At 36.5% G+C, this 71,577-nt stretch overlaps 6 protein-coding genes across 12 annotated transcripts; 3 read left to right on the top strand and 3 right to left on the bottom strand.

The window, feature by feature from the left end:
* The first annotated feature begins 33,677 nt into the window (after window positions 1-33,677).
* Window positions 33,678-35,247, top strand: LOC111877359 (60S ribosomal protein L17-2). Its single transcript, XM_023873889.2, has 7 exons — window positions 33,678-33,878; window positions 34,006-34,042; window positions 34,178-34,218; window positions 34,375-34,605; window positions 34,704-34,806; window positions 34,919-34,986; window positions 35,068-35,247. Exons 1-7 carry the CDS (start codon window positions 33,693-33,695, stop codon window positions 35,110-35,112), a joined length of 711 nt encoding a protein of 236 aa, XP_023729657.2. The 5' UTR covers window positions 33,678-33,692; the 3' UTR covers window positions 35,113-35,247.
* Window positions 35,248-36,474: 1,227 nt separating this feature from the next.
* LOC111877341 (uncharacterized) lies at window positions 36,475-36,891 on the top strand. Its single transcript, XM_023873862.1, has one exon. It carries the CDS (start codon window positions 36,475-36,477, stop codon window positions 36,889-36,891), a length of 417 nt encoding a protein of 138 aa, XP_023729630.1.
* Window positions 36,892-39,461: 2,570 nt separating this feature from the next.
* On the bottom strand, window positions 39,462-41,308 carry LOC111877357 (UPF0235 protein At5g63440). 2 transcript variants are annotated; one of them, XM_023873887.3, is made up of 7 exons: window positions 41,070-41,308; window positions 40,577-40,691; window positions 40,340-40,493; window positions 40,107-40,203; window positions 39,932-40,020; window positions 39,769-39,837; window positions 39,462-39,641 (listed from the first exon to the last, which is right to left on the bottom strand). In XM_023873887.3, the coding sequence occupies exons 1-7, from the start codon at window positions 41,182-41,184 to the stop codon at window positions 39,582-39,584; spliced, it is 699 nt and encodes a 232-aa protein (XP_023729655.2). In that variant the 5' UTR covers window positions 41,185-41,308; the 3' UTR covers window positions 39,462-39,581. The 2 variants fall into 2 exon arrangements, with proteins under 2 accessions (XP_023729655.2, XP_023729656.2); XM_023873888.3 differs by having other exon boundaries at window positions 40,577-40,677.
* Window positions 41,309-44,809: 3,501 nt separating this feature from the next.
* On the top strand, window positions 44,810-45,948 carry LOC111877340 (uncharacterized). Its single transcript, XM_023873861.2, has 3 exons — window positions 44,810-45,413; window positions 45,486-45,709; window positions 45,823-45,948. Exons 1-3 carry the CDS (start codon window positions 44,810-44,812, stop codon window positions 45,946-45,948), a joined length of 954 nt encoding a protein of 317 aa, XP_023729629.2.
* Window positions 45,949-48,925: 2,977 nt separating this feature from the next.
* Window positions 48,926-50,978, bottom strand: LOC111877356 (elongation factor 1-delta). Its single transcript, XM_023873886.2, has 8 exons — window positions 50,820-50,978; window positions 50,191-50,297; window positions 49,991-50,107; window positions 49,820-49,913; window positions 49,617-49,737; window positions 49,406-49,519; window positions 49,164-49,325; window positions 48,926-49,079 (listed from the first exon to the last, which is right to left on the bottom strand). Coding segments are annotated over exons 2-8 (693 nt in total). The 5' UTR covers window positions 50,274-50,297; window positions 50,820-50,978; the 3' UTR covers window positions 48,926-49,077.
* Window positions 50,979-53,722: 2,744 nt separating this feature from the next.
* LOC111877355 (probable ubiquitin-like-specific protease 2A) lies at window positions 53,723-56,824 on the bottom strand. Of its 6 annotated transcripts, none has more exons than XM_023873879.3 (8): window positions 56,729-56,824; window positions 56,493-56,527; window positions 56,079-56,258; window positions 55,688-55,855; window positions 55,466-55,600; window positions 55,227-55,308; window positions 55,011-55,124; window positions 53,723-53,955 (listed from the first exon to the last, which is right to left on the bottom strand). In XM_023873879.3, the coding sequence occupies exons 3-8, from the start codon at window positions 56,243-56,245 to the stop codon at window positions 53,884-53,886; spliced, it is 738 nt and encodes a 245-aa protein (XP_023729647.1). In that variant the 5' UTR covers window positions 56,246-56,258; window positions 56,493-56,527; window positions 56,729-56,824; the 3' UTR covers window positions 53,723-53,883. The 6 variants fall into 6 exon arrangements, with proteins under 6 accessions (XP_023729647.1, XP_023729645.1, XP_023729651.1 ...); XM_023873877.3 differs by having other exon boundaries at window positions 56,079-56,253; XM_023873883.3 differs by having other exon boundaries at window positions 55,227-55,287; window positions 56,079-56,253.
* Between the last annotated feature and the right edge of the window lie 14,753 nt (window positions 56,825-71,577).

Genomic DNA, 71,577 nt, shown 5'->3' with positions numbered 1-71,577 from the left:
AACACCTACAGGTGGCGAACCTGCTAATGTTTCCACAAGACTATCTAGAAAAGTCCGTGGTCGTCATCTAAACTCCGCTAGATGACTAAATCAAACAACAACAAGGCCTCTCATCTGTTTATTACACACCAACTATCTACCCATGTTCTACCCAACATATTAGTAGATAAAAATATACATTTTTATACATAGTTTAAAAACCTATATAGCATGCTTTAATCAATACATATTCCACATAACAGATGAGGCACACACACATAACACATATTTCATAGAGAATAAATCATATCTATGAGATAGAAGAAAGTGAATACAAATTCACACATATAAACAACAATATACTTAATACACTCAAACCATACTTGTATTATTATCGTGTTTATGAAAGGTAGTATACACTCACTTGATCAGAAGATGATCGGACAGCACTACGACTTGCAGAAGTAGTAAATCTCAGTAGATCTGGAAGATCTTCACAAAAATCGAACTTCTCGGGGGCAGAGCTTCGGCTCGGGAACCGCACTTCTCGGGATCTTCGGGATCTCGGGACTTGCTTCGGGGCTCGAGAATAATACCGGGGCTTCGGGGTATTTCTGGCACGCAAATCGATGCAAAACGGGAGAGAGGAGAGAGAAAATAGCAAAAGAACTCGGCTGCCCTCGCATCCTATTTATAGGAGGCCGGAGCCTCGGAGTACGCGGGGCGTACTGCTCTGAAACGTCATGGCTTTCGTCATCCGAAGAACTCGAGTGCGAAGGTCGTCATGCTTCGCTGTACGCGGGGCGTACTTCAGATCAGATCGGTGACTCCTTCGGATAATCATCCGAATTAAAGATTAAATATAAATACAAAATATTTAATAAACTTCGGAAATTCATATCTTCTTCATACCAACTCCGTTTTCGACGTTCTTTATATCCACGCGTAGGTGAGACTACGCTCTACAACTTTCGTTTAGACTCCGTCGGCTAATTTTAACTTTATTTTTATTATTTATTTTTAATAGGCCGGGACAGAAAAAATTCGTTATAAATTCATAACTTCTTCGTTTGACGTCCGTTCTCGCCTAACTTTTTATCGCTTCAATACCAACAACGAGACCTTCGATCCTCGTTTAGATTGTTTCAGCTAAAAACCGCTCGATCTCAAATCGAGTATTTCGGGCTGCACATCGCTAAGCCGAAACTTCGATAAATCATAACTTCCTCATACGAAGTCAGGTTTGGGCGTTCTATATATATATATATATATATATATATATATATATATATATATATATATATATATATATATATATATATATATATATATTCGGAAACCTCTTTTCAACTACTACAACATTATCCAAAGATATCAAGTTTATTTTACACTTTAATTTTGACGCTTATTTTTATTCTTAATTAATCAAACCACATAATTAAGCAATTAAGCACAAAACACATAATACTCAAATAATACAATCTTATTATTTCAAAACGGGTTACAAAGGTTAACCTAGACTATTACAATGCTAAAAATGGCATGCCCGGAAACACAGGCGTTACAACTAACCCTTCCTCCGCCCTGCTGCTGCTATAGAGGACAATTGGACAATCTTTGGATGTTCATTAGGTTATATAGTTCGTGTTAACCCTAGTACTTCGGGATAACAGTTACATATGTTGTGTTAGTCCTACTACCCAATGACAACACTTATAGTAGTACATTTTCCTGTTTACTTTATTTTGTGATACTTTCACATAAACGATGAGTTAGACTAAGTACTTTAGTACTAAACAATTAAAGGGAAACTATCATTTTACTTACAAAACATTCGGGTCTTGGTAGAAGACTACAATTCATACTTATAGGAAATAAGGGATTTTCTAAGGTTTCCATACTTACATCAACACTTTCATTTAAAGGTTTACATGGCCTTCATAACAGATTTTCATAAGCAAGACAACGACACTTAAATACTTATGAATTCACCAGCTTTAAAGTTGATACTCTCTTTCAAAATAACTTGTATTCTCAGGTCAACAGTAGACATGTACGATGGCCAGGTTTTGAGAAGACGGAGCAGACAAGTCTCGTCTTTTATTTTGATTGTATATTTTTGGTGTCTTATTACAATGAAAGAACACACATGTATTAAACTTTACTTATAATGCAATGGATGATGTTGTTGCTTGTTTATTATATTACACTGTTGTGATACTGTACATGACGTCCTCCACCCCTGAACGTTTCCGCCGTTCGTGGTTTTGGGGTGTGACAGATTGGTATCAGAGCATTGTTTATAGTGAATATAGTATATCAACCCATAAAAGATATAGTAACTATAAATACATCGGGATTAAAACACTCTGTCTCAGAGTTATACTTTTAAATAATAAAATATTTAAGTAAGTATACGTGCATGCATTCATACTAAAATCAGTGTCACAATGACAAGAACAAAAGTATTACAATTGTTGAATATCACAAGTAAGCCTGGGGATATATGGTCAGTCTTGGGAATGGCATAGCCTGATCAATTATGCTGGTCCGAGGAGTGATTAGCATATGCCCAAGAATGGTTGTGATATGGCAAAAAATCTAAAAACTTACCAACACAACCATAAAGAAATACCATATGGGTATTTGATCTTACTGTAATTATCTTAGTTAGTTCGTCTATTTTAATCTATTTCTTATATCCCTTTTCTCGCGTAGATTAAAATGGATGGATTTCACCATGGCGATCCGTACTTCCCAAACCAAGGCAATGCTGGTTGGCTAGAGGCAGAACCAGAAGATGATCACCCAATCCCTTTGGATGATCACCATGCTGAGGGTTTTTCTGATAGTTCTGACTCAGAGCCTGAAGTTAACAACCTACCCCCAGGTGCTCAAAACCCAAACCTGAACCCCCTGTCCCGCATTTCAAGGACCCACACCTCTATGGGCCACTGACTTGATTACTTGGAGTCATGAACAGGGTCAGCCCATTCCCTACAATGGAGACCGAAATTTCTACAACCTCACTGAAGGAGGTTCTGCTGATAGAGTCCTACCAATCATGGTGCGTAGGATTTCACAAAACTCGATAATGGCTCAGGCGACTATAAATCAAGTCTTGGAAGTTGACGCCAACTCTGGTGTTAACACTGTCCACATCCGCCAACTAGAGTCTGCTCATGAAAGGACTCTAGTCCGCAATGCAAATCTGTAGAGGGAACTTGCTGAAACCCAAGCTGAAGTTAGAGAACTTCGAGCTCAGCAAGCAAGGTCGAACAGGCGTATAAGGGACATTGAACGTCTACTGTCGGGCTCAAGGACTCATGCTAGTAGTTCTCGTCACCGATAGAATATCGTCAACTCATCTTTTGGATATAACCTAGTTTATGTAAAACTATGGTCTAATTTCCTGTCTTTATAAGTCTTAGACCTGTTAGGTCTTGATCTAGTCTTAATTCTGTCAAAATTTTCCATCTTGGTTGATGTAAGGCCTACTTGTAGGCCACTTTTCCCGAACTTGTTACATCTGTAATTCCAGTATTATTAACAGATATCTAATCTTATGGAAATCATTATCTAAATGTTGTCATCTTCATTTAATCATTCTATTCATTCTGTTGTTGGACTATGGGGAGTTAGTCCATGAGACACATTCATTAATCATTTATTCTTATCCATGTCGTCATCTTTTAAACGTACAGTTAAAGATGCCGCCACGCAAAAGTACAAGACGTAACCCAAACAACGAAGCACCGATACCACCACCTGAACCTCTTCAACCACCAAATCATTTCGATGCCAACATGTTCCAGGCAGCTTTCACAGCAACAGTTGCAGCTGTTGTGTCAGCAATCAACGCTCCTGCCCCTAGTGGATCAGGAACAGGTGCACCACCCTCGAACCACGGCGAAAGCCATGGACACCCTCGGGAATGCACCTACAAGGACTTCACAAACGCCAAACCCCGCAGCTTCAATGGGACTGGGGGTGTTATGGTGTTGAGACAATGGATTGAAAGGATGGAATCTGTCTTTGAAATTTGTGTTTGTCAAGAAGGAAACAAGGTCAAGTTCGCAGCTTGTACCTTCTCTAACCGACCACTAACATGGTGGACCAGCCATGTTAACTATCTAACTTTGGTGGTGGCGTATTCCATCGGCTGGGAAAAGTTGAAAGACATGCTGATGAAAGAATACTGTCCTCGAGGCGAAGTACAAAAACTCGAGCAGGAATTCTGGGGTCTTCAAATGGTTGGATCCGACATCACGACCTACACAAATAGGTTCTATGATCTGGCAAACTTATGCCCTGACATGGTTGCTCTCCAGAGCAAAAAGATAGAGAGATATATATGGGGACTGTCGCCCCAGATCCAGTCAAGTGTGATCGCTTCCAGGCCTATTACCTTTGATAGCGCCAAGGAACTGGCACAATCCCTCATCGATCACCGGAAACCTCAGAACCCAACAATCCCTACACCCGTACCATAGGAGTCCAACCCCGACTACAACAAGAAGGGGTGGAATAAGAGGAAAAGAGGGGCTTCGTAAGGATCCTCCAATAAACAACAACTTGTGGCGATCAATGCTGCCACAGTGACTCCTGTTGTCCCTGCGAACCCCTTACCAGCAAAAACTTATGCTGGAACTCTTCCGAAGTGCAACAAATGCAGCTTCCACCACCACGGACCTTGCAAGGAGATGTTTTGCTCTAACTGCAATAGGAAGGGGCACACCGCCCGTTTCTGCAAGGCTCCAACAGCTCAAGCTGCCCAGGTTCCTAACGCCGGTATGGGCCAAACTTGCTACGGTTGTGGCGAAGTGAGCCACTACAAGAGGAACTGCCCTAAAACAGGAATGGCTGGAGGGGTAGGAAGAGTTATGGACCTAGGCCACGAGGAAGCAGTAGCTGATCCTACGATAGTTACTGGTACGTTCCTCCTCGATAACTCATATGCTTGCATACTTTTCGATAGTGGAGCCGAGAAAAGTTGTGTAAGTCACAAATTTGCACACCTGCTTAAACAAAAACCATGTGCATTAGATAGTTCATTCACGGTAGAATTGGCTAACAGGAAAACAGAGAGTACAAACTGCATATACGTAGGTTGTACCTTAACTTTAGATGGCCAAACTTTCAAGATAGATCTCATGCCAGTCCCAATTAAATGTTTCGACGTTATCATCAGTATGGATTGGTTGAGTCTTCTTCGCGCCAACATTATGTGCTTTGAAAAAGCAGTTTGTCTTAACCTTCCTAACAACGAAACTTTAATTATCTACGGCGACAAACCTAGTACGAGCCTTCGCATCATTTCGTGCATTCAAGCCCAGAAGTGCTTGCGGAAGGAGTACCATGCATTCCTCGCACACGTCGTCGATACCAGTCAAGAACTGAAAGACATCCAGAGAATCCCAGAAGTGCGTGACTTTCCCGACATATTCCCAGAAGAACTTCCCGGTTTACCACCGCAGCGCCAAGTCGAGTTCAGAATCGACTTAGTGCCAGGGGCTACCCCCATAGCCAAATCTCCTTATCGTCTAGCACCGGCTGAAATGCAGGAACTTTCCAGTCAACTTAAGAAACTTCTCAAGAAGGGATTCATTCGACCAAGCTTCTCACCATGGGGAGCGTCGGTCTTGTTCGTCAAGAAGAAAGATGGATCGTTTCGCATGTGCATCAACTATAGAGAACTCAACAAACTTACCATTAAAAATCGTTATCCCTTGCCCCGCATTGACGATTTGCTTGATCAACTTCAAGGAGCCAATTACTTCTCGAAGATAGATCTACGATCCGGATATCACCAACTACGAGTGTTAGAGGAGGATGTTCCCAAGACAGCCTTCCGAACTCGTTATGGGCACTACGAGTTTGTAGTGATGCCATTCGGATTAACTAACGCGCCCGCAGTATTCATGGATCTGATGAATAGGGTGTGTCATCCTTACTTGGATCAGTTCGTCATCGTCTTCATTGATGACATACTCATCTACTCTTGAAGTAAGGAGGAACATAGCCAACATCTCCGTAAAATCTTAGAAACATTGCGAGCGGAGAAGCTCTACGCGAAGTTCTCCAAGTGCGAATTTTGGATTCGGCAAATCGAATTTTTGGGCCATGTGGTTAGCGAAGAAGGTATACACGTGGACCCTTCCAAAATTAGGGCCATCGAGAACTGGTCAACACCAAAGACACCTAATGAAATTCGTCAATTTCTAGGTCTAGCTGGCTACTATCGCAGGTTCATTCATAACTTCTCCAGCATAGCGAAACCTCTTACAACCCTGACCCAGAAAGGCGTGGCCTTTGACTGGGAAGAGAAACAAGAAAGAGCGTTCCAAATGCTCAAACGAGCCTTGTGCACCGCACCAATACTGTCCCTCCCCAAAGGGATAGCAGACTTCGTGGTCTATTGCGACGCATCAAACCAAGGGCTCGGATGTGTTCTGATGCAGCGAGGTAAAGTCATAGCCTATGCCTCGAGACAGCTGAAGACACATGAGGTTAACTACACAACCCACGATCTTGAACTAGGAGCAGTTGTGTTTGCTCTAAAGATCTGGCGACATTACCTGTACGGTACAAAAAGCACGATCTTTACAGACCATAAGAGTCTGCAACACATTTTCGACCAGAAGGAGCTCAACATGAGACAACGGCGGTGGGTCGAGCTACTCAGTGATTACGAGTGTGAAATTCGTTATCATCCGGGTAAAGCCAATGTTGTAACCGACGCTCTAAGTCGGAAAGAATATACTGGTCGTAGAGTCAGATCTTTGACTCTAACTATCCATTTACACTTGTCCACGCAAATAAAGGAGGCTCAGCTCGACGCTTTGAAACCTGAAAACGTGGCTGGTGAGTCCCTTAGAGGGATGGATAAGAACTTAGAAATCAAGGGTGGTGGAGCCTTATACCGCATGGATCGGATCTGGACATCGAAACACGGTGGATTCAGAGACTTGGTCATGACGGAAGCTCACAACACTCGTTATTTCGTCCACCCGAGTTCAGATAAGATGTATTTGGATCTTAAAAAGTTATACTGGTGGCCTAACATGAAAGCAGATATTGCTACCTTCGTGAGTAAATGCCTTACTTGCGCAAAGGTCAAGGTCGAATACCAGAAACCCTCAGGTCTTCTACAACAACCGGAGATACCAGAATGGAAGTGGGAGCGGATCACTATGGACTTCATAACCAAGTTGCCCAAGACGACGGGTGGACTTGATTCCATATGGGTCATCGTCGATAGATTGACCAAGTCTGCACACTTCTTACCGATCAAAGAAACAGAAAAGATGGATAAACTTACCAGAAATTACATTAGGGAGATTGTAAGGCTTCACGGTGTTCCTTTATCTATCATCTCGGACCGAGATAGTAGATTCACTTCGAGGTTCTGGCAGTCATTACAGAGTTCCCTAGGAACTAGGCTGGACATGAGTACAACCTACCACCCACAGACCGACGGGCAAAGTGAGAGAACTATCCAAACCTTAGAAGATATGTTGCGTGCCTGTGTGATTGACTTTGGAAAAGCTTGGGATACTCATTTACCCCTTATTGAATTTTCCTACAACAACAGTTATCATACGAGCATAAAGGCAGCTCCATTCGAGGCCCTCTATGGCCGAAAGTGCAGATCCTCTCTATGTTGGGCTGAAGTGGGTGATACCCAGTTAGCTAAGGGACGAGTTCCCGAAAGCACTCTCACAGGTCCGGAGATCATTCGGGAAACGACAGAGAAGATCGTTCAAATTCGTGAACGACTGAAAGCCTCTAGAGACCGACAGAAAAGCTACGCTGACAAGCGTAGAAAACCATTGGAGTTCCAGGTGGGCGACCGAGTCCTACTGAAGGTCTCACCCTGGAAGGGCTTGATACGCTTTGGGAAGCGTAGGAAGCTCAATCCAAGATACATAGGGCCTTTCGAGATTCTTGCGAGAATCGGCCCTGTGGCTTACAAACTCAACCTACCGCACGAACTCAGTAACGTACATCCTACCTTCCACGTGTCAAACTTGAAAAAGTGTCTATCCGACGAGACTATTGTTATTCCACTCGACGAGATCGAGATCAACGAGAGCCTCAACTTCGTGGAGGAACCAGTAGAGATCATGGACCGAGAGGTCAAGCAAACAAAGCAGAGTCGTATCCCGATAGTGAAGGTGCGCTGGAACGCAAAGTGTGGACTGAAATTCACTTGGGAACGTAAGGATCAGATGAAACTGAAATACCCTCACCTCTTCGCTTAGTTATTTGTAATTTCTTATTTTCTTAAATTCTAATTTCGGGACGAAATTCCTTCTAATGGGGGGATGATGTGACAACCCAAAATTTCCATTCTGTACAAACTATATCACTTCAATAGAAGTTATAGCAGTCACAGTTAATTTTCAGACTTTTTCGCGTAAGTTTGAGTAATTCAGGGTTTACACTTCAGGAAATATCAGGAGAGTGGGTGCAGTAGGGTTTTGTGCAACACTGTTATTCCAACACTCTATTATATTAGAGATCATTACAGGAATAAAAATATTTTCTGCCAAAAATATCTCAGGACTATAAATAGAATTCTGAACCAAATTCATTCATTATTCACATTTCCAACTAGAGAAAAGCCATTTTCTCTCTCACGGATCTTCGGGTTTTTATCCCAAATCATGAGTACCTCTTTCTAGTAATGTTAGAAATCTTTATATGTGTTTATAACATGATTTAGAAGGCTAAATCACTAGATCTAGGAGTTTACTCCCCAAGGTGTTCTTGGGCGGTAAACTCCCGAAACAAAACCGAGACCGACCCTTGTGTTATGCAAATGCCTTAGACTCATATGTATGTGTGTTAGGGACAAGAAAACAACCAAAAATCACCCAAGTTTGGGAGTTCATGACCCAAGAGTTTCTTAGGCCGTAAACTCCCTTTTCAAACTCAAAATGGTGCTTTTAAGGCACCTAAAGCTTAGGAATTTTATCTAGACTTTTTCCCATTTAATCTAAGGCCTTAAGCACATCAAAATCACTTATCAAAGTGAGTTTACGGCCAAGACTTTGTTCTTGGGCTGTAAACATGAAAGAAGGGCACCAAAGTGTGCCTAATGTCTTCATATGCTTGGAATAAAAGCCTAGAACTTATACCACCTATGATTAAGGCTTGAAATCAACAAGAACACCATTCCAAGGGAGTTTACGGCCGTAAACTCCAAAGGAAATGGCCTTAGGGCTGTAAACTCCTAAATGGAGTGTTTCTAGACCTTAAACCCTTCTAATAATTTAACCACCAAGTTGGAATAATTCTAGGAATCATTTGGAACTTCAAAACACACAAAACACCCATGGTTGGGAGTTTACAGCCGTAAACTCAAGAGTTTACAACCGTAAACTCCATGTGTGTTAGTATATGAGGAGTAAACTCATATATGGGGTCCTTTGGAACCCTAAACACAAGTGCCTTGTCCCACAATAGCTTAGATGCAATCCTTAGGGCTTAAAACACTTATATAAAGTGTTTATTATGTCTAGGATGTCTTAACATTATCAATTAGTGATTTGAGACTAATTGAGTGCATATATGTGTGATTATATGTTCATTAGGATCGTAGTGTGTGTATAAGTCCTCGCTTGACACCTAGCAATCCTATACCGTTCAGTTCATCCCAATCACCAACTACAAGTGAGTTCATACCCCTAATCAATGTTTTAAATGGTTTTAAATGCTTAAATGGGGGGAATACAAGTAGAAACAAACATGTTATTAAATCATTGATATGTATTTTAAAACTGTGTTTGTCATTTAACAGATTTCACATACTACAAAATGTGACGCATGAAATGGTTTTCTATCTTAAAATACCTTGATAACAAAAGTATTAGTTTTGAAATGTTTATTAAAATGACATCAATTCATTCTCAATTATTGTTCAAAACTCCTAGATATCTTGCAAAACCATTATTTTACATTCTTGAACTAAACTATGCATATACACTTATAATCTTATATATGTATTGATGTTTTAGTTTACACCTTTCATTCAGTTTCCCACACCCTTGAGTAGTAAGAGTGTATAAACCTACATGATCAACCAATTACCTCTCAGTAAATTATCATAAGGATAAGTTGGAGATATCAAACATAATTCCTATTACAAGGAATCACACAAGAGTCAGTTCATTCATGAGTCTATACCAGTACATTACCTGATACATGAGTACCTTTACCTTTGATTACATGATACATGAGTACGTTTACATATACTTACATGATACATGAACACGCTTACATGAACATGTTACATGAGTACCTTTACGTAGATACACTTACCTGTGTATATTAACATGAATACTTGTATCTCGAATTGCGAGTATGATTTATTAGTACCTTCTGTGTAAATCTTCCTGCATATCCCTAGTACCTCGGGATATCTAGACAGGACCCTATCCCTAGTACCTCGGGATACCTAGATGGGCCCCTATCCCTAGTACCTCGGGATATATGGACGGGACTAACCATTCCGGAACCCATCTGTTAGCAACAGTGGGTGATGAACATCTACGGATGCCTACGGTTATTACTTATACTAGGAGTACCTTTATAGGGACTAACCCTTTCTCCGCCCTGCTGCTGCTACAGAGGACAATTGGATAATCTTCGGATGTTCATTAGGTTATATAGGTCGTGTTAACCCTAGTACTTCGGGATAACAGTTACATATGCTGTGTTAGTCCTAGTACCCAGTGACAACACTTACAGTAGTACATTTTCCTGTTTACTTTATTTTGTGATACTTTCACATAAACGATGAGTTAGACTAAGTACTTTAGTACTAAACAATTAAAGGAAAACTATCATTTTACTTACAAAACATTCGGGTCTTGGTAGAAGACTACAATTCATACTTATAGGAAATAAGGGATTTTCTAGGGTTTCCATACTTACATCAACACTTTCATTTAAAGGTTTACATGGCCTTCATAACAGATTTTCATGAGCAAGACAACAACACTTAAATACTTATGAATTCACCAGCTTTAAAGCTGATACCCTCTTTCAAAATAACTTGTATTCTCAGGTCAACAGTAGACAGGTACGATCGCCAGGTTTTGAGAAGACGGAGCAGACAAGTCTCGTCTTTTATTTTGATTGTATATTTTTGGTGTCTTATTACAATGAAAGAACACACATGTATTAAACATTACTTATAATGCAATGGATGATGTTGTTGCTTGTTTATTATATTACACTGTTGTGATACTGTACATGACGTCCTCCACCCCTGAACGTTTCCGTCGTTCGTGGTTTTGGGGTGTGACATAAAGACCCTCCACCAATCAAAGAAGCGGTGGGTAAGAGTGGATACCCATTAAACGGCCATTTTATAGGCCATAACCTTATACCCCCCTTATAGATCGGCTTCGTGAATGAGGCCTACTAACGGTAAGACTAGCATTTAAGTTATACATATATAATATTAGACTTTTAATGTTATACATAGTATAAGGGTGTATTTTACACTTGTAAAATACTAGGTGGTTTAAATTATACTTTTAATTAACCAAAATCATTATGGATTTATTAACTCTCTTTTAATTATACACTTAATTAATTTAATAAAACCATAAGGGTTTAATTTGAACTTTTTCAAAATTAGGGTTTTGGAATTTAGACTTTCAAAATTAACTTTTAATCAACAATTTAAAATCCAAAACTTGAGGACAAGTTTTGAAACTTTTCAAAACAATTAGGTTTTAATCTCACTTAAAATTTTCGAATTTAAAACATTTAAATTAAAATTTTAAATATTAAAACTCTTGATTTAATAATTACCATAAATTAAACAATTAATTTAAATTATTAAATCACAAGGGATTATCTAGATCATGAGGATAATTACCATTTATATATTTAAGATATCCTAATCCCTTGAATCCCTCTCTAAATCTCGAAAATAAGGGATGAGATAATTCAAGATCTTTAATTACCATATTTAACAATTAAAAGATAATTACAAGATATGGGATTATCAAAATCCCTAAAATATAGGATCTTATCTTGGGGAAGGAGGCTAATCTCGAAATCTAAGGTTTTGCAAACCCTAGATTTCGAAATCTTGGACTAATGGAAAGATTCATAAAACCTTTTCATGATATTTTCGCAAATTAGGGTTAGGAAACCCTAATCTCGAAATCTATAGCCTCATAGGGTTTATTGGCTATAAACCCTAATTTGTCAAGTTCATACAATTGAATAAACTAATAGAAAACAAGTTAACCAATGGCTCTGATACCACTGATGGGTTTTTTACAAACAATCTTCTGTGTGCATGCAACCCTAGAATTGGATCTATGTTTTCACTATTAGATACACAACATTATGAACACATAATAAAACCCTAATGAGTCATACTATTTTCGAAATTCACCAAGAAGATTAGATTACATACCTCTTGTTGTTATATAGCAATAACAACTCAAATCCTCCTTGTAATGGCTTTAGAAAGCTTAGAGTCACAAGTGTCACTCCTCTAATGGCTCACAAACACCAAGAGCAAGAGGATGAAGAATGATAAGAGAGGAGGCACCCAAAAACGTGTGGAAACCCTAAGGAAACTCTTGTCCACATTTTTGGTGCTCTAGGGATCCTTAAATAGTGAGGCTATTAGGGTTATCTGACAAGGAAACCCTAATTTGACTGCTTAAGCCCTAAGCAACCCATGGACTCCCTCCTTAGAGGCCTAGGACGATTTCTAATGGGTTTCCCCATAGAATTCGTCCACCCCTCTAATATAGAGTCCATTACTCCAATATTCAACTATCATACAATTGACAGTTTTAGTCCCTTAAGTTTAATTAATGTCTTTTAGCCACAAAATTAATTCTTAATTAATTATTGACTAATATTAATTAAAAAATATGATTTCTCCTTTAATATATTATTCTTGTAATATATTAATAAATCATAATTAATCCTCTTTCTCCATAATTCATCCTAAAGAGATTAATAACCTTTAATCTATGAAGATCGATTAGATCTTGAACAAGTATGTAAATATAAAACTGTAAAAACACGAAAATAAGAACGAAACAAGATTGAATCAAACGAGTCAAATGATTAAACAAAATCCTCAGAAGAGCTCGATTAAGAACATCAACTGTAGAGGATTAGAAGGTTATAAGAACGATTAAAGAAACCTGTAATGCTATCGTTAAGCTCTAGAATTATCGCTAAAACCTTTTCAATCGTTAACCTAATATGCATGCAAGCATATACTTATATATTAAACATAATAGGCTCTCGGTTGGACAGGCCCAAACCGGAATACAAAATAACTAAACTATCGAGCCCAAGGACGCAACACTTCAAAATAATCTTCAACCCAACAATCTCCCCCTTTGCGTCAATTTGGAGCGAGACCTTCACTTGTTACTTGGGCCAGCAGCTGAAGCAGGTACCTTCTTCTTCATGGTGTTAAACAGACATTTGGTGATAGAGAGAATGGTCTGTCTTGATGTCATCAGCCGAATTCTCTTTACACCGTTTGATAATCGATAACACGTGCTCCAGACAAGCAGTGGTGTAAAGGTGTTTGTCAGCTAAAGCAAAGAGACATTTCTGTCCTTCTGCTCTAGTGAACATAACCGAGTTGCGTCTCGGATCTATCTTGCCCATTTGCATTTGGTTGAGATCACTGGCCGATCCCACAGGAGCTATCTTCGGTTTCTTCTTGAAGACTGTGGCAACCTCCTGATCCATTAGGGCAACCTCCATGATGTAGCAGGCTAACATCCTTTTGATATGGTCTATAATCGGACCATATTCAGCTTCATCAGTCAAAAGGATGTTATAGAGGACAATCCAATCGTGAGGATTTAAATTCGGTAGATCTGCCAGGGAGATAAGATGAGCAGTTCTTGCAGATCCCCGAATGAGCTTGAACCGAACGTTTGTAAACCTCCCTTCGGCGTAAGGCTTCAGTACCCGAACGTTCACAATCTTCTGGGCGCTCCAAGTAAGGTATTGAGGACGAGCAGCCGCCAGATAGAAGTCAATGAGCTCCCTGTCAAGCTCAGCGTTCGGATGAAGGACTTCAAAGATGTTAGAGAAAGCATGGAAGATAAACGCCTTTCGAGTCAGCGGCATGTCGAACTGCGAGTCGACAGTATTATTGCAGTCGAACGAGATAACCGGCTCGAGCCATAATATGCTGGGAGTTTCTATGGCCTCTTTGATCATTCTCTCCCGAGTCCATGCAGGAAAGAGAGTCTTCCTACTCTCAAGGAGATCGTGGGCTTCCTTTTGCTTGCGTTCGGCTTCTTCAGCCTCTCGCGCCACACGACTGGCATCATCATCAGCATTGCGACTATTCTTTCGCTTCAACATGTCAGCAATGGTCTCCTTGTCTTCATCTTCATCTTCTTCCTCAGCTATGGTTTTGCCTTTGTTCTTCACACCCGAACCCGAAGCTTGACCAGTCGGAGGTGGTTCGGTTGTGTGAGTAGCTTTGGAGGAAGGAGGTGGTTTCGATCCGTTCTTCTCATCTCCCCATTGTTTCGAAATGGACACGAAACTCGGTAGGCCTTCGATTTTGCTGAGAAGGTCCATGGCCGGAGAGAGCTTTTCAGCGAGGGTTCGCCTCACCGAATGGTTTAGAATCGGATCATGTGCTTCCAGGATGTTGGATAGGGCAGCGTGTACATCCGAAACACATGTCTTGATGACCTCCCTTTCGGATCGAAGAGCTTCCAGTTGTTGTTGTGAGTTGGAAAGTTGCGTGCTCTTGACCTTTAGGGCGGTTGTTTTGGTCGCCAGAACGTCCATCAAAGAATTCTCGGTTGCGAGATCCTCCTGTAACTTAGCGAGGCGCGCATCGATGGAGGCACGAAGGGCCGAGTTGTCGTCGCTTATGTTTTGGCGAAGTGTAGCGAACGAAGTCAACTCCGTGGAGACGAACTTGGCCAATTGCTGAACAATCGGTTCCAAAGTTGTCTTGGTGGCGTCGGCGCTTTCCTGCAAGGACTTCAACAGGACAGAAGCGTCGGAGAATAGTTTATCGACTTTTTCGGTCGCTGCCTCACAGGCTCTGGTTGAGGCGTCAATCGCAGCAGTTGCTGAGGCTACCGAATCATGTTGAGCCCTGGAGAAGGCATCAACAATTTTCTGAAGGGCAGCTTCAGAGAGAGAGGAATGCTGGTTGGAAGAGGAGGCGAGAAGTAGATCAACCTTCTCGTGGAGCTTTTTAAGATGCTTCTTTGTCACTATAGAATCATCCTCCTCATCAATCTGAACTTGAAACGGACTATAGTAGACCGAATCAAAGTTCATGTGTTCACCACCAAGGTAAGAGTTGTCTCCATCAGAGGCATTTTCTGGAGATGGAGGAGGTGGTGAAGCTGGGGGTGTGGTTGTTTTGGTAGGTTCAGGTTGAGTGGGTGTGGGGTTAGTTTCGGGTGGTGGTTGAGTGTGGATAGGTTCGGTTGTATGGGTTTCAGTTTGTGGTGGTTCGGTTACGGGTGGGGTTTCGGTTACTGGTGGTGTTTCGGTTGCAGTTGTGAAAATGGGTGGTGGTATAGGGAAAGAGGTTGGTGGAATAGTGGTGTTGGGGATTATGGTCGGAATGGAAGTAGGAATGGTTGGAGGAGGTGAAGGAACTGGTGAATTATGAAGTTCCATTTCTGGGGTGGGGGACCGAGGTGGTGTGTTGCCTCGTTGTGGGGTTTCGCCTCCTTGAGAGCCATCTGAACCAGAACTTGCGCCCTCAGAATCACTTGAAGAAGAGGGAATAACAAGCTTGCGCTTCGGTTGTGTCTTCCTCCTCTTCGGCTGTGGGGACTGTGCAGCCTTTGTCTGTTTCCTCTTCTTGGGAGAAGGACCCTTAGGAGCTTTGGTCGCTTGCTTCCCTTTTTCAGCCTTTTTGCCCCTGTTCAACGGTTTGTCTGCATCGTGGATAGACCTGAGCATATCCGGTGTCAGTTCCCTAGGACCAGTTGGCCTGAATTCCTTGATCGTTCGTATCAGCCTGCTGTCAGAGGGCACGTCGCCATACATTGTCTCCGGAATGGAGCCAATAAACGAAAATTTCGATGCATCTGAGACGATGATCTTCTTGGTATGAAACGTACCAACGGAAGACATCGATGCACCGGCAGCAGTGGGAATTTCGAACTTGTCCATCGCCCACTTTGTAATCAAAATCCAGAACCGGGCCAACGACACCTCAGAGTGTCGTGATGATGAAGAAAGGCTCTGGACGAGCTGTTGCCAGAGGACCATCCCAAAATCCAGATTAACCCCGTTGTAGATGGCATACATGATCGACAAGAAAAGTCTACTAGCCCTGTCAGATCCCGAGCTCCGTTCCGACAAGCCCTTGAAGAGGACTGTGAACATGCCGTTCCATTGTGGCGGCAAGCAAGACTTCTTGAATTTAGCGACGGAGGTGAGAACCTCCGTGTACCCCATGTTGTAAAACATGTTATACAGATACCCAACCGGAATCGTCTCCGGGTTTATTCTCGATGGGTCAACAGCCAACCCTAGCATTGTGCAGAAACGTTGTCGAGAAACTGATGTCTTGTGTTCAGCAATCTCGAAGAACACCCGGTCGACCGCTTTATCGTAATAAGCAGTCGCATAAACCTGCGATAGGGCCACCATGGGAACAGATTCTATCCTGGAGAGAGCGGTGGCTATTTGAGAGTACTTGAGGCAGTCGATAATCGGCGACATGTAGGAGTCGTAGGCCAGAGGGTTGAGATCAATCACCAGACATTGTTGTGGACGGATGGGTAGGATTTGTGAAGTAGCATGGACGGAAAAGGATTCTGCCATAGTTGAAGGTATAAAGAAGAAGATGATGAACAATGAAGCTTTTTGGGAGTATTTGCTCTTTAGAAAATCCAGAAGCAGTAAAAAGGTAAATGGTGGTGAAGACTGCCTTTTATAGTGAGGGATTGGAAAGAGAAAAATCGTTTCATATCTTCTATGCGATGATCACGTAGGAGAGAGATTGTCAGAATCCTAGGATCACGCTACCCAACAAGCGCCGTTTCAGAAGAAAATCGCTTCAAATCCGCACGCGCCATTAATTGCCAGAGAGATGACGCTTGGATTTCGCACACGCGTCCACGTTGTCAGTAAAAGTATGGCCGTTTCAAATTCACAGGCGCCCACTATTTACCGTCGTTTGAATTTCAATCCGTTTAACTCCCGCCGAGTCAGCAACCTTTCGTCTTATCTTTTTAAACCCCATCTTTGAATTAAATACCCACGTGGAATGTTTTTGACCACAGCTTCATAATTAACCACCAAGTAATAATACAGCCTATAATAATTAGTAACGGAATTTTGGAAAATCAAAGATTTTCGTGCAAAGAGTGTAAAAGAAAAAGAAATAAAGCAACTCTTTTAAGGATTTTCTGTGATGTCAATAATGACACGAAACTGATGATCCCGGGTACGAATCTCTTCCTTCAAGGTCAAGAGAGACCTTAAAGTGTTAATGTGGATTCCCGTTGAATTACGATCAAACACTTATTAATAAATGTTGAAAGGCTTCTTTTAATTAGGTTAAATAAGGGTGGCTTTCGCTTTGATTCAGCTAATCTAATCTTGAAATAAGAAAGAAAGTGAACAAAGTACTTGTGAGACCGGTGTAGTCTATTGAACAAGTAGGTAGGAATTTTTTATTTTAAAGTGGCTTGGATAAATATAAAATCTCAGATAAAAAAATAAAAACTGGATCCCAAGGGAAGAAATGTTATGGTGTTTAACAATTTCAGAGGAATCACGCAAAAGAGAATTTGAGATTTCATGAGGGTACATTCGTCAATTCTTTGGTGAAAGCTTGAGCAAATTAATTGTTCACCGTCAATTCTTTGGTGTTGAATTTTGGGTTTCACTCAGCTCGTAGTGACACGAAACTAAGATCATAAACACAGATATTGTGTAACCATAAACCTCAGTGGTAATTTCTGAGAGTCTCAAGGGTTACGATGATGAAACGAATGTAATGGAGAAATTTAATGGAGATGGTGTAAGAAAACATAGTACCTCTGCTGCGAAAATAAGGACCAAGCAGGAAACTCTTAACTCATGTGAGAAGAGAGTGAGGTAGCTCACGATTAGAATAAATGTGTTAGCCTTATTAGGAAGACAAGGTTTGTGTATACCAGGTCATGAAGGCTATTATTCAGAATCTTATGAGGCTTGGGACACATACAGCAGCATGCTTCTTGGGACACTTAAGTAAGTCATCAATTATATCCCCATAAACGAACGAACACACAAGAAAAAATAAAAGAGAAATTTTTTTTTGGTGTTTTTGAGATTTATTAAAAAAAATTGAAATTTAAAAGTTGAAAAAAGTTGAAAAACCGAACGTTCGGTTGGTTTCGGTTGAGAAAAAGTTGAAAAACCGAACCCGAGCGTTCGGTTGGTTTCGGTTCCATAAAATTTTGAAAAAACCGAACCCGAGCGTTCGGTTGGTTTCGGTTCCATAAAATTTTGAAAAACCGAACCCGAACCTTCGGTAGGTTTCGGTTTTGGAAAATTTTAAGAAACCAAGGAATTTAGACATGCAATTGGAAAATACTTTTAACACAAAGAAAAACAATTTTGTACAAGTAATATACAACAGAGAAGGACTACCTTTGAAGTGATGAGCGAGTCAGATGGTTTAACCGAACCCGAACGTTCGGTTGGTTTCGCTTCTTAAGTTTGTTGTTGAGAGGTAGTGTGAGGTACTGACTCTTATTCCATCATACCTAGCCCTTGCAATATTATGTTGAATGATGCTTCAGGAAGAGCTTTGGTAAAGACGTCAGCCAGTTGATCAGTGGTTCTTACGAAGTGAACTTCGACGTTTCCATCTTCCACGTGATCTTTGATGAAGTGATACCTCAGTGCTATGTGTTTGGTTTTAGAGTGTTGCACTGGGTTATGACAGATCCTAATTGCACTTTTAGAGTCACAATATAGTGGGATCTTCTTCATATTGAGTCCATAGTCTCGAAGTTGACTCTGGATCCAAATCACTTGTGATGTGCAGGATGCAGCAGCAATGTATTCCGCTTCAGCAGTAGACAACGCCACACACGTTTGTTTCTTGGATTGCCAGCTGACTAACTTCCTGTCAAGGAATTGACAGCCACCAGTTGTGCTTTTTTTGTCGAGTCCACATCCTCCAAGGTCAGCATCAGAATAGGCTTGAACGAAGAAGCCTGAATTGGAAGGATACCATAGACCTAAGGAGGTGGTTCGCTTTAGATAGCGTAGGATGTTCTTCACTGCAAGCATGTGAGGTTCGCGTGGGTTTGCCTGAAATCGAGCACAATAATACACAGAAAACATGATGTCAGGCCTGCTAGCAGTTAGATACATTAGTGAACCTATCATTTGACGATAGAGCGTGATATCAACAGCCGGTTTGTCAAGAGATGGAGTTAGCTTGGTGCCGAATGCCATTGGGACTTTGACTTTGGAGTCTCCCATCATGCCAAACTTTGCTAGGAGAGTCTTCGTGTAAGCTTCCTGATTGATAAAGATGCCTTCGGGTCCCTGTCTTATATTTAAACCAAGGAAAAAGTTAATAGGATCCATTGAGCTCATTTCAAACTTAGTCTCCATCAGCTTTCTGAATTCAGCTGTGAGGCTAGGATTCGTTGAGCCAAAGATGATGTCATCGACATAAATTTGAACTATCATGAGGTGGTTACCTTCCTTTTTGCGAAAAAAGGTTGGGTCAACCGAACCTTGTTTGAATTTAGACATCTTTAAAAATTTAGTTAGTGTTTCATACCAGGCTCTCGGAGCTTGTTTGAGGCCGTACACAGCTTTATCTAGAATATAGCAATGGTTTGGATACTTTTCGTTCACGAACCCAGGAGGTTGCTCCACATACACAGTTTCTTCGAGTTCTCCATTGAGAAATGCACACTTGACGTCCATTTGGAAAACTTCAAAGTTTTTGTGAGCAGCATAAGCCAGAAATATTCTAACAGATTCTAGCCTAGCTACTGGAGCGAAAGTCTCTTCATAATCTATCCCTTCCTCCTGACAGTATCCCTTTACAACCAGACGAGCCTTGTTCCTTATTACATTCCCTTCCTTGTCCATTTTGTTCCTGAAGACCCATTTGAGACCCACAACCGAAGCATCTGGTGGAGTTGGAATGAGGCGCTAGACTTTGTTCCTTTCAAATTCGTTCAGTTCGTCTTGCATTGCTTGAACCCAATCAGAGTGATCGAGGGCAGTGTTAACTGTCTTCGGTTCAACTTTTGATACGAATGAGTTAAACATACAAAACTCAACCTTTGAAAATAAGGATGTCTATTTTGCCTTCGGTTGTGAGCGGGTCAGAACCTTTTCGGATACATCACCAACTACTTGAGAGATAGGATGATCTCGGGTCCATTTGGTAAGAGGAGGGTAATTCGGATCAAAGGTTGGGTCTAGTTCAGCATTGATCATTTCTTCTAGCTCAGATTGGCTATCGTAATCAAGCGTCATATCATCATGCTCCCCCTCAATTGATGAGCTTTGAGTAACTTGAGGTTCAGGGGTTTCTTGTGGTGCTGGATTTTCAGGCGTTGAAGCGCCTTCGTTTTGAGAAGCACCTTCGGTTGGAGAAGCACCTTCGGTTGGAAAAGCACCTTCCGTTGCAGTTGTAGAATTTGGCTCCCCCTCGACATGTGAGCTTGGCTCCCCCTCGACTTGTGAGCTTGGCTCCCCCTCGACTGAAGCATTGTTAGATGGAGAGTCATCAGTAGTCGATCCTCCTTCATGCATTCTCCTTGCAGCATCTTCGACAATCTGCTTCATGTGATCAACCTTGTTGTCTGCTGCACCTGCTTCTGAGAGAGAAGCTTTCTCCGGTTCGTCAAAGAGTTCCAGAAATTTATCGTATAGGTTAGCGATCGAGACTGGGACTTGGCCAGTTTGAAGAAAGATTTCCCCAGCGGCATCTTCTTTGGCTTGTAGCTTTTTGACATAGCCATCGTCAAAGGTCACGTAGTATGTCTCTTCAATTTTTCTCGAACGCTTGTTTAGGACTCTGTATGCCTTGGATGTGAGCGAGTATCCCAGAAAAATCCCCTCGTCGGCTTTGACGTCGAACTTGTTGCGGTGTTCTTTAGAATTAAAGATGAAACACCGTGAGCCGAACACGTGGAAAAATTTCACATTAGGCTTTTTGTAATTGAGAATCTCGTATGGTGTGAGCGTGAATCGTTTGTTGAGATAAGACTTGTTCTGTGTAAAACAAGCAGCAGAAATAGCATCAGCCCAAAAATAAAGAGGTAATGAAGCGAAACTTAGCATGGTTCGGGTAGCTTCACACAAAGACCGGTTTCGTCTTTCGACAATTCCGTTCTGTTGCGGTGTGTAGGGAGCTGAGAAGTTGTGACTAATTCCCTTTTCTGCAAGAAAGTCTTCAAACTCCCTGTTCTTGAATTCAAGACCATTGTCGCTCCTGATGTTGCGAACAACCTTCTTGAGTTGTACTTCAATCTGCTTGATGAACAATTTCAGCTTTTGAGTCGCTTCAGATTTGAGCTTTAGAAAGAACACCCATGTAAATCTTGAAAAGTCATCAACAATAACAAGAATGTACTTGCTACCGCCGATGCTTTCAATAGATGAAGGACCACACAAATCGATATGAAGTAATTCGAGTGGTTCAACAACTTTTGTGTTAATTACAGATGGGTGACTTTGACGACTCTGCTTTCCCATTTCGCATGCAGCACACAAATGATCTCTGTCGAACTTGAGCATTGGAAGACCCCTAACATGACCTCCAGTGACAAGTCGGTTGATATCTTTAAAGTTGAGATGAGAGAGTCTTCGGTGCCACAACCAGCTTTCGTCAGATTGAGCTTTTGACAACAGGCATATAGTTGGGTTTCCTTTAATGGGTTTCAGATTTAGAGGAAACATTTCACCCTTTCACTCCGACTTGAGAATTACCTTCTTTGTCTTTTTCTCAACAATTTCTGAACCTTCATCATTGAATGAGACTTTAAGACCTGTACCTCCAACAAGCTGAGATACACTGATGAGGTTGTGCTGGAGTCCTTCCACATAAGCCACCTTCCTTATAGTAAAGTCACCATTTGTTATCATCTCGTATCCCTTTATGGTGCCGAAAGAATTATTTCCAAACTTGACATTGCCACCATTTGCAAGAGATCTATATTCCCTGAGCTCCTCTTTCCTTCCTGTCATGTGACGCGAGCAGCCACTATCAATGTACCATTCTTCGTCGAACTGCTCGTCACTTATAACCTGCAAAAATTAAGCAGATTTAGGAACCCAAAGTTTCTTGGGTCCACGTGAGCTTTTCATGGGAACAGGAACAGTAAGAGAGATGTCAACTAGATATGTTCATTTTATGAGTGTTGTTTCATCTTTCTTTTTAATGGTAAATACTTTTATCTTATTAGGATTGGGTGCGTTCGGTTTGGACTCTGGTTTAGATTCATTGACCTTCTGTTTGCCCTTTTGTTCAGCAGATGGATGAGATTTTTGAGAACGAACAGAATTAGCTTTAGAGCAAGATGGAGATGAAGAAGTAGAAGAAGTAGAAGAAGTGGGTTTAGATGGAGAGGACTTCTTGGCTGCAGACTCTAGGTGATCCTTTTGCTTTTGATCATTGGAAGGACTGACCTTAGAGTTTTGATCTCTTTTGACTTCAGAACCGAACCTTTGCTTTCGGTTGGAATCGTCTTGTGAACCGAACCTTGGCTTTCGGTTGAAGTCTTTCTCGGAACCGAACGTTTGCTTTCGGTTGGTGTTTTCTTGTGAACCGAACCTTGGCTTTCGGTTATTGTGACTCTCAGGCTTTCTAACAGGATTGTTTTCATACTTCAGATTCTTATCTTGATGTGAGAAGTATGCATTCTGGGATTGCCAGAATTGTCTCCTTTCAGAGAGATTCTTCCTGTATCTTTGGTTCCTCTCTCTTTTCTTATTCCGCATCTGCTTTGGTTGATGATGAACATTAGCCTTCGTTTTCGGTTTCTCCTTGGCTGGTTCCTTTTGAACTAAAGGAGTTTTACTTTGAGCCGAGGGAGTAGAGGGAATGTCTGAAGGAGTTTCACTTTGAGCTGAGGGAGTAGAGGGAACGTCTTCTTTTGCCGAACTTTCATCCTCCAGAGGAATGTCTTTCGTACCACTGGTGCTAGGCTCGTCGAAATTATCAGGTTTATTCAAGGGTTCAGGTATGTATCTACCTTTACTCATCCAGGAGGTTCTTTCAGATAAGCCAACCGTTTCGCTTGCATTATCTATTGGAGCTGACCAGAAGTACTCATCACAGCCATCAGCATTGTCTTCGTTAACAATAGCTGTGAGTTCAGCTGTCTGATGTTCGGTTACTCCAGTCACCTTGTATACTTGATTTGGAGTGGTCCGGACCTTCTGATACACAACTGCTTTTTCTGCTAAGATCGGGGACTTTTGTTGGGACAATCGAGCGAACTCCACTGAATTTTCAGAAATAAGATTCTTGTGGTTTTCAGGTTCGCTTTTAACAAATTCTGAGCAGTCAACCGTGTCCTCTGCAGAAATTTCACTCATGTTATCGCCATCGTTAAGCTCAGATGCATTTTCAACATCAATTTTGTTTTCTGAGCTTACGTTGGCGTTCAAAGAGTCAAATTTTTGTATGGTTTCGGTTCTCAGTTTAAGTCTATCATTTTCATCCAAAAGATTTTTAAGCATGTCCTTGTGGTCCTTGGATTTAATGAAGGACTCAATTTTGTCCAGTCCATACATGTAGGTCGGGTTGACATCATCTGACGATATCACACTCTCACAATTGTAGGCTTCGGCATCGATTTCATCCTCCTTAAACTCTAGGAAGGGCAAAATCATGCGATGGATCTTTTGGCCTATTTCATAGTCCAAGTGAAGCTGAGTAATATTAGAATATAGACGTTTTGCAATTAAACAAAAAACATTTCGTTGTTTTAACAATTTTAAATTATCTCTTTGCAAATAAATGTTTTCGTCTTTAACTTTAACTAATTCAGACTCCTTCAACTCGATCCACATTCGCCGCTCCTCACTCTTCGACGCCGCCCTGCTTAATTGATCAGTTAGGTTAGAATTGGTGACTCGAGTTTGAGTTAAGCTACTATCTAGATGAGAAATTCTTGTATTAACGTTTTTTAGTTCTTTCTCATATGAGGATGGTGGTACTTTAGATGAAATGAAAACCGATTGTACCTTCTTTATCAGTTCATCGAGCTCATTGAATTGCTGGCTGAGTGGTTTGGCCGTAAAGCACAAGTCCTCCTGCATCTTCGGTCCATCGCTTCCACCATCGGTGTTGTATCCCCTCATTTGAGATACGTCAGACACCATGAAGCATCTTCCTCCACTGCTCTCCTCCTTTGCCACATAAGCCTTTCCATGGGAAGGCTTCCTCACTTCATCGTCTTCTGAGTCGGTAGACCAAACTTCCGTGCTACCGAACTCGTCATCAGCAACCGAACCCTGCACAATAAGAGCATTAATAGAAGGGTTGGCGGTAGACTTCTTCTTTCTCAACTCATCCAACCGTTTCTGCAACACAGCTTCCTCATCCTTTCCATCATCCTTTTCAACCATCTTCTTAAGCACACAGTCTTTAGCATAGTGGTTTTTCCCACCACAGTAGTAACAGCTTACTCCGGAATCGCCATCCACCTTCGGTTCCTTCTTGGGCTCCTCAACCTTCGGTTCATTGTTCATCTTTTCTGAGCTGTAACTCCCCTGCCAGTTTCGGTTTTTATTGCTGGGGAATCTCTTCTTTATGAACCTCTTGGGATTGGATACCATCATGGCGTAATCCTCAGACGTGAGGTCATACTCCTCCAAGTTGAGGTCTTCATCCTCCATCACAGCTTTACTCTTTGATAGGAGGGCCAACGAACCAAGGCTTGAAACGACATTCTTCTCTTGCACCATAATCTTCTCTTGGGACTTGAGAATACCCACCAGTTTTGCCAAAGAGTATGATTTAAACTGCTCATGGGCTTTGACTGTAGAAACCACTGCTCTCCATTCAGACCTCAGACCATTTAAGAAAGTAACCTTCTGCTCGATAAGCTTCCTTTCAATATCGTGTTTGATCATCTTGCTGAGAAGATGATTGAAGCGATCGAACGTCTGGGTCACTGATTCTTCGGCGCCTTGCCTGAATTCTCCAAACTCATATAAGAGCAAGGTTTGGATAGAATGTTCAAGATCTTCGTCTGTAGAGTACAGTTCGCGAAGTCTATCCCAAACTTCCTTTGCCGTCGTGCATGAGCTGACCAACCTAAATGTGTCGGACTGAAGGGCGAATCTGATCAACCTTAACGCCTTGATATTACACTGGAATTTGTCCTTTTCATCTTGTGCAATATCCTTCACATCCTTTAGCAGATCATTGTACTCCTTTTGTGTCTTAATAGTCCTGGACGTTGCAGAATGAGAAAACGGTCCATTAATGATGGCTTCCCATATGAGGTACCCATTATCCTCAGATCCAATCACGTAGTCTTCGAAGTGATGCGCCCATACTTCATAGTCATGGGTGTATAAGAGTGGAATCTTTGTCGTCGAACCGATGCTGTTGGAGATATTAATAGGATTTGATTGCGTCTCGTCCATTATGATCGAAAAAACCTGTTCAAAGATCAGACTTGTAATAAAGCAGATTAGGGCAAAACAATAAATATCAAGATACGTCAATAATGAGATGACGGCTCAATAAATATCAATAATTGCAGAAAAACCCTAATGGAAATCTTTTTCACAGAAAAGATGTGTATCGATTACACAGCCTCCTGCTCTGATACCAATTAAAGAGATTAATAACCTTTAATCTATGAAGATCGATTAGATCTTGAACAAGTATGTAAATATAAAACTGTAAAAACACGAAAATAAGAACGAAACAAGATTGAATCAAACGAGTTGAACGATTAAACAAAATCCTCAGAAGAGCTCGATTAAGAACATCAACTGTAGAGGATTAGAAGGTTACAAGAACGATTAAAGAAACCTGTAATGCTATCGTTAAGCTCTAGAATTATCGCTAAAACCTTTTCAATCGTTAACCTAATATGCATGCAAGCATATACTTATATATTAAACATAATAGGCTCTCGGTTGGACAGGCCCAAACCGGAATACAAAATAACTAAACTATCGAGCCCAAGGACGCAACACTTCAAAATAATCTTCAGCCCAACACATCCTATCAAGTTGCTTTGGTGAAGGCAACCCAAAAGGACCATGCACCATCGGGTCAAGTACATACCAAAATAGTTATGGACTTAGACACTAATACACAAAGAACTACCCATGTGAGAAATAGGTAGTTTAGCACCATTTCCAAAGGTGACATGCATATTACCCGAGTAAGGAGTCGGTTGAGAAACATTGTTTTGTGATGAAGTCATGTGTGCAGTAGCACCTGAATCAACATACCAATCAGGATGGCCTTGAGTTACATGGCACCGAGATTGAAAAGCTTGTGCTAGATCGGAACTGGAAGTGACAGAATTTGATGTATAAGTGGACAAGTTCAGACATGATGAGGCATAATGCCCGTTCGTCCTACATAATTGACAGTGGGGAGGGCGACGACCACCACGACCTTGTCCACTGTTAGAGGCACCACGATAACCACCACGAGAATGAGTTTGACCACGACCCCGATTATTCTTGTTGCTATTGAAACGTGAGTTTTGAGAAACAAAAGCAACAGGTGGTGTGGAAGAACCATGTAATGACTGAAGAAAAATCTCATGGGCTTCAGCCTGAGCAACAAGATCACGAAAAACAGGAGGGGGTTTGGTGGTACGAATAGCAGTGGAAAACGTTTCAAAAGAGGGACCCAAACCACATAAATACCAATGGAGCTTATCAATATCTTCAACAGGTTGAGCAATAGCAGAAAGTTGATCACAAATAACCTTGAATTTCCGACTATATTCAGGGACAGAAGATGTACCTTTAGTGATGTTACGAAGGTTATCACGCAGAGAATGGATGCGTTCAACTGAGGAACTGCTATATGTAGCTTCAAGTGCTAGCCAAATAGAACAAGCAGTCGATAATCCAAGTACTTCAGAAGCTTCTTCTTCCGTCAGAGAAGAATTAAGAAGGATAACAGATCGCTAGTCAAGATTAAACCAAGTAGCATAAATAGGATTCAGAGTGAGTTTATCATCAACCTTAATCTCTGTGGGTGGGGCTTCAAAGGAGCCATCAATGTGGGCGCTGAGTTACTGATAGGAGAACAAGGGTAACATCTGATTTCACCACAGTAAATAATTAGAAGAAGAGAGTTTAATAGGTATCATATGCAACAACGTATTCATAGTGAAAGTGGTATCGGTAGACGTCGCCGTGAACAGATCCCAGGAATAAGAGAATAAGATCGGTAGAAGTTTAGGGTTTAGGAAAGAATGAGGGAGAAAAGATTAGGCTGATACCATATAACCTAAGATTGAATTAACAACACACCAATTATGTGCGTAAGAGTTGTATTTATATAAATAATACAAACTAATCTCTTGTGATAAAGGAGTGACAGATACAAGATAAATACAACATAAATTTTTGAATATAATGAAGACTAATTATCTAATAAATAGGAACCTTAATGCTAGTTGGGTTGAGTGACTTTTAAACCTTATCATGTATATTCATCTGTAATCCTTTTGTTGGCATTTTGTTAACATGTTAATATATAATTATTTAGTTGTTCAAAAAAAAGTATGGAGCTGGAACGTAACTTTGATCTTAGCTTCGGTATCACCTGACACAATCTCGGTTGGAGACCCGAGAAAACAGTAAAGTTAGTCTTTCATAGGAGAATGCGTCTAAGAATCAATGTAAGAGTGCTAGGGTTTGTGTATCCTCTCATGTGCATCGTACACCTAGGTGATTTATAAGGCATGGAACAATACATGCCTTGTGAATCAGGACCAAGACTTTTGACAACGTATGTTTTTTTTTTCAAATAAAGATAACGATCTTGATGACACGGTGCAAAATATATGGATAAATACTTACAACAGGGATACGTACTATATCCATATACAACGGATAGTATGTGTGCATTGTTTGTAAATATGTGATATATGTAATGGGTTTAGTGCGTAATGTGTGACAAGTGCCTTGGAGCGGAGGGAGTCGTTGACAATTTGGAGGAAGGTACCAATGGTACCTCCAAGATTACCATTATTTACCAAGTGGGTTGATGGTTGGAATGCATTTCAGCGGGTTTATGAATCCCTTTCCTTTCATTTAAAATAAGTTTGTTGTACATCATGGTTTAAAACTTATACTAAATTATGTTTATATGTTTTTAATGTTTTTGTTAATTAGTTGTACATAGAAATGAATACGGCAACGGGAAACAGACACGGAACGGAACCGGAAACGGCAAAATTCAAAAAATTCAAGATATGGATATGGCAGAGATACGACAATATAAAAATATGCAAACACACACACACACACACACATATATATATATATATATATATATATATATATATATATATATATATATATATATATAAGAAATTCCAAAATATGTAAATCGGTGTCTGATTAGTGATTTCTTAATTGGTGAATCCGTGAATGGTTTACAGGTTTGCTGATTTCTATTTGGTGATCACTATGATGAGTGATCGTCTGATCGACGAGGTAGTAAACAGACTTGAGGGACGATCGGATTTAACTTGTATGGTATTAAGTTAAGAGTCGATTAATATAGCCCATTAGACTTTGTTGGACTGAAAAGGCCCATGAAAACCCTAAAGAAAATGCTAACTTGGAGGATACTGCACAATAACGTATCGTGTTTACCAGATACGTCATGGAAACATTTCCTAGGTGTTTCCATGGAGTATCGGATACGGGAACGACGACCAATTTGAAGTTTCTGTGCATCATAGGTTTTGAATGATTTTAATCAACGTGTATTTATTTTAAAATTAAAAATTGAGTGGGTTTAGTGGGTTGGGAAAATAGGTTTCCATGTGCTTTGGGTTATGAAAGATGGAAAAGAGATAAGAGAAAAAAACTGATACGACATTGGGTTGGAAGGAACGAACTCCCTCCACCCTAAGGCTTGGTGGTGCACCTCCATAACACTAGACCTTCAAGTGGTCTCCTCTTACATGCTTTTCATCACCCCATCTACATATAAAATATGTATAATCTCTTGATACTTGGAACCTAATGTCATCTCAAGATACTCAGGTGTAATATACATGTATCCTGCTCATGATTTCAAGATATTTAGATGAGATAACTCTTTATTAATAAAGTATTAACTTTACATTAAAAATTAATAGTTTCATACATACTTATTAATCTAGGATTTTTTCTTGAATCTCATGCATTTGAAACCTCATTTTTTAACTTCCTTTCACCACATTCATTTGAAACTCCCATGAATTTTCAATTTCTTTACATTAATATTATAAATAAGTTAAATAATGTTCTATAAACAAGAAAGGGTGTTTTATTACAATGTATTCATCCCACATCGATGGTGAGAGTAAACAAGAGAATGTTTCATCTTCTATAAATAGGAAAGGTTGTGAAATGTTTCAAAGGGACCAAACCAAGAGAACTTCCTCATGCCTACCTTTGTAGGATTTTGAAGGTATTATTTGGTGAGATTGTCTATATTGGCAAGTGTCCAGTTAACTTTCAGAATTCCAAAAATGGTTTTGAACCGAATTTTTTCAGGTTTAAAACGTGTTTCAGTTAGAAAAAAAATTATGTAGTTAGGTATATTGAGTTGAACCGGAGCTGGATCAATTTGGATCGATAAATGAATCATTTTCCTTTCACAACAAACATTTGAAACTCCCATGATTTTTCAAATAATTTATAGTTATATTATAAATAAGTTACATAATTTTATATAAATATAAAAAACATCTACTTACACGTAAAATTATAACTATTTGAAAAATCTCTTTGATTCAAAAGCACGAAATATATACAAACCGGGTTTCACTAGAAAAAAAATATGCAGTTTGGTATATTTTGTTGAATCGGTCCGAGTTTGATCTATTTGGACCATAAAAGAAGCATTTTCCTTTCACTACATACATTTGAAACTCCCATGATTTTATAAATTGTTTCCAATGATATTTTAAAAAAGTTACATAATGTTATATAAATATAAAAAAAACATCTACCTAAAAATTAAATTATAATTGTTTGAAAATTCGATTTTGATCAAAAGCACAAAATATATGCGCAGGTTATATTTTATAAATGAATTTGTTTTATAATGAACTTTTGAATCTTGAAAATACATATAAACAAGCTTTCTATATTAAGTACCTAACTGAATTTATGATTTTAAAATTGAACAAAAAGTTATTCAATAAGAACATACTTTTTTGGATAGCAACTTACGAGATTATAGAAAAATGGAACTATTGAACATTAAAGAAAGGGTGTTTTACTAAATAAGTTGAATAATGTTTTATTAACAAGAAAGCGTGTTTTTTTTACAATGTCTTCATCCCACATCGATGATGAGAGTAAACAAGAGAACGTTTCCTCTTCGATAAATAGGAAAGGTTGTGAAATGTTTGAAAGTGACCAAACCATGATAACTTCCTTATTCCTACCTTTTTAGGATGTTGAGGGTATTATTTGGTGGGATTGTCTTTATTGGCAACTGTCCATTTAAGTTTTAGAATCCCGAAAACGGTTTTGAACAAGATTTTTTTTGGTTCAAACAGAGTTTCAGTTGAAAAACCGTAATGTATTTTGGTATATTGAGTTGAATCGGTCTGAGTTTGATCAATTTGGACCGATAAAGGAAGCATTTTCCTTTCAGCACATACATTTGAAACTCCCATGATTTTTCAAATTGTTTTTAATAATATTATAAATAAGTTACCTAAACATAAAATGATAATTGTTTCGAAAATAAATTTGATTCAAAAACACAAAATATATACAAACCGGGTTCCAATAGAAAAAACGTTATGTAGTTTGGTATATTAAGCTGAATCGGTCCGAGTTTGATCAATTTGGACCGATAAATGAAGCATTTTCCTTTCACCACATAGATTTGAAACTCCCATAATTATTCAAATTGTTTATAATAATATTATAAGTTACATAATGTTATATAAATATAAAAAAAATCTACCTAAACATAAAATTATAATTGTTTGAAAAATCACTTTGATTCAAAAGCACGAAATATATACTCGATTATATTTTATAAATGAATTCATTTTATAATGACATTTGGAATCATGAAAATACATATAAACAAACTTTCTATATTAAGTACCTAACTGAATTTATGATTTTAGGATTTAACAAAAAGTTATTCAATAAAAACTTGATTTTTTATAGCAACTTACGAGATTACTGAAAAATGGAACTATTCAACAATAAATTTTCTGGATAATGTTTTATTTTTATTATTTAATATTTTATTTAACAAAATGAAATTATTGTCAAATAAAGAAATGAGTTTAATTAAAATGTCTTCATCCCACATTGATCGTGAGAGTAAATAAGAGAATGTATTCTCCTCTATAAATAGGAAAGATTGTGAAATATTTTAAAGGGACTAAGTCATGAGATCTTCATTGCATCTAACTTTGTAGGACGTTGAGTGTATTCTTTGGTGAGATTGTCTTTGTCGACAAGTGACTAATTAAATTTCAGAATTTCGAAAATGATTTTGGACCGTATCTTTTAGATTTTGATCGAGTTGAATAAGGATCCGAGTTTTAGGAGTGAGCATAATAACCGAAAAACCGAATCAAAACCAAATTAATCAATATAACCGAACCATAATAACCGAACCATTTTAAAAACCATTGGTTCGGTTTCTAATTTTTCTTAATCAATAACTAACGGTTCGGTTATGGTTTTATAGGTTAACCGATCCATTATTAACTAAACCGTTAACTTTATATATTAATATATAAAAATTATATATTATATATAAAACAATAATCTAATTTATTTAAGACCTATTAAAATTTCAAAATATAATTCATTAATCATCACTTATCAGGAGACGAACGAACAATCAAACCATCAAAGGTTGATCACACATATAACAGAGACACACACAATCTTCCAATCATACATTGAGTTAGATTATTGATTAATATTGTAATTCCTAATTGGCTAATTTATAATTTTAAACATTATTCACCATTAGTTTAATCTTCACACTCATAATCCTAATTGGAAGGCTTCCCACACCGTTAATCCTAACCAAAGATTGTTTTGACTTTATAGTTCTTTTCGAAAGATTTTTTTACTTTATAATCACAACTTCTAGGTAGATTAAGTTTTTTGTTCTTGACTTTGTGATATATTAAGAATGTATTTTTTTTTTATTTTTTTTTTATTGTTTTTGACTTAATCACATTTTAGTGTATATGAGTGATTGACTTTTTTTTTATCCATATAACACATAATATGAATGTTTGACTATTTTATCTTATAGTTTTTGATTTAATCGCATTGAACGTGTATGAATGTTTGACTTTATTTTAATGTTAATATCAATTCTCAATATATGAAATTATTTATGTAAATTTTTTTAATGTTTTATATTTTTTTTATTGTTTTTTATTTTGAATATGACTATGTGTTGTCTCACTTCGAGTATCAAAGGTACACATTTTATTCTATTAATATAAGCTAGGTTACAAACATTGGTTCCAATGATTCTTTTGTATTCTCTTTTCATTTTTTATGCCACTATACTTTCGTCATTTATATTATTTTGAACATTATGGTTAACCAATATTAACCATTAACCAAAACCATTAACCGACAAAAACCATTAACCATAACCACTATTAACCATACCCAATGGCTACCAAAATGCATTAACCAATCATAATGGTTATGGTTCGGTTTTGACCAATAACTGAACCAAACCGCCCCATACACACCCCTACCGAGTTTCTTCTGGCTGAGTTAAGCAAACTCGCTTCCATTGGAGGCCGAGTTTAAGTAACATGTCGAGTATTTGGTTGTGTGTAGCCAAGTTTTACAACCCTGTATGTAATACAATTTAAAGTTTTAACCTTATAAAAGACGTCACTATTATCATATGTTTTACATAATTATGGTAATATTTATGATACAAAACATTTTTTTTTTATTATTTAAGATAAAAAGTTGTCTCTATTATCATATGTTGTATACAATGATAAAATTTAAGATAGATAAAAAAAAAATGTCTCTGTTATCGTATTTTCTACATAATGATAATATTTAATATAAACATTTTAATTTAATATGAAATTATTATTTAATAGATAACAATAACGATTTATTTATTTTAATTTTTTTTCTATTTTAATCATATAACTTTGTATATGCAAAACAACTTCAAGTTCCGACCTTATCTCTTATAATATAGTTCAACATAATAACAATAAAAAAAATCATTTTTTATTTTTTTTATGAAATTATTATTTAATTGTTAATAACAGTGATTTAGTTATTTTTAATATAAAATATTTTTTTATATCCCACGCAAGGGCATTCGCCCTAGTTAGTTATAATAATTTTAGCCATAAATTCTAAATTTAACAATTTTTAAAAGACCATGCCTGTTTTCATCCGATCTATATGGCATATGCACCTCTATTATATTGGTGTAAGTGTGTAACCGTATAAGAGAATGGTTAAAAATATATAGTCCTATGTGCTATGTGGAATGGTTAAAAAGTCAAATAGAAAAACTAATTGGGCCACGGCCCAACCAAAATCAGGAAGACGAACTCGTTATAGTTAGAAACCCTAGACCCTCCATTAGATTCTTTCTCGGGGTGGCCTTCGCAGAACACACTAAATTTTTATCGGCGACGCCAGCAGCAGCAGCAGCAATGGTAAGTTTTCGCCGCCTGTTTTACTGAAATCATGCGTTCACAGGCACCGGCGCACGTATACACATATCTTACGATCGAGTTTTTCTATATCGATGTGCTAATTTCTTATTGTCGGCGATGATCTCAGGTGAAGTACTCGAAGGAACCAGAAAACCCCACCAAATGTAAGTCTTTGAGTTATGTTTTGATTCTGGAAAATAAAACCTATCTACTACTTCAGATTCGTAGTTTCAATATTTGATTTTAGGTGTCTATACATACACTAATTAGATTGTGTTTTTGTTGATTATATTCATCAGCTTGCAAGGCCAGGGGATCTGATCTCAGGTGCCATTTCAAGGTAACATTTCCTTCAATTCCTCAACACAACGTTATTTTATCAATTTAACGAATGAAATTTTACTGTAATCGTAGTACTTGTTCGGATTGTTAACCTAATTAGCTTTTTTTTCATCATCTTATTCACTGATACACATGTTGTAATGTAATGTTTCAGAACACTCGTGAAACAGCACATGCTATCCGAAAGATGCCTTTATTGAAGGCGAAGAGATACTTGGAAGATGTTTTGGTCCATAAACAAGCCATTCCATTTACTCGTTTTTGCCGTGGAGTTGGAAGAACTGCACAAGCCAAGAATCGTCATTCCAATGGACAAGGACGTTGGCCTGCTAAATCTGCAAAGTTCATTCTCGATCTTCTAAAGAACGCTGAGAGTAATGCAGAGGTAAACAGTCATTAACAATTCATCAACATCCATCTTTACATAATCTTTTCTTAAATTCCAACCTATAAAGTTTTATTTTGTTTACGAACTGGTTTTAGGTGAAAGGATTGGATGTCGATGCTCTTCACATCTCCCATATCCAGGTCAACCAAGCCCAAAAACAGAGGCGTCGGACATACCGTGCTCATGGAAGAATCAATCGTGAGTCACCCACCTTCACCTTCACCTTTTTTTTTTGTGTGTTTATTAGAGTAGATTTGGGGTTGTATATTGATTGAATGAATGATAATGGAAACCTGTGTTTCTTGTTCAGCTTACATGTCTTCTCCTTGCCATATTGAATTGACCTTGTCTGAAAAAGAGGAGCCTGTTAAAAAGGAGGTGGGTTGTTTGGTTATTTTACTAATCTTTGATTGTGGACATTTTTTTTTGTTTTTTTTGCTAACTATGAATATGTTGCAGCCTGAGACTCAGTTGGCACCAAGAACCAAGAAGAACCAAGCTTAAGTGAAGTTGAGTGGTAGAAAGGATTCAGTTTTTGTTATCTGAAAACTCTGTTTCTGTTTTTAAAAGATTTGTTTTATGTTTCTATTATTATGAGGTGATGTTTTTTGCTTTATGAAATTAAAACATTTTGGTTGAGTGTTTATGATTCTTTTTGTGGCTGTTTGAGCTCAAAGCTGCAAAACCCCTCATCACTCTTTTGTGTAAACAACACATTATAACGACATATCTGTGTTTGTGACATTTCCCAGCACTCAATTGCAGCATCCTTGTGATGTTAGAGAACTCTTGTCATGTGCTTTTTTTGGTACTATGAAGAATTTTGAAGCGCTTGCAAACTTCATAGAGAATAATCATCTCATTTTTGAGTATTTGCAATTTTCTATCATTGAACCTGCAACTTAATATCTGACTATCACATGTGAGTCGCCTTTAGACCGATGGGAGTGGCATGCGGTTTGGAACCGCATTATAGCTATGTGGACTGCACTACGGCTCGAGAGGACCACGACTCGTGATTGGCGGTTGATTCCTTTGACCGTTGAACGGTCCTCTTTGCGCATTTTTTTTCTTTTTGCTTTTCTTTCCTATATATACAAGTACATTTCATTTTTTTTTTCAAACAATACAAACTCTTTTCTCTCAAAATTTTTAAATAATTTACCAATCTCTTTCAAAAGTGTCATCTTCCGAAGAATTTCAAGTTATATTTGATGCCGCTGTTGCATGTGCTCAAATGGCAGAACAAACATACGATGCTTTATGCAATAACGCAGTTGTAAGTTCTCAACGGATAGCACGGAGATATATTTTCAAAAATTATGAAGAAGCCAACCAATGTTTGGTACAAGACTATTTTCAAGAGAATACCACTTAGCAAGGGTACTTGTAGGCGTTTTAGAATGTTTAAAAAGGTTTATACGACGTATAGTTGAAGATGTAACGAGGGAGTGCAGTTTTTTCAACAAGGCTAAGATGCTAGAGATACATTCGGTTTCACTCCCTTACAAAAATGCACGGCCGTATTTCGTCAGTTAGCATATGACATTCCGCCTGATGCGTTACACGAAAGTTTTAGGATGTCTGCTAGGACCATACGAGACAGTCTCCACTATTTCTGCAAAACTGTGATTCAGTTTTATGGTCCTAAATATTTACGTAAGCCTACACGTAATGACATCTTGCAATTGCAAGCTCATCATGCTAGTGTGCATGGGTTTCCTTGAATGCTAGGAAGCTTAAATATTCTCCATTGGGCATGAGAAAATTGTCCTACATCATATCATGAGCAATTTACCCAAGGTGATCATGGTCACCCAACGGTCATACTTGAAGTAGTTGCATCACAAGATCTATGGATTTGACATGCTTTTTTTTGGTTCTCCTGGTTCGATTAACGACATCAATGTTCTTAATCGTTCACCTATATTTATTAACATATACGATGGATCTGCACCAGATTCTTCTTTTGAAGTGCGTGAAACGCCATATAAGTATGATTATTATCTGGTCGATGGATGCTATCCTGAGTATGCTGTGTTTGTTAAATCATTTACGTGTCCACATGGTTCTAGACGAAAAAAATTCAAGAGAGCTCAAGTAAGAGCTAGGAAGGATGTTGAGCGTGCTTTTGGAGCTCTGAAGAAACGGTGGTTCATATTGAAAAAACCAGCAGTTAATTTGGGCAAGGAAAAAGTTCAAGAAATCATGTATCCATGTCTCATATTGCATAACATGATTATTGAAGACGAAGGAATAGCGATATGTGCGTTTGACGAGTAAGAAACCATACCAGAGACATAACCAATAAAAATTGGTGGCGAAGAGTATATGAACATGAGAGTAGAGATACGTTGCACTGAAACATTTCACAATCTTCGCAATGACTTGGTGAAACACATTTACGGGGTTCAAAACATTAACCTTAATTTGGATCCAGTGGATGACTCCGAAGACGAGTTCTCGGAGAACGACTTTATGTAGTTTGCTTTAGTTATTTTATTTGTGTTTTTTTAAGTTTCTAGGATTATTTAAATGTCATGTGTGTGTTTTTCGGGTTTTTTTTTTTTTTTTTGTAATGCAATGTAATTTTTTTTGAATTTTCAAGTAATGAAAAATTATGTTTTTTTATTAAAAAAGAAATTTTAATTAAAATAACTATAAAAAAATAAAATAAAATTGTGGCACCACTCCCTTGGTGTGGCAAGAAACCACACTTGTGTGGTAAAAATGACGTGACGCTTATGTGGCGGTGGAGGGAGTGATGTTTCGGTGGCACCACTCCCTTCAGCCTTATGTGCCCTGATCTAATAAGGGTAGATAGCTACAATAGCTTCGAATCAATTGTGTCTAACCCATTATGGTCTGATTCATTGATAGACCCCCATTGAACGGTTGGACTCCGCTAAACTTCATTGATGACAAAAAACTTACAATCTTTAAAGGGCTCTTCTTAGATACCAATTAGCAAGCTTAATCGAATGATATGACCTTCATTCCTTGGACAAACGTCATCACAACAGATATCATGTAACATTCTCATCTTATAGTATTATATTATTTAGTGCAACACAAATGTATATTATATTTCTTGTTCTCTTCGATGACGTAGATCGTGCTGATTGTTTTAATGTCCCAACGTCTTTTAAGGACCCAAAAAGCATGTTCTGTGTCTTTTCTTACTGATTCATGTAACCTTTTTTTTCTTTAGTTATTGGATGTGGATATGACTTCATAAATACAATCCAAGTTGGATATATTTCTTCCATAAGATAAGCAACATGCTTGTAATGTTTGTCGTTTAGGTTAATGAACACTCGAGTGGTGTTCCATAATATTTATCGTTAAACAGTGGTGATTGGAAGAGGATGTTCAAATCATTGTTCAAACCGACTACAAATAGAATGCATGTTAAAACCATAAATCTTCTGATTCTATTATTTCTAGTATCATCGTTGGATAATCATAATCATGATCACCAAGCATTCCAGGGAATCCATGTCTAGTTTTCTGTGTTTTGCACAAAAGTTGAATGTTAATGGATGTTGGACGGTGCAAATACCCAACCTTATAAAGTTGGATCATAGCAAAAGTTTTGAAGACTTCACATGAAGTTCTTTCTGACATATTCAGATACTCATGTAACGAGTCTGGGTTAGTAGAAGTTTTCAAGACTTCCATGTGAAGTTCTTTTAGTGATTATCAAATACTCGTCTAACAACTGGGCTTGCTTCTATATGCTATTTGACGTATTGTTGAAGTGCATTTTTGTAGCGTACTGCTTCTCTCATGTGTATTCCATGTTGTTTGAAAAAAAGGACAATTCAACTTCAAGGCACGAACAAATAAGAAAAATACACCTAAACAAATATTTGATTATCCGGATTGTAGAGAGAAAATAAATATAACTTCAGAAAATTTGAATGAAATTGAAGGTGTGATTGTTTTTGAAGGTAAAGATGGTTATTTATATTGTTAACTTAAAAAAAAAAAAAAAAATTGTTGACCAATCATCCATCAACATAACAGAGAGAGAGAGAGAGAGAGAGAGAGAGAGAGAGAGAGAGAGAGAGAGAGAGAGAGAGAGAGAGAGAGAGAGAGAGAGAGAGAGAGAGAGAGAACGGGTTTAGAAACCACCCTAGCACCATTTGCACGGTATCGCCATCTTTGAGGCACCGGTAGCACCGCTGACCATCTGCCAGAACCCACATGCCGTACGGTATAACCCTTAATAAGAGAGCTTACCATTTTGTGACTAAATTATGGCATGTTTGGTATGATCAAGTTGAATCACATCCATAAAATAATAAAAAAATATTTAATGTTATGTTTGGTTTAGTTAAGAAAATAGTAGAATAAATCTACGATATTAGAAACCCATAAAGACAAATGATATTTTTTTAGTAAAATATCAATGAACTCCCAAAATTACAATACAAAAATATTGCTAGATATCCATGAAAAATGAAAGGAAATAATTTATTTGAAAATTGAAAATCTTAAAAACGGTATCATTATTGAAAAGTTAAAATTTTATGAATAAAAAGTAATTTACAGTTATAATATATTATTACATTAGATTCATCAAAGAACGAAAAAGAAAACCCCTCCCAATTTCAATATTACATGACAAATATGACCTTTTATCCATTTTCATTTTCCATCCTATTCCACTTCTCTTCGTTTGTTGCACATACCAAACACTATATTAGTCTTACAATTACACCTTTTTTTTTTTTTATGACAAAAATGCAACAAGTACAAATCGAACCCACCCCAAAATACAACAATCCTTATGTCCCATTCAATGAAGCCAAGCATACCCATCAAAAAGTAATCAAATACAAAGATGATTGTAAATCCAAATCCAACTCATTCAGATTCTTAGTATTCAAAATCAACAAAGTCCTTTGCCAAAAAATGTCACACACATTTGACATGAACCAATTACACATAAACATCACACACATAGTTCAAGGCTGCACAGCTTCAAGCAGTTTCTCATATACCTGTCTACCTGTCAAATCTTCCACCTGTTCCACAATATATCCATCAAATTCCGATGCTTACATCCATCTTTTTTATACTATAAAATACTAAAAGATAAAATTCATAATAAAGAAAAAAAAATTACAAAAAAGTTTGTTTGTTTCAACTCACCACAAGAAGCTTAGACTTGCTATTCCACCCTCTCTGAAGTGTCATCTGACTTAGTCTCAAACCTAACACCTAAACCAACACAACAAAATCATATATGATTTTCTTCATCTACACAACTCAAAAATTAAATAATAAAATCGAAAAATATAAAAAGAAAACAAACCTTCCCCATAAATTCTAAAAGCTCATTGTTAGCTTCCCCACGTGCTGCAGGTGCAGCCACAGTGACTCTAACATCATCAGCATTCACTCCTACCAAAAAATTAAAAACAAAAATAATAACATGTATTATTATAAATTTATAACACAAACCAATTTTGTCAAAAATATAGATTTACTTGTGATTGCTGAGCGTTGTGCTCTGTCCTCCACTTCAATTGCCACCTGGACAAGTCCTCCTTCTAACTGAGAAATGCAAGGTGGCACAGGTGCATCCTGTAACATAAAAACAATATAAAAATTATTAAAAAAAAAACCTTCATTGAGCATTTATACAGGTCCTAATCGCTTATAAGGTTATAATCTTGTGAGTTTTATTGCAAAAGCCATGGAAACTACAATTACAGTTTACCTGGGGATTAGTTTCTGCAGCAACTGTACTAAGTGCACCATCAACAACATAAATGAAAGAGGCAGATTCCAAGTCTTCTTCAGAACGATAGCAAACAAAGAGTCCACAACCTATACAGTTCATACGAAATTGCTTTTCTAATTTCCCTTCACCCCTATAAGAAATTCAGTATTAGTTGCTAATAAAGTAAGATATGTGTACGTTTTCACAAGCACCAAAGAAGTGTAACAAGCTTACCTCTTTAGGAGAATTTTTCCGGCTTCATTTATGTTCAATCTTGTAAGATGCTTTTTCTTGTCCAAAGCATATGCTTTGTCGGTTTTTCGTTTGGGCATCTTCTGCAATTGCGTATCTACAATCTTACTTTAGTATGGGAAAATTGTAGAGAGAAATGGTGAAGTAATGCGGAAAATGGATATGAAGTTTGGATTTGCATAAGAAGATCATATTCAGAACAAGGTCTAAAACAGACGAAAAAAAAGGAGTTGGAATGTAATTTGAAGTAAGCTAAGAGAAGAAAGCCGATGAATTTCGAATTTTCCAGTATAACTTTCGCCGAAAAGAAATAGTTTTTGGTTCGTTTCAAGTTAATTAGGGTTTCCTTTTCGAATTGTGTTGTTTCGATCAAATTGACAATATACACAAAGGAATTTGCAGAGAACAATATACTAATAATAGAATTACAAACTAAGATACATAAATTTTACATAAGAGAAAGAGAGAGGTTCACCGGTAATGAGGACGTGAGAACTACAATGCTTGCAGTAATAGACGAAGAGATCGGAATCTGGTCCATCTGGTGCTGCATCCTCGCTCGAGTATGTGTGAGTCGTCCTCTTCGGCATATTGTTGCTTCCTTGTCGATCTCACACACCGGCTCCGGTGAAGTTCGGAAATCTAGCCGGAGAAAGCAGATATCACCAGGAGAGTGGAGACGTACTCAAAAGAAGGATTCAGCAGCGAATTTTATAAAAACAACCCTCATTTTATTCTAGTGCGTAGATTATATAATTACATTTTTTGCCCCTCAAGTAACATTATTTTGCAACTTTGATCACTTAAATTACTTAACATTATTTCATGTACATAATCATATTTGCAGAGCATCTTTGGATTAGACGCTTATATTTGTGGTGTAATTTAGTTCGGCTTCATGGTTCGATTTGCAGAATTCAGGATCGAAAGGTTGGACTTGAGGAAAGATGGATAAAAAGCTTGGATTATTGAAAAAAGAAATAAAAAGGAAGATGCTTTAAAGAAAATAAAAAGACATGAGAAAGAAATTCAACATGCATGGTCATGCACAATACAAAATGTCATCTATTTTGGAATGTATAACCATGCAAAATTTTGCACCGAGTATGCATGGTCATACAGAGTTTTGAAAATTTTAAGTCATTTAAATACTTTTAATCGGGAAATTAGGTTTTAATCGGTTCCTAAGTCCTAACTTATCTTGTGAGAACTCTCTCTTGGACGAATTTTGGGCTAGAAGACATCTTATTTGATATTTTTGAGTTAATTGTGGTAGGGTTTACTCACATAGGAGTAAATTATACGAATGGTCCCTATGATTTGGGGTAATTTTCATGTTTGGTCCCAAATTTATTTTTTTAATTCGGAAGGTCCATATTGTTTGTTTTTGTTACGCATTTGGTCTCTATCTTACCTAAAAAGACTATTTTGTCATTGATTTTTTAATTTATTTAAATAAACAAACCCTCACCCCACTTTCACCTCACTTTAACTTACCTTACCTACACCACTTTATTTAAATAAATTAAAAAATCAAGGGAATAATATTTTTAGGTAAGATAGGGACCAAACGTGCAATAAAAAGAAACTGTAGAAATCTTCCAAGTTAAAAAATAAGTTAGGGATTACACATGTAAATTAACCCAAACCATAAGGACCATTCATATAATTTACTCTTGTAGTAGTGATTCGGCCAAATCTCAAAATACTTACTTACTTAGGTTGTGTTTGTTTTTTTAAAAAATCCTCTTCTAACCTCTTAGTGATGCGCGGCGCAACACACGCGCAACACTTTTAAATTCGCAGCAGTTTGATTTTTAGAAGGCTTCGGGCTCAAAAACCTCTTCCCGTCCTCTTCCCCACGCAGCATTGGGCTTGTCTCTTCTCACCACTTCTAAACCTAATGACAAAAAAAAAGACACGGACAAAAGCATAGCCGCAACTCCTTCGTTCTCTCTTGGCGTCGAATCTGTTAAAGACCGGAAGAAATCTCGCTACCGGTCACCGCTCGCTGCTTCTGCTCGCCGCCTACTGCTGTTGGTGGTCGCCGATTTCACTGCCCCATCCTTCATCTGCCTTCGTCTTCAACATCATATCACATAGGTTTGTTTTTTTCCTGATTTCTTAATTGACTACCTAAATATAAAGAATTTGTGAAATAAGCTTTGAAAGTGTGAAATAAAATTGAAGCTGTGAAATAAGATTGAAGAGAGAAGCTGTGAAATAAGCTTTGAAACTGTGAAATAACTTTGAAACCTTGAATTATTTATTTTTCTGAACCTTTGAAACTGTAAAATAAGATTGAAGAAAAAGATGATAATCTCATGATTTTAATGGTTTCATAAGGGTATAATTGACTTTTTTTTAACAGATCCACCATAGAGAGAAGTTTGTGTTTTGTTATAATTCTAGCAGTTAGAGATATTGCAGCCATAAATTGAGTTAAAATTCTGCTTTAGTGCTTTGTTATAATTCAAGGAGTTTGTGTTTTGTTCTTTAATTAGAGCCATGATTTATGTTTAGGTTCATGAATTTTTGTGTTGAATTGTTATGAATGTTGGGTAAAATCATAATCATTGCTGAAATCATATACTTATATGCTGAAATCATAAACTCGTATACTAGTTTATATGCTGAAATCATTAGCTCAAATGGTTTTTTTAAACTTATTTGTTGAATTGTTATCACTTGTATTTCTTGAATGGAGATCAAGTTTATGCTTATTTGCAAGTTTGTGCTTAAATTGTTGAATATGATAAACGTATTTGTTGATTATGTTGAAATATGATTAATCTTTTTTGCTAAAGTATGTATTCTATATTTTTTTGTTATTAGCAATGGGAGATAAACATACATGGACCAATGAGCAAACAAAATGCTTATTGCTCACTTGTATTGAAGAAGTACAAACTGTGGGTAGAAAAGGTTTGAGTTTGCACAAACAATCATGGCACAAGTTAGGAACAACCATTAAGGAAAAGTATGGCGTGGATTTGAGTTAACGACAATTAAAAAACGCCTATGATAACCTTAAAGCCAAATACACAGGATGGTTATACTTAAAAAACAAAACTGGAAACCTTTACAATCCACAAACAAATACTTTTAATTTAACAAATGAGGAGTGGGAGGACTTTAAAAAGGTATATATACACACACATATTTATATGTATATTGTTTATATAGTTGCCAATTCTTATATTACTTTTGGTACATTGATTGCGTTTAGGGACATCCGAAAGTCGCTTCTTTGAAAACCGTCCCATTATTGTTTCCAGAGCTTTGTGCAGAACTCTTTGATGGAAACAGTGCATCTGGTAATCTCAGTTATGCCACATCCCAAACACCATCGGGACATGGATCATCTTCTTTCCATGTCACACCACTACATCTTATGGACACCCCTTCTATTAACATAGATGAGGATGATTTCTTTTCTAATCATACTAGTGAGCATTTTACTCAGCCTTCACCTTCTGCTGCTTCACCTTCTGGTAACCCCAACAAAAGGGCTAAACCCTCAACTCCTAGACCTCGAGCTCCTAGTGCCTCACCTGATCCACCTTCTTCTGCCTCGCCTAAAGCTTCTATTACTGCTGATGATTTAGCATTGGAGATGCAAAAAGCTCTACGCCATTTGACTCAAGGGCCAACAAATCCCCAATGTTTAGAGAAGCTTGAGTTGCTCGAGTTAGACCCAATAGACCCTCTACGATTTGCTGCGTATCACATTTTTGGAGGGACCATGAATATGAGAGAGATGTGGGTAAATTTGCCTAATGATCCACAAATATTAAGAGGATGGATCGAGATGACAGCTACAAGTTTGGGAGTTCTAAAGGATGGAAAGATCGTTCGTTAACTTTATATGTTTGAGTTGTTTAGGTTTTAATTGCATGTTTTGGAACTATATGGTTATGTTTTTTGGTTATTTTCTACTTGAATATTATTTTTAGTATTTGGTACTTGAGATTTATGTTATGTTTTTTGGTACTTGAAATTTATGTTATGTTTTTTGGCACTTGAAATTTATTTTATATTTTTTTGTACTTGAGATTTATGTTATGTTTTTATCTTATGTTATGTTATGTTTTGTTGATTAATAGGTTTGTAATGGATCACAACAAAAAGATACTACTCATAATTCTTATGTACTTGTACGTCCGCTACTTTTGGAAGAGAGGTGTCAAACGAGTGCGGGACAACGATTCGGAAATGACGGGACATGAATTTACGTTAGAGTTACTTCACCGTAATCCTCTACAATGTCTTGAAGTGCTACGTATGTCCCGTGAATCATTTGTTCGGCTATGTGCTCATTTTAGAGTAAACTACGCGTTAAAGGATAGCAAACATGTGTCGGTTGAGGAGAAGATGACTATGTTTTTGATGATGATCGGTCATAACCAACGTTATGTGATTATCAAGCGGAGATTTCAACACTCAAAGCAAACAATTCATAAGTTTTTTCATGAAGTGTTGGACAAAATGTTGCTTTTCGCACATGACATTATAGTGCCAACTTCTTTTAATCCGAATCCAAACATTCCGGGACATAATAGGAGGCTACGACGGGTGTTCAAGGGAGCAGTTGGTGCACTTGATGGCACTTTGATACATGTTGTTGTCCCTGCAAACAAACGGGATTTATATAGAAGTAGGGGAAAAGGCAATTGTTACCAAAACGTATTGGCAATATGTGACTTCAACATGATGTTTACGTTTGTTGTGGCCGGTTGGGAAGGGATAGCACACGATTCTAGAATTTTATCAGAAGCATTAGCAAATCCACATGCACCATTCCCGCTCCCACCACCAGGTAAATTTATGGTTATTTAAATAGTTTTATCTTAGCTTGAAAAATAAATGACTTTTTTTTTGCTTTTTACAGATAAATATTATCTTTGTGATGCCGCCTATGCAAACATTCGAGGTTTTATGGCACCGTACCGTAATGTAAGGTATCGGCTTGGAGATTTCCGTCGAAGACGTGCATTAACGAATAAAGAAAAATTTAACCATGCACACGCAAAACTTCGGAATGTCATTGAGCGGGCTTTTGGTGTCTTGAAAGCACGATTCCCTATATTGAAGAGGATGGCACCATTCTCGTTGGTTACACAACGAAACATTACCCTAACAAGTTTTGCGCTTCATAATTTTATAAGAAGAGAGGGACTACGTGATGAGTTTTTGCACGATATGATGAACCAAATGTCTCGGTTCAGAATAACAATGCAGTCGTTGATAATGATGAAGATGAGATTCCAACACATGGTACTGCAGCGGACCGTGAATATATGACCCATTTACGGGATGAAATTGCCGAACAATTGATGCAAAATATGGAATGAAAATTATTAAAGTTTGGTTCTATGAATTTTATTTAAAAATGTTATTATAAGACTAATGTGGTTGTTTGAATTTTATTTCAATGTTTTAAAACTACTATTATTAAATTTTTGGTATTAAAAAACTATATTCGGTTTATTAAATTACTTTATTTTAAATTTTTTAATATCTGCAGCAGTTTGCAGATGTTAAAAAAACAAACATGCTTCTCATTACAGTCTGCAGCACTTTGGTCCACCTCTTCTGCTGCAGAGGGCCGCAGAGGTGGTCCGCAGACTTCAGACAGTTTCACTTCGGAAAAACAAACAACACCTTAGTGATCATTAATCTTTGTTGTTTTGAATTTCTATATTTTTGTGTATATATTATTTTGGAAATTAAATAAGCTAACCGTTATAAATGAGTTTTTTTATTTAAATATCTTTTTTTTTCAGCTTTTTAAAAATAATCATTTTCTCCGGAATGTTTTCATTCCGGTCATAGTATTGTTTATATTCCGAAGTTTTTTTCAAAGAAATATTTTTATATTTTTTTGGGATTTCGAATGCTACATTTCGACGTGTTTAATGTCATCATTTTTCAATAAAGTGTTTAATATCATCATTTTTCGAATGCTACATTTCGAAGTGTTTAATGTCATCATTTTCCAAAATTTTAGTCTGAAATCTGAAAGGTTGGTCCGGAACTCGGTCTGAAATACATTTTTTTTTGTCATAAAAAATGTTTTTTCTTGGTCTAAAATGGACGATGGTTGTTTTCTTCAAATACATATTTGAATGTGCTTAGATTACTTAAATTCTCTATTATTTTTCCATTGAAATCTTGTTGTATAATCTCTAGATTCATGATCATATTGTTAAGGTTTCAATTAAACTGGCCATTTATTTGGATATTTTAGTTAGAGAAAATTTCGTGTATACCCTTGTTAAACAACAAAATATCGTATTTGTCCAACTTAAAACCTAAATATTATATTTGTCCTTCTTAACCTTTAAAATATCATATTTATCCAAAATCTTATTTTTAAATATTTTTTAATAATTTATAATCAAATGGATGTTTGAAGCCTGCGTAAATTTCTTAAGCACCTCAATCGAGTGGATCAATTTCTTGATCATTTACTTTCATAGATGTAATTTTAAGCCCTAGTTTGGCAAATTTCGTTTTGGTTTGTAATAAGTTATGTGCTTCTTCATCTTGTCTGCATATGATGTTTGGGTTCCTTTTCACTTCTTATAATTTTCACTTCTTATAATGGTACTTCATGCTTGGTTATGGTTCATATGGTAGTATGGTACCTAATTCTAGAAATAATTATGTTTTTGGTTCAAGATGCAAGTATAATCTAGTAGGTGAACTAATTAACTTATTTCAAGAACAAATGATTGTAGTAATTTGTCTGGAAATTAAGAAGATAAGTGGATCATTGTAGCCAAATGATTGGATCAATTATCAAAATTGACAATATCAGTCAATGTTTCACGTTCAATTACTTGATCCAGCTTTACTTCCCTTCCCGCTTCTTTGCTGTACAAATGTTGTTGAAGGCGACGTTGAATGAAGTTTTTTTTCCAGCATGTGTCGTGTGTAATTGAAAGGGCAAGTTGGTCAATTAGCCTTTTATTTTTTAAGTTAAATTGATTATAAATACTAAAAGCGATTAAAAAAATAAATTTAAACAAACATGATATTTTAAAAATACAAATACGATTTTTTGCAATGTTTTAAAAACCGGTCTGAACCGGCCGGTCGAACCGGGAACCGGAGGAGGAAGCGGTTCAACTATCACCGGTTTTATATCAATTTCTGAACCGGATTGAACCGGCCGGTTTTTAGAAAAAACCCGGTTGAACCGGTTAAGCCGAATAAAAACACACGAAAAAACCATTTACATAATAAACTTTGGTGATTTTTTTTTTCCAAACCTATTTAGTTTTCTTTAAATAAAAACATATGATAAATGTTATAAAGTTTCTTGATGTTTTTGTATTTATTTAAAACTATATTTTGTTTCGGTATTATTCTTTTTTTTAGATATATGGATTGATGTAAAACATTAAAACTTATAGTTATATGTTAATTTAATATATATTGATTCATCAAAAACTTATTTTTATGTGTATTTTTAATGTTTGAACTTGTAAACATCAAACTCATGATTTATTTATGTACGTATGTATAGGAAAATAGAAAAAAACATGAAAAATATTGAAACCGGTTGATTCAGCGGTCGAACCGGTTAAACCGGAAACCGGTCACCATACCGGTTCAACTAAAAATCTGGTTTTTAAAACATTAATTTTTTGTTGTTTAGCAAGAGTATACACCAAATTTTCCCTTTTAGTTATATGTAGCCCATTCAAACCTAGTATTCGTAATTTTTTAAATGTTTATACGGTACAAGTAATTGACATGCATTTTTGTAGAAAAAAATGATCTTTTTAATATTAATGTAACTCAGTCTTTGTTTATTTATGACAGAACTAAAAGTCTGAGTTTTGAGTTAGAATCAATTTCATAACTTTCAAAAATAATCTCATAACATTTGAAAATCTAATCAACATTGCCTCTGTTTAACTAACAACCAGCCACGATATCAAATCTCATTTATAACTATTTCTATGGATTTAAGAAAATTTCTTGCATAGATTTATACTTTTCACAAACCTAAAATCATACAACATTGGCTTAAATCGGTGCTATTATTCACACCTTTGATTTGATAAAAAAAAAAAAAAAAAAAAAAAAAAAAACATCAAATCAAGAGATACACAATAAGTAATTAAAGGGTGCATGTTCAGTAAAATAAATATTAAAAAAAATTAAAATGGAGTTGGAAGTTGGAACATTTAGTAGTGGGTTGTAATTGTATCAATAGAATCATCCATTTAAATATGTTCACAATACCTTTTTGAGATTTGATAAAACTTGCTTTTTTCTTATCGCATTAGCATCAAATATAATTCAACCATAAAGACAAATCCAACAAAAACTTCATTTTTTTCTCAGAATCAACGAGTCTTCCAACAAAAAACCATAGTCACTAAACAAAATCAAAATTGGAAAGATAAAACCGATAGATGGTTTTCCATTTGATAGATGAAAGAAAATCATAAACCATGACCTCACATCTCTGCAATCACAAAAACCCGACACATTAGCAAATTAATCAATCATATAACTTCAAAAAAATATCTAATTAAAACAATAAACTTACAGATCTTGTTGAAGGCAACAATATCACAGCTCTGAACATACTCATTAATGGGCTCTTCACAAAGCCTTTCTTCAATAAGTGTATCAACAGACACCAAATCATCAACAATAGTCATCATGATCTGAAGCTTCTTGATCCCATATCCAACTGGAACAAGCTTTGCTGCAATCATAACAAAAAATATTCCCAAAATCATCTATCATTTTCCCATTTTATTAAAAAAGAAAAGATGAATAACATACATGCACCCCAAAGCAAGCCATCCAAATGAACACTTCTCACAGCCTCTTCAAGCTTCTTCATGTCAGTTTCATCATCCCATGGCTTTACATCCATCAAAACTGAAGACTTTCCAGCTGATAATTATATAATATAAACAGAAACAAAGTCAGTCAAACAATTAAATGGTAAAATTAAAGATTAAAATGAGAGCACAAAGTATCTTGAACTCACATTCTTTCTTCTTTCCAGATGCTTTTGCTTTTGCTGCACGTTCTTCAGCTGCTTTCTTTTCCTCTTCGGTTTCCTCACCAAAAAGATCCACATCACTGTCATCATCTTCATCAACTGCAGCCTAATAAATGTAATACAAAAGATGAATAAATCAACAAAACCAAATGTATAATCATTAAGCAATTTATGTGAAACTTACTTACCTTTGTTCCGTTGACAGGAGGGGTTGCAATGGCTTCTTCAGGGAAACAAGCAGATCCCTCAACAGTAACGCCACTTCCTTCAGCAGAAACACCACTAGAAGAAGGGTGACGTGTAAAGATTCTGAATGAAGTGTGAAAAAAAAAATGAGGATTAAGATTTTAGGAACTTACGAGATTCTTAGAAGTGCATCAATGTGGTTGAACCAACGAGATACATTGACATATTGGGATGATGGTTGTTTTGTGAAAGCAGCATGAACAGTGAGATCATCCTTTGAAGCTTGGTACCTGTGGTAACAATGGTGAGAAGTAATCTTCATTGAGAAATGAAGAATCAATCACATGTTTTTCAGATGGTAATTTTGACTCACCCAGTGATGTAACTACGGGTTAAAAGGTACTCATCGAGCTTCTTGAGACCGGCTTCTGAACCAACATAGAATGTAGGTGCCATTTCTGGATGATCGAGTATTCTCTTCTGCAAGTAATAATTCGTATGGTAAATATATTCAATCTAATAAAAACTGTGAACAAAATTTCATATCGATGTATTTGTATCAAATCCTAGTTCATATTTGCAATTGGATGCCAACAATCATGTCTCTAAACAAGTTTCTCTAATGTTTTAATATATTGACGACATTATCAGCCCTGTTAAATTCGTAACCTAAATGAACTCGGATCTTAACAATAAGATCAAAAATCAAAACTGTCGAATCATGACACAAGAGCAACACAAAATTACTTGGTGAATTGCAACTTCCATTCAATTACGCAACTACTTTTCGAAACCCTAATCACCATTAGAACTCAGTATGACTATATACACTATCTAGAATTAAAAATCATGACGAGCGTACAGATCCGACAAGTATGAATATATAAGAAGAACCTAAGGAAACAGTTTGCGCTGGTTTTGAAAGTCTACAGATGCAGATTTCATATGATTAGAAATCAATTAAACAGAAGGAATTACAGAACACTAATTCATCAGTCATACCTTCTTCTGAGAGATCCGATGGCAGCCTCGTTCGTAAGTTCGGCAGTCGGCTGAGACGAAGACTTGAAGTGAAACCCTACTCTAATTTATAGCAAAGATAAATAGGAACAAAAATGTCATTTCGACGGAGGCCTTGGAAAAAGAAAATTACAACAAACCCCTAGTGTTTGGGGAGTTTAAACTTTTATGACTATCTTCATAATTAATTAATAACAAATCTTCAAAAACGGTTCCTATGGTTTTTCAAACAATCAACTTGAGTTTCTTTTTTTTCTTTTTTGTCTTATGGAGGGTAAACATTGTTTAAAAACCTTTTACAGATAGTTATTTTGGCTAACACTATTAGTTTTGGTATGTTAAGTCATAACATGGGCACTTCATACCATGGTAAATTTGTCTTTACAAACTACATGGACCATTTATGAAGATTTGTCTACATTATATTTGTTTTCAATTGGCGCCCAAATCTCCCCCAGTATCAAACCGAAAAGAAAGCCCTAGCTCGTTCACATGCCTTTTGCTTGAGCTGACATACGAAAGAAACTCACAAAATTCTTCACGTTCACGTTCATCTTAACGAATGACGTACGCACACAAAATTTTCTTATTGATCGCTACTTCACATCGAACCGAAGAAAGCACCAACCCAAATTAGATTGAGTGTTTGATGACTTAAGTGCTTGACGAAGTTAGCTTGAAGAAGTCAACAAGAAAGGCAAACCTTCTTTCGGTCTTTGTTCTTGATTATATTAAATGTGTATTGTTTTGTTTGATTTTACCATCAAATAATTGTAAGTTTGGTGAAGATTTGGTGATTTAGGTTTATATATGTTATGTGCCTATTGTTTTCACTATTATGTGCATCTGATACTTTCTGATCACAATGTTCTTTCTTGCAAAGTTTTCGTTCGTACTTGTTCAAAACAAATTTATGCTAATTTTGGTTCAAAGTGGCAAGAATAAAGCTTCAAGACTATCGTTTTTTTTATCTTTGTTGCTCAAAGCCTCAAACCAAGAGTTTTTATGTAAATATGTTATTGATTCCGTCCATTGTGTTGGGACAATTTTCTTAGTTTGTGGTCATGATGTTCATTAATTCGAGCTACTGAGAAAAACTAGACCCCAAGAATCGAAGGTATGATCTAGTGCTTTTATTTAGTGCGATTTTTAGACCTTGGTGGTGCTCAGGGGTTTGATTCATTAAGGATCCATCCTTTTCTTGTGCTTTTGGATCTTTGGAGGTCATAAAGTTCTTTGTTTTATTTAGATCCATGCTTAGGTCTAGACTTTGGTTGGGTATTGGTCATGTTTGGTCCTTTTACACTTGATGTTTTTTTTTAGTTTGAGTAACTCCAGAACCGTGGAATGGATACAAGTTATTTTGTGGTCATTTGAGAATAAGAAAGAGTTTATGAATGGATTTCACTTGATCCATGCACACTTTAAAGTTAGGGTTATAGATTAGGGTTATTTGAGCCATTTATATGGATAAAGTTGGAAATTTTATCCATTAAGACACTTAAATACTCACGATACTATGTAGGATACCAGGTTTCATGGCATGCTAGATTATCTTTGTGAATTTGCATGAAAGATTATAGTGGTACCACAAAACTTGCATGAAAGATTATGTGAGATCATAACAAGAAAGACCGTGGTGGTAATAAACAGAAGTAGCGTACGACTATGATGTCATCATAACATTCACATGAGTATGTTGTATTTTGAGGTGCTCATTAAGCTTTATGTTTACTAGTTAAATTTTAAATGTCACAGGTTGCTCTAGTAGCAAGGGGTATACGTGACTTGATTGCATAACATCTTTGGATATGTCTCGAGACTTTTGTACATTTAATTTCATTTTATTACTCTTGATTTTAATTATGGTTATCAAACTTGAACAAATGATTATTTATATATCTTTTGAGAATGGAATTGGGATGAATGCTTTTATTTAAACTAGAAATTTTGGTTTAAAATTTGGGATGTTACACTTCATTAGGTTTACTAGCCCAAAACTATACACGTTGTATGCGATTCAAATACACAAGAATGTTAAATGTGTGAAAGTGGATAATGGAAATACGAGGATGTTGTTCTCATAAGAAAATAGTTGCAAGGTGAGTAGTTACAACCTTTTGGAATCTGACTTCGGTCAAAACATACATTTTTACAGGCAATTTTGTTGAATCATCTTATTGTTGCAAAATGTTGTTGTACCGTGTGATGGTGGTTTTTATATACAACGTTTATGTGTGGTGATCTTTAGATGCTATAGACAACAATTGTCATGTAAACATATGAAATTGTTGGATGATCCAATCATATGTCGCTATAAAAATCAAAGACCAAAATTAATTATAGACAAATCTTCATAAATGGTCCATGTGGTTTGTCAAAAACCATTTTTGTCCTCACATGTCTAACATGTGTTGTGACTTAACAAATCAAAACTAAACCACTTAGCCAAAATGACTATCTATAAAAAAATTTAAACCACATAGACCATTCATGAGACCAAAAAAAACTAGGTACTTATGTCTTAATTAATTAGTGTTTTGTTTCTAATTTTTCATGTATTTTTAGAGAAAAAAATAATGGCAAGTCAACTTTAATCTTTGATTTTGCATGTCGATATGGTTACATTATAAAATTATTTTACCTTGTTTTATGTCAAAACCACTGCATTTTTGTATGTTAAACATCAAATACTGAGGTTACTTGTTAAATCAATACTTTTTGCATATTAGGGGTTTGGTTTTTCATTTTCAAACACTGAAATTTCCTTCAATCAAGGGAAATCAAATACTGAATTTGTTCTTCATTCCTTCACCAATGAAGACAAACATGCTCAATTTTGATATAGGCTTTGCTGGTTCATCTCTTTTTTTTTCATAGAAAAGTAAAAAAAAAAATGTCTATATAGAAATAGTCCAACTATAAAACCAGTTTCAAAAGTTGCAACTAGCTCAAGTCATGTTAGTTTTTGAGGTTTTAACAGAAAAACAAAAATACGACTGCTTTTTGTTTATTTACATAAATAAAAGTTGCAAATGAATGAATGCTATTTGTGAGAAGAATCAAGAGTTTTGCAAAACCCATCCAAACCTTCGGAACTAAACCAGTCTTTCTTCATCTACAAACACATAAACATACAAAACGAAACAAAATCTAAAATCAAAATCAATCACTAAAAAGATTATTTGGTACATTCAAATGTATACTAGAACTTTTGTTTTTTTACAACTTAGTTTATATATATATATATATATATATATATATATATATATATATATATATATATATATATATATATATATATATATATATATATATATATATATTTGGTCGTAAAGAAATTGTTTTTTTTTATAAAAATACTTTTTACAACTTTTTGCCTTAATTTTTTCTACAACTTCAGTTTTTTTACAAATATGTAAAAACAAAACGAATTTTTACAGCCTTACATATATGAAAATGAATATGCAAGAAAGTTAGAAAAGGAATTTGTAAAAAAAAAAAAAAAAAAAAAAAAAAAAAAAAAAAAAACAACTAATTTCTTGAAAAAGAAAAAATCTTACAAAACATGCATAAAAACGAATATGTAAAAAAGAAACTTTTACATGTTTTTCACAACCTTACATGCAGAAAAACAAATATGTAAAACAAAAGTTGTAATAAAAGTAATTTTGTGAAAACTAATTTGTAAAAAAGAAAGTTATAAAAGAGGTTGTATAAATAGTTATTTTGTAAAAAGAACTTAGTTTTAAAAACATGTAAAAACAAAGTTGTAAAAAAAGTTAGCAAATTTGTAAAAAAAAATGTTTGGACCAAAAATTCATAACAAAATTTAAAAACTCGAGCCAAATTTGTAGAAAAGAAAAGTGTATAACCTTTTAACTTCTTGATATAAAATGGTGTTCAATAACCTTCCATTACATTTTTTTGTAAGTAAAAAAATTCTTAACTACAATTAAAACAAAGTATAAAATAAAGTTAAAATTACACATTGTATTGTCTATAGAAAATTCATTCCGTTCTACAAGCCAACCAAACATGATCATAGAATGGAATGCCTCATTCCATTCCTTTTTTGTGATTCCATTCCATCATATATATCAAACATACCCTTATGTATTTTCGAGAAGAAAAAAAAAAAAAAAAAAAAAAAAAGTGGCAAAAGGAACTTACAAAATAAGGGTACCCATTGGATATGCTAAAACTTTCAGGAGCATTCTCAACAAAAAGCTTTATATAATAAAGAGCAAAAAAACCACATTCCTGATTATCTCTCTGCTGTGGAACCTGATAATTCAAAACTCTTTTTTTTCAATATATCATTCAATAAATCAAATTTAAAATTAAAAAAAAAAAAAAAAAAAAAATCAAGAAATTCTATCAAGTCACCTTAGGAACTAAAAATGGCATTTTAAGCAACAATTTTTTATCCTCTGTCCTCTCTAAATTCCTGTAGATATCAGAAACAAATCTGACATGGCCAAAGTCAGCAATCTGTCATGAGTTTTGTTGGCAGAAATGGAATGGAATCTCGTATTCCAATTCCACCATAACTAATGAACCAAACAAACCCTAGAAACATAAAAAAAAAAGACAGATGAATATAAAATTACAAAATCAAACATTACTTTCTTATTACAGGTTCCAGTTGCTTGGAATGATCAGCTTTTGCTAGTGAATCCAGCAACAAAATGCATGGAGTTTTGAATTTTGATCCTAAACTTTCACCAAAGTGACAAAATATCAACACACTCCAATGACCCCTGACAAAATCACATTCACTTTCCAATAAAAAAAACATAAGAGAATATGCTAAAATTGATGTATTTTAATTTTTAAGGATTACTCACCACTGAACAATGGGAAAAACCACATATTTTCGAGAAAATATGTCTTTTTTCTTGATCCAGTTCAACACCTTTTCTTTGTTGGAGTCACTAGAGTACAAAGTATACCACAATGGATCAAGATGTGTGAATGAACTCTTTTTATCCTCTGGAATGCTGAGCCATAAATTCCTACATGATATACAAAAAACATGTAAAATTAAGGGTTTGTTTAGTATGATGGAATGGAATGGACCAATACATTCCATTATCATGTTTGGTTGGCTTGAGGGAATGGAATGAGTCATTCTAATGATTGTTGTTTGTTATGTTTAATTAAAAAACTTAATGAAAGTAAATACTATTGGTTATTGAAAATTATATACATAAATAAAAATAAAAAGGTTTAGCTTACTCTAGGTAACTATGAACTTTATCAGAGTTCAACTTCTTAGCTTGATTTACCATATTGCCACGGTTCCCTCTTCTTTGACGAGTAATGGTGGTTGGATGATGGTCATCCTGAGAATCGCTAAGCTCTTCAATTGCTCTTTTTTTACTTGTTTCTGGAGATGGATGCATCAAGTAATCTATTCTGCGAGTAATTTGTAAGGTAAATATACGCAAAATATCCAAATTCGTTGGAATGATCATAGAGTAATTTCGCTAAACTAAAGGGATTTTTGCAAAATGTGTGGTTGTTTTGTGAAATTTATGTAAATGGTGGTCATTGTTCCCTCGCTCATTTTAGTGATTAACGCCTATAATATTGGTCAGGTCTATAACTCTGTATCAAATCAGGATAGAATCGGAAATTGCACAGCATTACCTGAATCTGAACGTTTACCGATTATGCAACAGTTTCTGAAAGGAAGAAAGCACGCATAAAATTAATGACGAGATCAACTACGGTTTGGAAATAACCATATCAGAAGTAGTCATTAGAGAATTGCCCTCGTTATGAAATGTATAGAAACATACGTTTGACGTGAATTATAGATTCATCGACCGAATGACTTCTAAACTGAAATGTAGAACCCTAATTCTGCGATTTAAGAATGATACCTGAATGAATCTCGTCTCACTCACTTGTGCGCAACGTGGAGCGATCGGATGGGTCGAATCAAAAAAGAAAAGATAAAAGTATACTGATTTATGTAACAAAAACCTTGTACGTTGTTACTATCTGCAACACACACTAACAGACAAAAAAAAAAAAAAAAAAAAAAAAAAAGGAATTTAAATCAAATATTTTAACCCGTTTAGTTAAATGGATTTATTTATATTGAATGCGTAAGTTTACGGTTAAAAATTTTAACTCAAGCTTTTCTTTTTGTGAATTCTTTAGATAGTCTTAGAAGACTCAAAACCAACACTATATGTAAATGAAAAAGAAAATTGTGGGTTTAGTCATTTTATAATAGAAAATTGTAAAATTCTTAATATTTTTAGAAAAGTTATATTTTAGTCCAAATATTTTTTTTGAATATAAAAGTCCCGATTATTTATAAAAACACAATAATATGTAATTTCAGGTTAAAAGAAAAAAAAAAATGATTTTTTTGTAAACTTAGCCAAAATGAAATAATCGATACTTTTATGTTAAAAAGTAAATCTTGGGACTAAAGTATAACTTTATGAAAATATTTAGATTTTTCTGATAATTTCTCTTTTATAATATGGAAACGAGTTAATCATCAAAGGTTAATATTTTATTTTTGTTTTTTCTCCCAAACTATACAGTCTCTCGACACTACCTACTCTCCATGATCTTGCCCTTCTGCCTCCCCAACTTCTATTATTTCAATTTTGTCCTCTAAACTTTACTATGAATGCAATCATTTGTCTCCTAACTATTATTTTTTCAGTTTTTACCTTTTCCTTTTGGTCTATACATTCCTATTATGTTTAGTGTTTCAACATCAATTTTCAAGGTTCATTTTAACCTGAAACCCGACAAAACTCGACGGTAAAATAAAATATGTGACATGACATGACACAACACGATAATTAAAGAAGGCAGGTCAGAGTCAAGCTCTCAACCCGTTTATTGTTTCGACAAGACACATTTCTTAAGTTTAATACAAGGTGTTTAATATTTGTCAAAACTAGCGACAAATTAAGCAGGAATGGAATAATTTTTTCCACACCTTGTGGCAGATTTATTAATCACACATTTTCCATCTTATTTTTGTAATGTTCTATCACACACATATTATTTCTACAATTTCACTATTACATTAGGACCATTGCGGTAATTTGTCTTATACAATACTATTTCTATGAATTTTGTAAGGGACCATTTCTCTAATGGACCGTTTCAGTAATATCACTATTATACAAGGACAATTTATATAACTATCTTAACATGAATTGCTACTGTAATTTACGAACCAAGTCTATAATTTCGTTATTGCATAGGGATCCTTTCTGATTATTTTTGTAATTTTATCAAATATAGGGGCTATTAGATAACTTTGTAGGAACCACTTCTGTAAATTTCTCAAAGGACCATTAAATATCTATATATCTATTATAATCGATGCCAAGATACTCTAACCATTTTCATTTGAAAACCTACAAATTTTCATCTTCTTTTTTAATTAATAATAATTAATGACTATAACTCAAAAGCTTTATAATATATGATACTTATGATCATGTTTTGCCTATATAAGACCATTATTTCTACCATTGGGTTACCCATATTTGTTTATATTCTCTTTCTGATATTTGATTCTTTACTAGCATAGTGTTTAATTGTCCCTATTTGTGGTTTTAATTATTTTTATTGGTGCATTATGTTATTAGGTGTTTCAGCTGTGAGTTAATTCGAAAAAAGGTGTGGAGAAGGTAGAAGCAATATGAGAAATTTTATTTTAAGTGGTGACATGGGTGAGTTGTTTCTTACGGTTGGTGTTTAATTAAAAATATTAATTATTATTATAATGTGCATTATTCTTTACACCTTTACTCTTAGGGCGTGTTCGGAAAAACTAGATGGTAGCGGATAGCTAGTAACTGATAGCTGATAGTGTTTTGGTAATGATTTCCCTGTATCTCATTCATACATTAGCAAAGGTTTAAATACAAGAAATCATATAAGGCCATGGGCTGACATATACAAACGAAATGCAAAAAGGATTATACAATTGAACTAATAAAGGAACATATATAATAACCATATTAGATGAGATGTCGGTTGGCTAACATCCCCCCTGTAACACCGAAATTTTCAAAACAAAATTTTCATTTAAAATCGCTTATCTCTTTAACACTTTTCATAAAAATCTCATTTTTATGTTTAAATTACAATACATGCCTCCTTTGTTCAATCAATTAATAAACCAGGATCCTCAAAACAAACGCTTCCTCTGGTGTGTACAATCGAGCCGGTGTCGTCCCGTGATTCTGAGAAAACTTGAAACACATAACACAAAACACTGTAAGCACGAAGCTTAGTGAGTTCCCCAAATACCACTCTGACACATATTAGCCACTCATGGATATAACTCTGTTGACCCTCTGGTCAGTGTGTCTTAGTGGGACCCTCAAGTCCCAACTCTCTGTGGGCTCTCTGGCCCTAACTCTATGGACCCCAAGGTCCTAACTCTGATAACTCTGAATCATGCATATCACATATCACAATAAATCTCAACACATAAATAGCATACAAATACACTGGCACATAATTCTAAAAATACCACATATAACACATATTAACCACTCGAGGCCATAACTCTATGGGCCCTTGGGCCCTAACTCTTTGGACCCTCTGGTCCTAGCTCTGTGGACCTTCCGGTCCTAACTCTGATATACACACAACATAAATCACATAGAAATAATGCAGTGCCACACATCACATAAATAGCATACAATAACTCTGTCATATAATTCTGTTACCACTCTAGGTAAGGTATAGTGAGAAGACTCACCTCAGATGTCTCGGTAAATCTCTGGCTCGGTAGAAATATGATCTAGCCTCTGCCTAATCACATAAAGTAAATACTCTCATAAATATAACTCTCGAGACTAGACTTAACCCTCTCTTGGCACCCTTAGAAGGGTGAAAGACCATTTTACCCCTCTCTTGACTCAAAGACCCCATCATTGACCTAACCCTAAAAGTCAATGGTCAAACTTTGACCCGACTCGTCGAGTGCACTTGGGCGACTCGGCGAGTCTACACGTGTCCACTAACTCTCTAGTCTCGCTTGACACGTCGAGCCTTTCCCTTGCTCGTCGAGTTACACATGGCATGAATCGTGGGGCCACCCCGACTCAACTCGTCGAGTCCCATGATGAACTCGGCAAGTTCCGCCTTGAACTCCAGTCCTCTAATTCCCTCTGACTCGCTGAGTCATTCCCCCAACTCGGCAAGGTACCAACTAAGTGATCTACGGGTAGAGGTGGCAATGGGTCGACCTGGGTTGGGTTCGGGTTCAACCCATTTAATAATTGGGTTGAAAATGACAACCCAACCCAACCTGTTTATTTAAATGGGTTGATATTTCCAACCCAACCCAACCTTTTAGATAAATGGGTTGTCACCAGGTTGACTTGTTTATGTAGTTCCTGACCCAACCTATTAAATAAATGGGTTAAACTTGGGTTAACCCATTTAAAATCAATTAAATAAATTATATAATTAAATATTATATCACTTAAATTATAAAACGTAAATAAAACTTCATAATTTTTATAAAAGCACAATCGTAATTCATAAATACAAATCTAAATTGTTCAAATAATAGTGAATTTGGAGAGTGACCAGTATTATCGGCGCTAAAAAAGGATGGAAATTAGGATTGAATTTTATTAAACATAGATAATAATAATGCAACATTATAACTTACAAATTAATACTTTGATTAATACATGATAATATTCAAATAACATTAAATTAAATATATATTAAAATTAAATAGGTTAACAGATTGAAAACGGGTTGATAATTTTTACCCAACCCAACTTATTTAATTAAATGGGTTAGACGGGTTGACCCATTTAAGTTAAATGGGTTGAAAATCTTAACCCATCCCGCTAATTTTGGGTTGGGTTGGCGGGTTGGGTCAATTTTTGCCAGCTCTATCTACGGGGAACCCTAACCCTACTCGTCAAGTCTGTTCTTGGGACTCGGCGAGTTCATGCCATGCTCAACAGAAATGACCTCCTGAGGTCAGATCTGTTCCTCTATCCCATAGATCTGGCTCGGTAGAAATATGATCTAGCCTCCGCCTAATAACATAAAGTAAATACTCTCATAAATATAACTCTCGAGACTAGACTCAACCCTCTCTTGGCACCCTCAGAAGGGTGAAAGACCATTTTACCCCTCTCTTGACGCAAATTCCCCATCGTTGACCAAACCCTAAAAGTCAACAAAAGTTAACGGTCAAACTTTGACCCGAATCGTCGAGTGCACTTGGGTGACTCGTCGAGTGCACTTGGGCGACTCGGCGAGTCTACACGTGTCCACTAACTCTCTAGTCTCGCTTGACACGTCGAGCCTTTCCCCTGCTCGTCGAGTTACACCTGGCATGAATCGAGGGCCCACCCCGACTCAACTCGTCGAGTCCCATGATGAACTCGGCGAGTTCCGCCTTCAACTCCAGTCCTCTAATTCCCTCTGACTCACCGATTCATTCCCCCAACTCGGCAAGGTACCAACTGAGTGATCTACGGGGAACCCTTGTTGGATGAGTGTCTAAGTCCATAACTATTTTGGTATGTACTTGACCCGATGGTGCATGGTCCTTTTGGGTTGCCTTCACCAAAGCAACTTGATATGATGAATTATGGAGAGAAAGGATTAATTATGATTTATTAATATATTATGAGAATAATATATTAAAGGAGAAATCATATTGTTTAATTAATATTAGTCAATAATTAATTAGGAATTAATTTTGTGGCTAAAAGACATTAATTAAACTTAAGGGACTAGAACTGTCAATTGTATGATAGTTGAATATTGAGCTAATGGACTCCATATTAAAGGGGTGGACGAATTCCATGGGGAAACCCATTAGAAATCGTCCTAAGCCTTTAAGGAAGGAGTCCATGGGTTGCTTAGGGCCTAAGCATCCAAATTAGGGTTTCCTTGTTAGATAACCCTAATAGCTTCACTATTTAAAGGACCCTTAAGCCCCAAAAACGTGGTGAACTTGTTCCTTAGGGTTTCCACACGTTTTGGGCAGCCTCCTCTCTCCTTATTCTTCATCTTCTTGCTCTTGGTGTTTGTGATCCATTAGAGGAGTGACAATTGTGACTCTAAGCTTTCTAAAGTCAATACAGGGAGGATTTGTGATTGTTATTGCTACATAACAATCAAGGTAAGATCTAAACCTCTTTCTCATGTTAGTATGATTAATTGTATGCTAGAACTAGGATTTAAAGTCTTGGATGAATTGCATGTACAATAGAGAAACCTAGATCCAAGCATTAGGGTTTGCATGAGCACATAGGATGTTCTTATGGCTAAAACCCATCAGTGGTATCAGAGCCTTGATTGGTTTCTATTGTATTGATGCCTTGGTTATTTGTTCAAGCTTCAAAAATCGTTTTTTTTTTGCTCCCTGCCTGATGAACTCGGCGAGTTCCAATGTGGACTTAGCGAGTTGCTCCTACTCGGCGAGTCCATAGAGGAACTCGGCGAGTTCAAGCGTCAGAAGGAGGCTGTTTCAGGATTTTTGCCTATTTTGACTTATTATAACTGCCATAATTGTTTAAAATTAATAAATTTTGAATTTTATTGATTCCTTATGATTATCTTTGTCAAAATAAAAGATTTTGGTCATCTAATTAGATAATTGTTGCCTTATTTGATAAATGTTAAATTATTTGGATTATTTGATCATTATCTTGCATGAAATTGAATTAGGTCATAATTAGATAATCACCAATTAATTGTTTAATTGCCTTATTTGTATTTTGATCTAATAGTTTTGAAAAGTTTCAAAATTTGCCCTCAAGTTTTGGAATTTAAATTTTGATTAAAAGGTTTGATTTTGAAATATTTAAATTCTAAACCCTAATGATTTGAAATGTTTCAAAACTTGCCCTCAAGTTTTGGAATTTAAAAGTTGATTAAAAGTTTAATTTAGAAATGTTAAATTCTAAAACCCTAGTATAGTTTTGAAAAGTTCAAATCGCACCCTTATGGTTCTATTAATTAATTAAAGTGTATAATTAAAAGAGATTTAATAAATCCATAAGTTTTGGTTTACAGTTTAATTAAATTAAAAATATAATTATTAAATTTGACCATCTAATATTTTAAAAGTGTAAAATACACCCTATACTATATATAACATTAAAAGTCTAACATTATATATATATATATATATATATATATATATATATATATATATATATATATATATATATGAGTAAAAAGTCAGTCTTACCGTTAGTAGGCCTCATTCACGAAGTTGGTCTATAAGGGGTGTTTAAGTAAATTGCCTATAAAATGGCGATTGAATGGGTATCCACTCTTACCCACCGCACTCTTGACTAGTGGAGGGTCATTAGCCGAACGGGTAGGATAGGATAGAAACCTTCCATTATAAGTATAATGAAATACAAAAGTAACTAAATGCTTTTATAAAATTCCCAATCTTAGTTACTTTAGGCAAAAGTGAATTTATGCAATTCCATGAAATTGCACTTTGTACCCTTGCGAAGACGTTAGTGGAGCGTGTGTGGTTAACCGGCACACTAAATGGTTCTAAGCAAAGGTAGCAAAGGGTGACTCAATGTTTGTCATAGTTCAGTGGAGCGTGTGTGGTTAACCGACACATCGAATAGGTGACTGTAACATGTGAGGGCACCATGTAGATTTGCATGGTTATTCACACCCATTTTGTGATCCTCGGCATCCCAGTCACAAACTAGAGGGGCATATCGAGATTTAAACATGCAATTGAAAAGTTCAATGAATCTCAAAAGATCTAGGAATTTTCAATAGATTTAAAACTTATTTTTTTTTTCGTTTTTCATGGTGGAAATTAGCGAATCGTCATTCACTTACCTTCAAATGTTCTGCAATTTGGGTTACGACATCCCTCTTTCAAGTTGTAGAGTATTGTGTTGGATCCTAGCCTCCATGTTTCATTTGGGTGTCACATCGAGGATTCAAATCAACTAACTTGAATTTATTTTCTCCCGTTTTGTAGATGTCAAAGTATGACAACTATGGTCTTCCCAAATCCCGTGGAACAAGCTTTTCACATGAAGATGATATTCCACGATTCGATCGAGGAACACGAGATCATGCTTCACTTCCTGCACCTCCTCCTATTATTCTCCCTAACCCACAAGTTCAAAAGATTGAAAAGTTCAAACTCACTCAAGCCCTTTTGGCAAGTAAACATGAAGAAGGAAAGTCGGTGTGTGCACACGTCCTAGAGATGAAGTCACACATTGATAGATTAAGAATGTTGGGATCTGTTTTCTATGAGGAGCTGGCTGTTGACTGGGTTCTTCAGTCACTTCCTAACTCATATAGTGAGTTCGTGAGAGAGTACTATATGATGAACCACGACGTAACCCTCATTGATCTCACCTATATGCTTATTGCTGCTAAATCAGCAATGATTTGGCGCAATGGAAAAGCAAAGTTGATTAGTGGATCGACCTTCCAGACCTCTATGGATATAGGCAATGGCAACGAAAGGCATGTGATGATTGAAAAGTTTGATCATAAGAGAAAGGCAAAGTCAGAAGTAGTTCCGTGTGCTATTCCAAAAGAGTCAATTTGCTTTTATTGCCGAGAGAAGGGGCATTGGACACGAAGCTGCCATATTTACCTAAGAGATCTAAGAGATGGGAAAGTCAAAACGTATGGCTCTACTTTAGGTAAATTCCATTAACTAACTCTTTTAAGTTCCTATTCCATATTCTTAATACATGATGCGATAAGATTGCATTTCGATGTTTTGTAGGATCAAAGAAAAGAAAGGAAGCTTAAGAGAAGAAGTGAGCGAAATCTAATCGTGAAGAAATGGATTTCGATCGCATTACTTGAAGATTAGAATCCTGAGCTACTACTTGGAGTTAGAATAAGATTGCTAAGAACTATGTATTAACATAGTTTTCAATTGAATTGCATTGTAAGGACAAATTTTTCCGCAATAAAATAAATTTTGATTTTATATTATTTATTTATCCTTGCAATGGCATGTATGAAAAATTGATTATTAGCAATAATGGATTTGATTCTTAATTATGTTATTTGTGGAAAGGTCAAGAATTTACCAAATAGGGAAAGTTTCCCATCGCCCAAGTTTCAATTGGATAGAGACTTGGAATCATACAACTTGGTTGCATGGTGAATGAGAAATTTCATATTTGGAAATTAGACTAATTCAAGTGAAGGACTAGGAGATCAAGTACACAAGGTTGTGTGTTGATCAAGTCCACCACAAGAGTGACAAAGATATTCGTCATGATTTACTAAAGGTTTAGTGGATATGATTATGCTTATAAGATTAAGTGTAATTCCGAGTTGATTTGAAAGAGTTTAAATCTATAGCAAAACGAATAAGAAGAATCAAGTAGGCAGAAAGATAAAAGTTTCTCTATTCTAAGAAGAAGGGAGATTACCTTTTATTATGTTTTATGATAAGGACTTAATGATTAATAACCATACCTCAATTGATCCTCTAAGTGAGTCTTAGTACTATTGTATGTCCGAGAAGGGGAATCAAGAATTGAAGAAATGGTTAAATCAAGAAGTCAATCATACTTCGTTCCAAAACAAGTCTTAGAGTTAAGATTGTGACATTGAGTAACAAGTCTTAGGAAGGTTTATAACATTCATCAATTTTATGAAGTGTTCTATCTTGATAAAAGCTACACTAACTCTTGAATATTTGTTTGTCAAGAAATGTTTATTGACAAGAGAATCTTATACGTCAAGGAGTCAGTGGGAGTCTTAATGGTCTCGAAAAGTTTCAAGAACTAATCAAGAATAAACCTTATTGATCATCACTAGCACATGACTTGAGGTTTACAACCTATCGTGTTGACACTATCCTGTTTTTGTGCCGTTCCAATTGAGTTAATTATGCATGTAAGTTCTATGAGTTCTCATTTGAACGCATAAAAGGCAAGCACATTGATCAATGAAAAATACATTAATAAGAAAGGGTGAGCTGCTTAACTACTTGGAAGACATGGTGGGCAGCCGTGTTACCATAAGGCAAGAGATCAAGATTGAGAAAGTTCGGTCCATAAGAGTTTAGATTTGTCGCAAACTTTGGTTTTGACAATTCGCATGGATAGGGACACATACACCATTAAAATATAAGTGTCATAAGATTTTCTCCTTCATGAAGATGACTGTGAGAAAATGCTTTCACTAAGAGAGATTTTAAGGAGATAGCGATTGTAAAATTATATTCTCAAATTTGATTATGATTACGGTATCCCTTTCCATAATTCGAATTGTGAGATTTGGCAATTAGTCTGAACTGTTTAAGACACACATATGAGCTATCTATGGCAAAGGTGTATAAGTTTAATAAACTTAGATAAAGGATTATCGAAGCATTAGGTATTAGAAATATGAACTTCAGAAATTCAATAAGTATTGTTGTCTGGAAGTTTAGTTGTTTTCTAAAACATGTCAAAGCTAGTGGGAGCATAAGTGTTATGCTTATATGATAATAATCATCATGATAGTGGGAGCATAAATGTTGTGTTTGTATGATTATTAAGGCAAGTATTGCAAGTTAGCAATATTAATTATAGAAAACAAGAGTTATACTTTGCAAAGTCGTAAGGGTTAAATAGTCGTTTTGCTATAATTAAGGGAGAGAATATTATGCTTCATTTCAAATCTAAAGGCTTATGTTGTGGAATGTTAATAAATTTAGTCAAGGACACATAGTGCGTTCTCAAATTTCGATTATGATTATGGCATCCCTCTTCATAGTTCGAATTGTGAGAACGTGACACATAAAATATTATGGCAGAAGATTGATAAAGTATCAGATCTTTATGTAAGACATTATGCATCGTGTCCTATACGCTTCGGGTAAAGGATCGATTGCAAATGCTATAATATTTGATCATTCTAAAATTTTCCAAATGTCTAGTGCATTTAGAGGGAAAAAGGACTAGAATCGGTTTTGACTAAGATAATTAAACAACTATCAAAGGACGATCCAAAGCTTGCTAAGGATTGGTCACTTGTGAGTAGTTGGAAGTATAGTATTGGATGGACCATATCGACATTATTATGAATAGAAAAGGTTCTATTAAGAATGAGTTGTCATATGGAAAATATGGAATTGGTTCCATATTAGGAGTCGGATATTGAGAATCTATATCTAGATTAGAAATTTTTATGCAAAAGGATGTTCAAAGGAATGTACTTTGAGTGAGAGACATCACGTCTATGGAATTGTATTGTAACAATCTCATATAGAGGACTTTGTAATTTCATTGGCAATAGTCATTGTGACTTTTGTGCTATGACGTCACGAAAGGATCATTGCATAAAATGTTAGAATCTAGCATATTCTATAAGTGGCAAGAATTTGATATTCTTTCACTTGTGAAAAGGATTAGGAGTTGTGAAATGAATATGATTGAAAATGTGTTCATTTGATCTATTTCACAAAGTAAGAACCGTAGGTAAACATTTTGTGCATGCTAAGAGCATGGGACAAATGCAGTAATGATTCAAGTAAGAAGTTGATTACCCGAAATGACAAATATATAATGAGTAATCGATACGGTGATAAATAATAGGTGTTTTATTTATACTCAAAGGTTTGAGGCCATATGGGATTAGTATTATTCTTATGTTTCACTTTGCATGTTTTGACTTCCTGAATAATTTAATTGGTTCAGAACAGTCAAATTATTCGAACGAGCCACTGTCATTCGTATGTTGGAAGTAGGTACGAATGAAGACTGTCGTGAATTGGTGTGTGGATTGTCTAAAGCGTATTAGACATAAGCAAATGTTTGCTGCAACGTTCATGAGTGCTTATGAATATGATTTGAGCATTGGATTAAACCCACGCTCACTTGGATCACTTCATGAATTGTATCACGAGTGATTGGTGAGACGATAACATCTTATATTCTTGAAATCGAGATGTGTGAGTTGTATCTTGCGATTCGGTTGCACATTGATAATATGTAAACGCACCAGTAACTTGGTGTTATAAAACATATTGTTGTGTGTAATTCGGTAAGTGAGTGCAAGCGAGCATTGAGTCAAAGTTTATCCGTTCCTTTTATCCAAAGTGGGATAAAAGCGATATCTTTGGGCCTCTCGATGATTTAGTGATGGCACCTAAGCGCTTGGCCAAGCCGGGACTAAATTGATGGATCAATTGCAGTCTGTTGTCAGTCATCATAAATCGGAAGTCGGGAAATAGTATAGAGGGAATGATTAAGTTCATGTCTCATATCTATACGATATCTAGAATGGAGGAATATATGATCCCTTATCTAAAGGACACGCGTATCTGATAAGATCAGAGTTGACAGCGGCTTTAGAAAGCTATGATTGCAGATCAGGATCTGAAGTCATACGCAGATTAGTTATTAGACTTATCCAAGTGGGAGACTGTTGGATTAGTGTCTAAGTCCATAACTATTTTGGTATGTACTTGACTCGATGGTGCATGGTCCTTTTGGGTTGTCTTCACCAAAGCAACTTGATATGATGAATTATGGAGAGAAAGGATTAATTATGATTTATTAATATATTATGAGAATAATATATTAAAGGAGAAATCATATTGTTTAATTAATATTAGTCAATAATTAATTAGGAATTAATTTTGTGGCTAAAAGACATTAATTAAACTTAAGGGACTAGAACTGTCAATTGTATGATAGTTGAATATTGAGCTAATAGACTCCATATTAAAGGGGTGGATGAATTCCATGGGGAAACCCATTAGAAATCGTCCTAAGCCTTTAAGGAAGGAGTCCATGGGTTGCTTAGGGCCTAAGCATCCAAATTAGGGTTTCCTTGTTAGATAACCCTAATAGCCCCACTATTTAAAGGACCCTTAAGCCCCAAAAACGTGGTGAACTTGTTCCTTAGGGTTTCCACACGTTTTGGGCAGCCTCCTCTCTCCTTATTCTTCATCTTCTTGCTCTTGGTGTGTAACGACCCAATTTTCACGTCCAAAAATTTCGTTTTTAAAACATTACTTTAGAAAACATTAATAATTAAAAACATTGTTTTATCAAACCATATCATAACGTAAACCATGTCTAAAAGCCAAATCATACAACCAATCGAAATATCAGAGTATCAATCCCAGAGTAAACTCATAAGTGCGGAATCAAAGAGTGTGTGTGATGAGCCGCTACCGCGCTTGCTCCTTCCCCTTGGCTGAAGAGGTACCTGAAACAACAACTGAGAAACGTAAGCACAAAGCTTAGTGAGTTCCCCTATCGTACCACATACCATACAACACATATCATACATACTGCCAGGCTATTCTGGGGTGCCTGACTACCCGGTACGGCCATTCTGGGGTGCCGACTACCCGTGCGGCCATTCTGGGGTGTCGTCCTACCTGTGTCAAGCCATTCTGGGGTGCTGACTACCCGTGTCAAGCCATTTTGGGGTGCTGACTACCCGTCGGTCCTGACAACCGATCCTCGGGGTCTATTTCACCCCCTACTGCTACTACTATCACATATCATAACATAACATATTATCAGACATATCTGGGGTGTCTGAACTACCCTTCGGTCCTAACAACCGAACTCGGGGACTGCTCCTCTCCTACTACCTCTAACTCATATGACAGATCATGCTAGCATATAAACATAACACCACATACTATCAGACGTATCTGGGGTGTCTGACTACCCTCCGGTCCTAACAACCGAACCATATTACTATCACATATAACATATCATGCTAGCATATAACATATCAGGTAGTAGCAAACCTATATGATATCACAGAGACAATCATCTATCATACGTCTCCTACTGGTGGGCCGGCATTGTGGCCTTAGACCCACCGCTACTGGAAGGTAACTCACCTTAAAGTAGCTGCTAATCTGATCGGGAACTGACTGTCTACTGCTATTGCTGCTGCTCCGGAAATCCTCCGGCTGTAATTCCCACAACATACTCAATCAAACACTGCTAACTGTCCTTTGGGTAAAATGACCATTTTACCCCTGATCATGCCCTAAGTCAAAGTCAGAGTCAACTTTCAGTTGACCCGACTCGCCGAGTTGGCTCTCCAACTCGCCAAGCCCCTACCCAAACGATTGTCCTGAATCCCATTTCTACTCGTCGAGTTAGGCGATGACTCGACGAGTTCTCCTTCTAAACTGATATTCAAGTCCTTCATCCTACTCACCGAGTTGTATGAACAACTCGTCGAGTTCATCTTCATCCGATGAACACTTATGCTAAGACTCGCCGAGTTGTATGAACAGCTCGCCGAGTTCATCTTCATCCGAAGAACACTTATGCTGCGACTCGCCGAGTTGTATGAACAACTTGCCGAGTCTGTTCTTGATCTAAGGAGATTGCCTTGAACTCGCCGAGTCAGGGCATTGACTCGCCGAGTTCCTCCATGGATGAGTTCAGCTTCCAACTCACTGAGTCACACCCCGTGACTCACTGCTCACACTCGACACTACGAAAAGGGGACAACTCGAAGACTCACGAGCAGACTCGCCGAGTCGTTACCATGCAATTACTATATGGTCGATTCTGCTTGAATCCAGTCCATGCCAATCATAGATCTGGGCTCCTAGGGCCTGGTTTACACGTAAAGTTTCCAACTTTATGTGTAGATCATCACCAATAAAGGTTCTAAGGCTTAAAGTGCACCAAAAGGGGTAGATCTAGGGCTTGTGTGCAATATCACTCCATAAAGGCAGTAGATCCAAGCTCCAGGGATTGAATGGGGTCTAGATCTAAAGGCTAATCAACTTGAATCAACCAATAATGCACAACCAAGCTTGGGAAATGGTTCAAGAGGGACTTTAATGGAGTAATAAACATAGAAACAGAGGGAAAACGAGTTATACCTCAAGGAAATTACTGAGAGAACACAGAGGTGCTTGGCTTCCTTCCCTTCCTCTTGATTTACTCCTCTTCCTTCTCAAAATCTTCAAGGAAAACACACTAATAAGCCTCAAACTCACAAGAACAAGGGCTAGGACGTATGGAGGGTTTCTGAGGGTGAAGGGGGCTGGCTTGGGGCGGAAATGAGAGATTAAATAGGGTGCAAACCCTTGAAACTTAGGGTTTCATCCAATAGTGGTGACTCGCCGAGTCCGGAATATGGACTCACCGAGTCACCAACTTAAACGTGTCTCGGGGTCCCGTCTCTACTCGACGAGTCGGACCTATGACTCGTTGAGTCCAAGGCTAAAAATGGAATATACTCAAATAAGATTTACGTACCAGGAACCAGGTGCTACATGGTGTTTGTGAGCCATTAGAGGAGTGACAAGTGTGACTCTAAGCTTTCTAAAGTCATTACAGGGAGGATTTGTGATTGTTATTGCTACATAACAATTAAGGTAAGATCTAAACCTCTTTCTCATGTTAATATGATTAATTGTATGTTAGAACTAGGGTTTAGAGTCTTGGATGAATTGCATGTACAATAGAGAAACCTAGATCCAAGCATTAGGGTTTGCATGAGCACATAAGATGTTCTTATGGCTAAAACCCATCAACCCTAACCCTACTCGTCGAGTCTGTTCTTGGGACTCGGCGAGTTCATGCTATGCTCAACAGAAATGACCTCCTGAGGTCAGATCTGTTCCTCTATCCCATAGATCTGACCTCCTTGAGCAAAATAAACACGTAAAGTCTGGATCTTGATGCCCATGCAAAGATCTAATGGCTCTTTTTAAAGAAATGGCCTCAATATGCCAACCTAAGCTCATATCTCT

This window comes from Lactuca sativa, chromosome 4 (assembly GCF_002870075.4).
Source record: "Lactuca sativa cultivar Salinas chromosome 4, Lsat_Salinas_v11, whole genome shotgun sequence".
Lineage (NCBI taxonomy): Eukaryota > Viridiplantae > Streptophyta > Magnoliopsida > Asterales > Asteraceae > Lactuca > Lactuca sativa.
The sequence above is the reverse complement of the archived record's forward strand: the minus strand, read 5'-3'. Positions and strand labels throughout refer to the sequence as shown.

What these genes read in the sequence shown, in the direction of transcription:
- LOC111877359 (XM_023873889.2), top strand. Translation starts at nt 33,693, where the DNA reads ATGTGCTATGTGGAATGGTTAAAAAGTCAAATAGAAAAACTAATTGGG. An exon ending in ACCAGAAAACCCCACCAAAT is followed by an intron (nt 34,043 to 34,177) that starts GTAAGTCTTTGA and finishes TATATTCATCAG; the next exon opens with CTTGCAAGGCCAGGGGATCT. An exon ending in AGGAGCCTGTTAAAAAGGAG is followed by an intron (nt 34,987 to 35,067) that starts GTGGGTTGTTTG and finishes AATATGTTGCAG; the next exon opens with CCTGAGACTCAGTTGGCACC.
- LOC111877341 (XM_023873862.1), top strand. Translation starts at nt 36,475, where the DNA reads ATGCTTTTTTTTGGTTCTCCTGGTTCGATTAACGACATCAATGTTCTT.
- LOC111877357 (XM_023873887.3), bottom strand. Translation starts at nt 41,184, where the DNA reads ATGCCGAAGAGGACGACTCACACATACTCGAGCGAGGATGCAGCACCA. An exon ending in ACAACGCTCAGCAATCACAA is followed by an intron (nt 40,021 to 40,106) that starts GTAAATCTATAT and finishes ATTTTTTGGTAG; the next exon opens with GAGTGAATGCTGATGATGTT. An exon ending in GCAAGTCTAAGCTTCTTGTG is followed by an intron (nt 39,642 to 39,768) that starts GTGAGTTGAAAC and finishes ATTGTGGAACAG; the next exon opens with GTGGAAGATTTGACAGGTAG.
- LOC111877340 (XM_023873861.2), top strand. Translation starts at nt 44,810, where the DNA reads ATGACGGGACATGAATTTACGTTAGAGTTACTTCACCGTAATCCTCTA. An exon ending in ATTCCCGCTCCCACCACCAG is followed by an intron (nt 45,414 to 45,485) that starts GTAAATTTATGG and finishes TGCTTTTTACAG; the next exon opens with ATAAATATTATCTTTGTGAT. An exon ending in GGATGGCACCATTCTCGTTG is followed by an intron (nt 45,710 to 45,822) that starts GTTACACAACGA and finishes GTCTCGGTTCAG; the next exon opens with AATAACAATGCAGTCGTTGA.
- LOC111877356 (XM_023873886.2), bottom strand. Translation starts at nt 50,273, where the DNA reads ATGGCACCTACATTCTATGTTGGTTCAGAAGCCGGTCTCAAGAAGCTC. An exon ending in ACCCGTAGTTACATCACTGG is followed by an intron (nt 50,108 to 50,190) that starts GTGAGTCAAAAT and finishes TTGTTACCACAG; the next exon opens with GTACCAAGCTTCAAAGGATG. An exon ending in CTCCTGTCAACGGAACAAAG is followed by an intron (nt 49,738 to 49,819) that starts GTAAGTAAGTTT and finishes TACATTTATTAG; the next exon opens with GCTGCAGTTGATGAAGATGA.
- LOC111877355 (XM_023873879.3), bottom strand. Translation starts at nt 56,245, where the DNA reads ATGCATCCATCTCCAGAAACAAGTAAAAAAAGAGCAATTGAAGAGCTT. An exon ending in AAAGTTCATAGTTACCTAGA is followed by an intron (nt 55,856 to 56,078) that starts GTAAGCTAAACC and finishes TATATCATGTAG; the next exon opens with GAATTTATGGCTCAGCATTC. An exon ending in GTTTTTCCCATTGTTCAGTG is followed by an intron (nt 55,601 to 55,687) that starts GTGAGTAATCCT and finishes TGATTTTGTCAG; the next exon opens with GGGTCATTGGAGTGTGTTGA.